This window comes from Rhinoderma darwinii, chromosome 10 (genome assembly GCF_050947455.1).
Source record: "Rhinoderma darwinii isolate aRhiDar2 chromosome 10, aRhiDar2.hap1, whole genome shotgun sequence".
NCBI lineage: Eukaryota > Metazoa > Chordata > Amphibia > Anura > Rhinodermatidae > Rhinoderma > Rhinoderma darwinii.
The window spans coordinates 80,918,895-80,980,124 of record NC_134696.1 but is presented as its reverse complement, the minus strand read 5'-3'; the positions used below and the strand labels follow the sequence as shown (position 1 = coordinate 80,980,124).

The following is a 61,230-nucleotide window of genomic DNA, read 5'->3' as shown; positions in this document are numbered from 1 at the left end:
AAAAAGGGCTCTGCCCTCTTGTGCTTTGCCTGAGCATTGTTCGTTACCAAAAGTTTTTTTGCAAATGGTCTCCTAGTGTCTTCCAATTCTCAAGTGTTCCCTGTTCGTGTATCCTGTTTCCCGTGCTATCCAGATCAAGTACCGTGCTGAGCTGTTTTCATATTGCGCTGCATTCCACACCTGTTCTGCTACGCCACGCCTGATGTCTACCTGCCGCCTGGTCCCAGCCGGGCCTGCCTTGCTACTGCCCGAGTTGCCACAGGTACCCTCTCTGGACTATAGACTCTGTACTATACCTGTTTGGTCAGCTGCCGCCCCGATACGCGGTACGGTCCAGTGGGTCCACACCCTGCATCGTGACATAGGGTATCTAGGGTACAAGTTGGAGGTTGGAGTCGTCCCTTGAGTAGGGGCGTTAGTCAGACTAGGAAGGGTGACCTGATAGGGTATAACAGGGTCAGTTGTTTTTCTTGTTCTCTCGACTCAATGAACAAAAGAAAAAAAACCCTCTCCCCTCACCCTTAATATTATTTTTTGCATCATTATTTGGAGGGATAATCATTTCCCCTTTTTTACCCCAATTTATTAATTAAAGGTTACGTTTTTACTATGTCATTTTTTTGATCAGCTGATTTTTCTGTGATTTCTTTTCTGACTACATAATCGCTGACTTTACTTTTGGCCTGCCAAAGCCACTACAATGGTTTGGTTCTGTGAGCATAGAGCTCATTTACCCATAGACTAATCTTGCAATTGTTATGTGGCTTTTCCCTCATAGGGAAACATCAAGGTTGAATGCAATCAGCGGTAATGGCGCAATTTTAGAATGATTCACAGTTGACCCCGTGTTGCAGATCTGTGTTGTACATTGCTTTTTATTTTATAAAGAAGACACAGTATTTAAAAAATCCCTTATGACACTTGAAAAATGGGTAGGACCCCTTGAAACGTCGCAGCGTGCCCAGATCAATGAGATGCCTGGGAACGACTCCCACTGGAATGACCCAGCTTTGAGGAATTAATTTTGTACGAGTGTCAGAAATGTCAAGTTCCTCTTGGAAACGTCTTAAATTTTTCTTTAGAATAAGCTAAAAAGACAGTTCAAGGCTTCGTTCACATCTGCGATAGGGCTCCATTTATGGGTTGGGTCGGAGATTTCCGTCAGGGGAACCCATGAACGGAATCTAAACTGAAACAAACGAAAACCACAGCTTTCCGTTTGCATCACCAGTGATTTCAATGGTGATGGATCCAGTGCAAATGGTTTCCGTTTGTCACCGTTGTGTAAGGGTTTTGTTGTTTTGACAGAATGAATAGCACAGCCGACTACAGTATTGATTCCATCAAAACAATGGAACCCTTACACAACGGTGACAAACGGAAAAAAATTGCACCGGATCCGTAACCATTCCAGTCAATGGTGATGCAAACGGAAACCTATGGTTTCCGCTTGTTTCAGTTTGAATTTTGTTCTTGGGTTCCCCTGACGGAAAAGTCCAACGGAACCCATGAACGGAGTCCTGACGCAGATGTGAACGAAACCTTAGGCCTCCTGCACACATTTTAGTGCATTATTATTATTTTTTTTTAAACTGCTCCAAAAATTGCAAAACAGGTCAGCATGTATTTTTTTGCTAAAATGTAGGTCCATGAGTGAAAAATGTTGCAAAAAATATGTCCTATTATATTGTGTAGGCAGCAAATATTTTATCTTATTGCAATTAACATGGGCTATCTTATTTTACAAGTTCTAAATTCTTCCAAATTATTGAAGCCAGTTAGGCTGTACATGTCATGTCCATGGCTGCGGGCCGCCAGGCTCACTTACCTCCTGACTCCCGCAGCCATGGAACGGTGAGCGCTGGTCCCCATCTCCTCCTCAGGAGATGCCAGCGCTCACTTCCGCTTCCACATATTGTGTCGGATCGGGGGGGTTTCAGTTCACCTCAAAGTTTTGGAGAGCCCTCTGCGTACTCCTCAGTGTGAAGTTGGACTTTTCCTCTGCCTACCATCCCCAGTCGAATGTTCAAGTCGACAGAATAAACCAGATTATGGAGAACTATCTACGACACTTTATCTTTAGGCAGCATGATGACTGGGTGCAGTTGCTTCCTTGGGCTGAGTTCTCCTACAACAACCACACTAGTAAGTCCACCGCTAAGAGTCCATTCTTCATTGTCTATGGCCAGCACCCTCGAATACCTTTTCCTGTTTCCACTACGTCCCAGGTGCCTGCAGCTGACTCTGCATTCAGGGACTTTCTACAGATCTGGCAGCAGACTCGATCTTCTATTCTGCTGGCGGTGGAGCGCATGAAGCGAAAGGCAGACACAAGAAGACGAGAGCCTCCCCAGTTCCTTCCAGGCACTAAGGTCTGGCTGTCCTCTAGGAATATCCGGCTGAGGGTGCCATCGTACAAGTTTGCTCCCAGGTTCCTTGGACCCTTCGAGGTTTTGCAACAAATCAACCCTGTCCTACAAGCTTCGGCTGCCTCCTATCGCTACTCCAAGACTTCCGCTCCTGCAGTGGCTCCCAGCGGTTCATCAGAGACTTTTGAGGTTAAGGAGATCCCGGACACCAAGAGAGTGGGAGGAAGAACCTTTTATTTGGTGGATTGGAAGGGGTTTGGTCCTGAAGAGAGGTCCTGGGAGCCAGAAGAGAACCTCAATGCCCCTATCCTCCTGAAGAAGTTTCTCTCTGGTTCTGGCCCCAAGAGGAGGAGGCATAAGAGGGGGGATAAAATGTTGCAAAAAACATGTCCTATTATATTGTGTAGGCAGCAAATATTTTATCTTATTGCAATTAACATGAACTATCTTATTTTACAAGTTCTATAGTCTTTCAAATTATTGAAGCCAGTTAGGCTGTACATGTCATGCTCACTTACCTCCTGACGCCCGCAGCCATGGAACGATGAGCGCTGGTCCCCATCTCCTCCTAAGGAGACGCCAGCGCTCACTTCCGCTTCTCCCGGCCTGGTCCCGTAGGGTTCCCCTGACGGAAAGGTCAGACGGAACCCATGAACGGAGTCACGACGCAGATGTGAACGAAGCCTTAGGCCTCCAGCACACATTTTAGTGCATTTTTTTTTTTAAACAGCTCCAAAAATTGCAAAACAGGTCACTCAGGCAGGTATTTTTGCCTGAGCCGTGTTGTCGTTACCATAGTCTGTCTAAGCAAATAGTCTCCTAAGTGTTTTCCAGTTCCCAGTGTTTCCCGTTCCTGCTACCAGTATCCCGTGCTATCCTGGTCAAGTACCGTGTTGAGCTGAAGTCGTGCTGTGCTGTATACCACGCCTGTCCTGCTACACCACGCCTGACGCCTGCCTGCTGCCTAGTCCCAGCCGAGCCGGTCTTGCTACTGTCTGAGCTGCCACAGGTACACTATACGAACTATAGACTGTGACCTGTGTCCTGTTGGCCAGCTGCCATACCGTCAAGGCGGTACGGCCCAATGGGTCCACGTACCCAAAGTGACAGTACATAATGTTGCACCACAATGTTATCAGCCTGACATCCAAAAACACTAAATAATTACAAAATGGCCACAAGATGGAGACAAAACACATACAATATATATATATATATATATATATATATATATATATATATATATATATATATATATATAATTCCAGAACAGGATATGGTTGTATTTGCAAGACGTCTTTATCGTGGCATTGTTATATTTTTTGCCGTCGTTTGCATGAATACTGGATTTTTTTGGGAAAGCATGACCATAAAATAATCCCAGCTACCGCTACTCGGCTACATATGACTAGAAAAACATTCCTTGCCAAGACGTGTCAAATTGGAGGCCTAAGATCTAATGAAGTCCACATGAAGCATTTCCTCAAACTTGTATACTGTACGTGCAGGAAGTGGACCATTCATGTTTTGACCATTTAAGTTTAAAGGGTAACTAATGACCCTCAGGAGATGCAGGGAGGTTGTGTCGTGGGGTTACTGGAGTAGTTCCCCTTTAAGAAAAACCCATTGTATGTTGAACAAGATAATGTACTGAACACAACTGTTATTAGTGACACAATCATATGGTACTTCCTCTTTATGAGGAACAAGCTTAAGGCCCAGTTCACACATGTTTTTTTTGGGCGGTGATTTTGAGGCAAAAACCGTGTCGGAATCAGCGCCAAAAAACGTCCGAAACTGCCACCCATTGATTTCATTGGGAGGCGAAGGCGTTTTTCTTCCCAAGCGGTTTTTAGCTGCATGCCGCGGTTCCGCCTCTGACCTCCCATTGCAATCAATGGGAGGCAGAGAAAGCGTTTTTCACTGCGTTTTTTGCCTGCAGCGCTCAATGGCCACGCGGCATGAAAGTGCAGGCAGGTCAAAATCTGCCTCAAAATTCCTGCAAAATATTTTTGTGAACAGTGTCTAATGGCTACAGCACTAGTGGCACAGTTTATTGAACGTTACTATAGTTTAGACAGCGCTAAAAAAACCTGATGTGTAAACGTGTCAAAAACGCTAGCGTTTTAGTAAAGCGCCCTTTGAAATACAGGCTTTTTTTATGCATTCTTGTAAGCATTTTTTTACGCGTTTTGGGCGCGCTTTCTGCACGCTTTTTTTGGCGCGTAATTAGGGCTCCCATTGACTATGGACATATTTTCGGTGTATTTTACGCGCCAAAGAATTGTCCTGATGCCATTTTAGTTACACAATGCGTTTTTTAAATATGCTTGCGTACAAAAAACCCGTCATATGCACTAACAATGTCAATGGGAAGCTTAAATCATGCGTTCTTGAAGAGTTTTTTGGCGCATAAAACCCTCTGAAAAATGCGTCAAGTACATGCTGTGTGAGCAGGACCTAATAGTTAAACATCTAAACGCTTTGTCACCAAACTATTCCCTGTTGCAGGTCTCTGTCTATCTTCCAGGGACCACACCAAGGCGGGATTCACACGACCGGGTCGTTCCCGAGCCCGAGTGTCGGCCGGTAAAATCGGCCATTTTGCCCGGCCGGTTTGCATTAAGTTTTGCATCCGTGCCGGGCCGGGCAGATCCGGACAGTGACATCAGCGGCAACTCCTGAAGGGGAATCCCCATGTGTTCGGGGATTCCGCTTCAGGAGTTTCCCCTGATGTCACTGCCCAGATATGGACAGAGACATCAAGTGCTCTGTCCAGGAGCGGAATCCCCGAAAACACGGGGACTCCGCTCCTTCAAGGAGCTAAAGTGCGGCTAGCACATAGCAGAGCGGGGAGATACCTCCCTGCTCTGCTATAGTGGCGTCGCTACAGTAGTAGCAGCCGCAGCAGCAGCAGCTGCAGCTGCTAGCGGCGCCATCGAAGGTGTCGCCGGGCCAGGGTGCTTTTCAAGCAGGGGAAGGGAGCCAGCGCAGCGCTCCCTTCCACCTGCTGTACACCCCAGCCCTGCCACACAGTGTACAGCGATGCCATTCGTCAGAATGGCATCAACTCCTCCTCCTCACATGCACTCTGCGCTGTGAGGAGGAGGAGATAGAGCGCAAGCGCCGGAAAACCCGGCCATCACTCGGGACACATCCCGGTGATGGCCGTGTAATACCCGGCCCCATAGACTTCTATGGGAGCCGGGCGGCCGGGTACCCGGGCGAAGATAGAGCATGTCCTATTTTTTGACGGCCGGTTTACCCGGCCGTCAAAAAATCGGTCGTGTGAATAGCCCCATTAGGGGTCTATTATTCCTAATGCAGCCGGGTGCCGGACGATTTATGAACGGCCGGCACCCGGCCGGGAAACCCTGCCGTGTGAATGAGGCCCAAGGCTGTGCTACTTTGCACAACCTTCCACTTCCTCCACAGCTTTCCCGCCTTTTTATAAGACATCACTCTCCTCCTATTCGTGCCCTCTAGGTGCTAATCTATACCTTCCATCTTTAATCTTCAAGGGCCCACATCACCCAGTAGCTTTGACCAAAAACTTCTAGGGTTTATTTGTGACAGGACACAGCCGTCCGATGTTCTACTTAAAGAGGCTCTGTCACCAGATTATCAAACCCCTATCTCCTATTGCATGTGATCGGCGCTGCAATGTAGATAACAGTAACATTTTTGTCTAAGTTATGACCATTTTATATTTATGCAAATGATCCTTTCTAATGAACAACTGGGCGTGTTTTCTCTTATTTCCAACTGGGCGTGTTTTCTCTTATTTCCAACTGGGCGTGTTTTCTCTTATTTCCAACTGGGCGTGTATTGTGTTTTTAGCAACTGGGCGTGTTTACTTCTTTCACTGCACAATCACACTGTGCTGTGGATCATGCTGGAACAATGAGAAGTGTATGATTGGTCACTGATTGGTCAGTGTCATACACTCCTCTGTACAACACCCAGTTGGTAAAAAGTAAAAACACGCCCAGTTGTCCATTGAGAAACTCATTAGCATAAATCTAAACTAGCTCATAACTTGCTCAAAAATGATAGTTTTTCAAAATAAAAACCACTGCTGTTATCTACATTATAGCGCCGATCAGATTATGTAGGAGATAGGGCATTTATAATCTGGTGACTGAGCCTCTTTAAACATGCCGACAGGCACTTGTACCAGGAGGTCTCCAGACCCTTCCCAACTCTCCTCTCACATTTCCAGTAAATCAAGGATCTATGTAGCCTATCCACCAAAGCCCTGGCCTTGAACCTTTCACATTGTTATGTGCATATATACATACTAGTCCTTCTCAATGAATTAGAATATCAGCAAAATGTAAATTTATTTCAGTTATTCAATTCAAAAAGTGAAACTCATTTATTCTATAGATTCATTACACACAGAGTGATCTATTTCCAGCATTTTTTTCTTTTAATGTTGATGATTATGGCGAACAGTTAATGAAAACCAAAAATTTAGTGTCTCAGAAATTTAGAAAATTATATAAGCCCAATTTAACAGGTTCCCGACCGCTGGCTGTATTTTTACGGCCAGCGATCAGGGTCCTTAAAACCCGAGCCAAAGACTTTTTACGGCTCGGGTTTTAACTTGCTGCCCACGCGATCGGGCAGCAGAATGTCGGGTCTCCGGCTGTCAGTGACTGCCGGGGACCCTGAGGAGAGGATAGAAGCAGCTTTCGCTGCTTCTGTCTTCTCCGATGACTTTTTACACAGCGCTCAAAGAACGCTGTGTATAGGAATAGAGACAGCAGCAGCGGCGCTGTCTCTATTCCTCCCGGTGATCATGTGACTGGTCATATGATCGCCGGGTGCCGTTAGTGGCAGGCTGCTGTTGGGTCTAACTAGACCCAGCACAGCCCTATTAGTGACAATCGTCACTATGAGAGGGCTGATTTCCCCTGTAACTGGGGCTGCTGTGCAGCTCCAGTTACAGTGGAAAAACATGGTGTAAAAGAAAGAAAAAAAATATATAAAGTTCCCCAAAGGTCTTTTTTGACCTTTGGGGGACAGACCATAGTAATAAAAAAATAATAAAGTAAAGTGCAAAAAAAAATTAAATAATAAATGCACATAAAATACCCACCCCAAAAAAAACCGTTCCCCCTCCCGCCAAACATTGTTGTAACGCTAGCGCTGACCCAATTACCCTAATATAGTCATGTAATATATAAAAATTTACGGTAGACAATGACGATCACAAATAAAAGGTCTATTTAAGGGTAAATCTATGTTATTACCCCAAAAAAATAGCTGAAACGTAAGAAAGCTTATTTTTTTACTATTATTTTCAAACTTTATGAATAAAAATTCTAAAATAGCAAAAAAGGTGTGTAGAAAAACGATAAAAAATTAAACCTGCATTGTCTACGGAAAAAACTTCGCAAAAATCACGTCGTTAGCCCAACAAATAAAAAAAGTTATAGCCATTTAACTAACACGTGCTAAAAATGGCTAAACGATGTCTGGTCCTGAAGGCGCAAAATAGCCCGGTCCTGAACTGGTTAAAAAATGATTTTTAATACCGAAATGTTGACCTATTTAAAAATAGGTACAGTATATGCCCTCCAGTATATGCGGCCTTCAGCTCGTCTGCATTGTTGGGTCTGGTGTCTCATCTTCCTCTTGACAAGCGCAGTGATACTGTGGTTATTACACCAGGTATTGGTACTTTTGGCAGTGTGGACCGGTGCCAAGTCCTGCTGGAAAATGAAATCAGCATCTCCATAAAGCTGGTCAGCAGAGGGAAGCATGAAGTGCTCGAAAATCTCCTGGTATACGGCTGCGTAGACTTTGGTGTTGATATAACACAGTGGACCATCGCTGTTGCTCAGTGGTCCACTGTGGGCTTCCATAACACCCCAGCAGTGCCACAGGCTGATCGCCTCCATGCCACACCGCATTGATGCAGTAATTCATGCAACAGGAGCCCCGACACAGTATTGAGTACATATACTGTACATACTTTTCAGTAGGCCAACATTTCGGTATTAAAAATCATTTTTCAAATTGGGTTTATATAATATTCTAATTTTCTGAGACACTAAATTTTGGGTTTTCATTAACTGTTACTATAATCTTCAACATTAAGAAAAAAAAAATGTTAGAAATAGATCACTCTGTGTGTAATGAATCTATAGAATAAATGAGTTTCACTTTTTCAATTGAATTACTGAAATAAATTAAAGGGGTTGTCCACTTTCTGAAAATTGATGACCTATCCACCGGATAGATCATCAGTATATAACCGCTGCGTGTCCGACATCTGGATCCCGCACTGATCCGCAACTCGAGCTGCCTCCATGCACTGGATGTTTGGAACGAGATGCAGCAGTTGGAGTCAGAAGCAGATGGCTCTGACCACTGCAAAGCAGCCGTTCGGCGGAACAGCAGCTCTACTCCTATTTACTTGAATAGGAGCAGAGCTGAAATACTGCAGCTCGGCCGCTATTCTTTGACGGGAGCTATCTGTTTCTGGCAACATCGTTGCACCCAGAAGCAGCCAGAGTGCCGGATCGGTGCGGGGTCCGATTGTCAGACACGTACCTATCATATACTGATGACCTATCCGATGGATAGGTCATCAGTTTTCGGAAAGTGGAAAACCCCTTTAACTTTTTGATGATATTCTAATTAATTGAGAAGGACCTGTATGCTAACAGGATAGGGAAACGCTGGGGGCAGGATACAACTAAGGGACCATTTGCATAGACGAACACAGGTAGACTAACAACACTTAGGCAAGGAGAGGAAGGGTAGAGCCCTTTTTAAAGTCCAGGGTGTTACTGGGTTGATTGGGAAACTTTAGACAGGTGTGTGCACTGGCTCTTTAAGGCCAGGAGTGAGCACGCACATGCACCTTACAGGAAACAGGAGAGCACTGCAGTTGTGTGTGTCGGCGTCTCTGTGTAGGTAGACGCCGACATGAAAATACAGTTTTGCCGTCGCGTTAAGCGGGACATGCCGGCGGTCAGCGACCGCAGGTATGACCAGCAACAACCGGCTCTTAGCTTCAACGCTTGTTAAGAAATTCGTCTCACTATAAAAATGATGACTATTTTATCAGTTATTGTTACCAAGTACAGTGTGTAAATGAGGCTTGTAATAGAAACATTAAATATTCACACTGGCATTCGCCACTACGTTATGTTTTACAAGAAAAGTTGAGATATGTTTCCATTATTTGGAATGGGATTTTTCTGATCGGTAATGCCATCAGTTGGCTTTAGTGTGAATATAATCTGTGGCACTCTACGGGTTTTCCGGGTGCTGTAAGTAGGGTTCCCTGGATAAACTCCAGCACTCCATTTGAATTTGCAATTTGTTGCCTAATTTCGAATTAATCTTTAATTGCAGATTCAATCGGATTGCTCGAGTTTGTCTTCACATCAGTTGGCTTTAATCAGTGTCTGTTCCGTAAGGTTCCCGTAGTCCGCTACGCTATTCTAACTAGTAAGAAAAACAGAAACATGTATCTCATTAAAGTCAATGGTATATGCTGGAATCTGTTATACTTTAATGTGAATCCAATAAAAATAGATCCATCAGAGACAGAAGCCCTGACGCAGAGGAGAACTAAGCCTAAGGCCTTATTTACACGAACGTGTTTCACGTCCGTGATACACGCGTCGCACTACCTATGTAAGGCAATGGGGACATTCGGACATTCCGTGTTTTTCATGCAGCGTGTGTCCGCTGTGTGAAACTCACGACATGTCCTATGCTTTAGCGTTTTTTACGCATCACGCACCCAAAGTCAATGGGTGCGTGATGCGTAAAAAACGCTAAAGCATAGGACATCGTGCGCAGCACACGGACGCACTTCCGTGTGCTGTGCGTGATTTGCGCAACAGTAGATCAAGAAATGAAGGGAAAAATAAAACCAACTTCATTAATTTTTCTAAACCTCAAAACCGCGTGTCATAAGGATGGCATATGCGCGAAAATTACGCAGCCACGCAGCAAACACTTATGACACACGGAACAGCAACGCACAAAATAACGCTGCTTTTTTTGCGCACGCAAAATGCACACGTTCGTGCAAATAAGGCCTAATAATGGTAATAATACAAACGGGCATTTTCATCATCAATCCAATTGTAAGTGTGTTACATAAGGGTATTAAAATATTTACTATAGAGATCACTCACCTTTATAGGAAATGTGAATACTAAACCGGGTTTTTCAGCCTAATAACAAGAAGAGTTATACTCCCCTTTGAAAGTGTCAGCCGCTCCTGGGCTGGACATTTCCAGGTCCTCTGCCAGTCTTTGCTGACATGGCTCCACCGATGACTCAGCACGTGACCGATGCAGGTAAGCACTGGCCGCAGTGGAGACGTGTGATCCTCACTGATCTCACCGCTATGGTCAGTGAAAACGATTGGCTGCTGCTGTCGTGTGTCAAGGCGACATGTTATCACTGGGGCTGGGTTAAAAAAGACGGCCAGGAAACTATTGCCGAGAGAGCGGCGGAGGATTTAACAGGTGAATACAACTGCTCTTGTTATTTTCTACCATATTCACTGATTTTAAAATGCATGGGGCTTTACCGACATATACCAGCCCAGTGGAGGCTACAAGGACACTCTTTTGGTATCCGGCAGGACTTTAAGGCTCTATGGATACATTCAGCATAGGCGTCAGAAGTATCTCCCAGTGCATATGCTGAACGTACATACTGTGTTTTAAGGAGATCCTTATCATATTCAGTGGATCTAATCTGAAACTTAAGTGTGATCATACTTTACATAAGCTCTCTCATCAGGAGAAAAAAAAATCTGTGGTTACAGAGCGGTTTATATGAACAACCAAACATTGTAGATTAAGCAGAGAAACCTATCTTGCTTCAAAGATAAAGATGGTCTGCCTGCCAAATGTGCTCTCGAGCAACTGTATGTACTAGAGTCCTAGATGATATTTTTATGGATATGAAATGGGGGGGGGGGGGGATCTGATGCAGCGTATTAAAGGGGTTGTCCCAAGATTAAAAGTTATCTCCTAACCACAGGTTGGTGGCAGTACGACTGTGGGGACCCCCACTCATTAAGAGAACGGGTTCCGTTCCTCCAATTGACTGAACAGCAGGTTGAACATGCGCACTGCAGCTTCATTCACGGTCTACGGGACTGCCGGAGATAGCCGAGTACAGCGCGTGGCTATCTCTGGAAGCGCCAGAGAATGAATGGAGCAGCAGGACGCAAGCGCGATTTGCTGTTGCATTCATTCAGAGGCATGGGTCCCGTTCTCTTGATCAGTGGGGGTCCCAGCGGTCGGACTCCGGACTTCTGTAACAGAAGATTTTACCAGAGAAACGCAACTCAATATTTATTGCCCAGATTCTGCAATCAACTTTCAATCTTGGGACAACCCCTGAGGCCCTTTTCCCTGGGCTGATGGTTAGGGGAGTGGAATGCAGATTCCTGATCATCGTCCCATGTAAAGGGGCACAGAGATCAGCCGTCAAAAGAGAAAACGCTCGTATACCGGCTGATCGCATCTTATTGCGCCACTAAAAATCATCGTTGTTGTCGTGTAAACAGGGGATGAGCTGCTAAGAATGATGAAAACTGTATGGGGACAATCTCGATTGTCTCCAAACAGTACAATGATTGCTTCATATAAATGGAGCTAAATAAGCGCCAATCAACTTGCTATGTTGCTGATCGGCGCTCCTCTACCGGCAAAAGTCTGCCAATATAAAAGGACCTTTAGCTCTGTAATTCAGTTTAGTTTCCACAGTATGTGGGTAAATAAAGTGATCACATCCCTACGACTCAAAAAGCAAAACAAACAAAAAAAAATAAAAAAAAATGGTCTTCTAGTTAGGCATCATGCACATGACCGTTTCTATTTTGCGGACTGAAAAACATGGATTCTAGTGACTGTCGTGTGCTGTCTGTTTTTTTGGACCGACACACTTAAATGGGTGAGATGGACCGCAAAAAACGGACAAGAATAGGGTCGGTTCTATAATTTGCGGATCGGAAACACGGACCCGCAAAAAAATGGATGTGTGCATGGGCCCATAGAAATGAATAGTTCAGTATGCTATCCGCAAAAAAAAACAGACAGGACACTGAAGAAAACAACGGTCATGTGCATGAATTCTTCCGGTGGTGACCCATATCTGTGCAACACTGGAAGAATCTGACAAAATACATTTAGAGCCACTACTAGACACTAAAGAACTGTGCGCCTATATGCAGATTACAGACTCGACTTTGTTTTCTCATCATAAATACAATGCATTTAGAAAGTCTTCAGACCTGTTCAGTTTATTCACATTTTGTTATGTTGAGGCCTTGTGCTAAAATTAAAAAAGATTCAAGTTTTCCCCCATCATTCTGCACTCAATAACCCATAATGACAAAGTGAAAACAAAATGTTAGTAGTCTTTGCTAACTTATTGAAAAGGAAAAACTTAAATATTGCATTGACATAAGTATTCAGACCCTCTACTCAGTACTGAGTTGAAGCACATTTGGCAGTGATAACGGCCTCCAGTCTTTTTGGGTATAATGCTACAAGGTTTGCACACCTGAATTTGGGGATTTTCTGCCATTCTTCTCTGCAGATCCTCTCAGGTTGGATGAGGACCGTCGGGGGACAACCATTGTCAGGTCTCTCCAGAGATGTTCGATTGGGTTCAAGTCAGGGCTCTGGCTTGGCCACTCAAGGACATTCACAGAGTTTTCCCTAAGCCACTCCTGTGTTGTCTTGGCTGTGAGCTTAGGGTCATTGTCTTATGGGAAGGTGAAACTTCGGCCCAATCTGAGGTCCAGAGCACTCAGGATCAGGTTTTCATTAAGAATATCTCTGTACTTTGCTCCATTCATCTTTCCCTCAACTCTGACCAGTCTCCCTGTCCCAGCCTCTGAAAAATACCCCACAGCGTGATGCTGCCACCTCCATGCTGAACTGTAGGAATGGTACTGGGCAGGTGATGAGCAGTGCCTGGCTTCCTCCAAAAACGACGCTTAGAATTGAGGCCAAAAAGTTTCATCAGATCACAGAATCTTGTTTCTCACAGTCTTTTACGCGCTTTGTGCAAACTCCAGGTGGGCTTTCATATGCGTTTTACTGAGGAGAGACTTCTTTCTGGCCACTCTGCCATAAAGCCCAGATTGGTGGAGTGCTGCAGTGATGGTTGACCTTCTGGAAGTTTCTCCCATCTGCAAACAGGATCTTTGGCACTCAGTGACCATTGGGCTTTAAGTCACCTCTTACCAAAGCCCTTCTTCCTCGATTACTTAGTTTGGTGGGGCGGCCAGCTCTAGGAAGAGTCCAACAGAAGTTTTTTTTGTACCCTTCTCCAGATCTGTGCCTCCAGACAATCCTGTCTCTGAGCTCTACAGGCAGTTCTTTCCTCCTTTATGGCTTGGTTTTTGCTCTGATATGCATGGTCAGCTGTGAGACCTTATATAGACAGGGGTGTGTCTTTCCAAATCATGTCCAATCAAATGAATTTACCACAGGTGGACTCCAATCAAGGTGTAAAAACATTTTAAAGAGTATACAGAGAAATGGGAAACCCCCATAGCTAAATTACAAGTTTCATAGCAAAGGGTCTGAATATTTATGTCCATGCAAAATTTGAGTTGTACATTTTTAATAAATGAGGTATTTAGTGCAGAGTGATGTGGAAAAACATGCATTTTTTTTTTAATTTGAGCACAAGGCCTTAACATGACAAAATGTGAAAAAAGTGAAAGGGTCTAAAGACTTTCCGAATGCTCTGTATATAAAATAGAGCCGGTACATTAGCCTGTGTACTAATACTACCCAAGCACTTAGGTATGTCCTAACAGAGAATATGGTCAAATAGTCCCAGGGTCATTCAGAGGACACTCTGCTGTCTGACCATACTAGGTATGGGCCTTAATCACGTCACAGGAATTTCCGGTGACACAATCAAAGGGGGATTCTCCCCTTAGTCCTTCCTTTTGAATGCCGCAATCAGCATTGATCGCTGCATGCAAAAGGATTAAACAGTAAAAATCAGTCGACTGCGCTATTGATTCAGTAGGTAAAAACGGAAACCTGCCGGAACGGTGACAAACGGAAATCATTAGCAATGTTTCCATCCCCATTGATATCAATGGTGATACAAACGGAAGCGAAGGTTTCCGTTTCACTTTCCGTTGAGGGGTTCCACGACGGAAACCTCCAACGGAACCCCTTAACGGAAAGCGAACGCTGATGTGAACCGACCCAAAGGCATTTTTCTCTAATAAGAAATATTACAAAGTTTCCTAAATTTGCTTGTACTATTGATTTATGAAAAGTTTGTGACCATTTAAAGCGACCCTCCAGGATCCCCTTACTGCAGCTCATCATTACCTGATGTTCATTAATTTCTCACTAGTGGTTTAGAAATCTGTACTTCTGTCCTTGCTGTAATAGAAAACTTCTCTCTATGCACCTTCTTCCAGATGATAATATGATGGGCTGGTGTTAATACAAAGCAGACAATCTGAGGAGGCGGGGAGCAGCAGCCTGAACCAATGATAAGACAGGAGGTGGAGTTTAGACTACCTCAGACTTCCTGCAGCCAAGTCGTATTAACAGATCACAGCTCTGCCCCAATGGAGCTGCACTAAAAAGCAGCAAGCACTAATGAAAACAAATAGCAGGTAAGACTCAACTATAGATATTGATTTACATATAATTTTTCTGCTCCGTTGATGGACAGTCACTAAGCAACGTTGGGAAACTGAACCCACTATTGTAACTTATGATAGTTGTTATATCGTGGACGATGCATTCACGTGGAGATCTGCTCTGCCAGTAGATTTTTTACAAAATATTAAAATTACAGTTTTAAAAATCATTTTATTCATCTTACAATTGATAAATACTTTGTTCAATAGGTTTCCTTTTCTGCGTGTGATACAAAAAAAAAAATTTAAAAGAAAAAAGGCATTTTTCATACAAAAATATCAGAACTATATTAAAATACATTATATAGAATGAGGAAGGCACGTAGTGAATCTGTGACATTTAACCTGTTGTTTCCAGCAGGACCAGCAAGAATTCATGTAAAAAAATAGATCGCTGGCTCTTCTGACATCGGAAGGGTTAAATAAATTCCCAGATGTTCACGGTTCCTTTAATACTGGTTCTCTCCAAAATGTCCTACTGGAGACCTACACTTGATAAAATAGTACATCTTCTGGGACTGAAGAAGAATTACATTTGTGGTAAGGCACATACGAGTGCTGAGAAGGTTCAGTCATTGTGCAATTATTATGGATAAGCCGGTTTCTTCTCAACAATATGTAAGGTAGATGTGCGGAGGTCTACTTCATAGAAGATCCTAAAACTTCACAGTATAACAATGTCTTTAAGGCAAATACGGATCTCAAGAAGCTGTGGTCCCATTTCATTTATCGGCACACTGGTGTAGATAAGAGTCAGGTCTAGGTCTCTTCGTCCCACAGGCATAGCTGCTTCTGGGTCACATAGAAGTGAAAGGTGTATCCTTTCTGGCAGCTGCGAATGCCACACTTGTACGAGGTGGTCTTTCCAGAAGAATCCCGAGTTTTGCAGTATTTTAGGCTACAGGGAATCCATTCCAGCCTCAGGCGATATGAGCAAATGCAGGCTTTCCAATCATGAGAGCAGATCTTGCAGGGGTGCAGAACAGGAAGGGAAGAGGACTGAGGAAGAACCTCAAACATTGAGCCATCAACACCTTACAAGGGAGAAAGAAGAAAAAGAAGTCCATAATATGAAGACATTTTCAGCTCGGCTTGATTCCCCTACAAGGTGTAATGCAGTTTAGTTTAGATAACTTGGGGACATTGACGCGGATAATGTGTATTTTTTGGTTTTGATAAGGCGAATATACTACTAAAGGCTGTTGAATTTTAAGCATCAACATCATTAAGAGATATTGAGGTTACTTACCCATACCAGTTATTAATAGAAGGCACAAGAACCATCTACAGTCTCCATCTGTCATCACATACTGAACCTTTTCCCCTGGCCGTGCCGTAACAGTATGGGGTGGGGAGCGGGCCGTTCTCGCACTATGCCGTACTATTAAGGTGCGAGTCGAGCTGTGCCTGAGCCATCTGCAGCGTTAACACACAACGGACACTCTGCTGCGACAGCCGGGATGTTTTATTATTGAAAACCAGAATAGCTGTTCTTTGTTCATCCCGCCTTGGATAAACAGGAATAAAAAAAGTGATTTAGGGCAGATACAGACGGACGTTGCGTTTTTGCGCACGCAAACGCTGCGTTTTGCGCGCGCAAAAACCATTTGACAGCTGCGTGTGTCATCCGTGTCTGATGCGTGGCTGCGTGATTTTCGCGCAGCCGCCATCATAGAGATGAGGCTAGTCGACGGCCGTCACTGTCCAAGGTGCTGAAAGAGCTAACTCTTTCAGCACCCTCGACAGTGAATGCCGAACACAATATCGAAAAACCTGTTGAAAAAAAAGAAAAAGTTCGTACTTACCGAGAACTTCCCGGCCGTTGCCTTGGTGACGCGTCCTTGGTGACGCGCCTCTCTTGACATCGGGCCCCACCTCCCTGGATGACGCGCCAGTCCATGTGACCGCTGCAGCCTGTGCTTGGCCTGTGATTGGCTGGAGCTGTCACTTGGACTGAATTGTCATCCCGGGAGGTCAGACTGGAGGAAGAAGCCGGGAGTTATGGGTAAGTCAGAACTTCGTTTTTTTTACAGGTTCATGTTTTTTGGGATCGGTAGTCACTGTCCATGGTGCTGAAACAGTTTAACTCTTTCAGCACCATGGACAGTGACTATCTCCTGACGTCGCGTACCGATAATTTTTTTGCCGGGTTCGGCCAAAACGAGTTCGACCGAACCCGGTGAAGTTCGGTTCGCTTGTCCGGCTTCGCTCATCGCAAAGACACTCCGTTTGGATGTTCGGAAACAGAAAAGCACGTGGTGCTTTTCTGTTTACATTCATCCTTTTGACAGCTGGTGCGTTGTTTCAGTCGGTTCGCAGGGAAGTGCTTCCGTGCAACCTGCGTGGTTTTCACGCACCCATTGACTTCAATGGGTGCGTGATGCGCGAAATACGCAGAGTTATTGAACCTGTCGCGCTTTTTGCGCAGCAGACAAACGCTGCGCAAAAAGCACGGACTGTCTGTACTGCCCCATAGACTTATATTGGTCCATGCGTGCCGCGTGAAAACCACGCGGCCCGCACGGACCGAATACACGCTCGTGTGAATCCCCCCTTAAAAAAAGTCATACACCAAAAACGGTACCAATCAGAACTACTAATCACGTCGCAAGAACATGCCTTCATAAAGCTTCATCGATCGAAAAAACGCTTCTTAAAGAGGATCTGCCACTAGTTTATTAATTCCCTATCTCCTAACTAATCCAATAGGCGCTTTGCTGCTGATAACTACAGCGTGATGTTATAAAAAATGTTTATTATTTGCAAAGTTAATTAGTGCCCTCCAGCCTCAGTCTCTCACACGGTGTGAAGCAGCTTCATGCTGATAGGACAGCGTCAGAGGCTGTGAGGAGGCTCCACCTCAGGAGAATTGCTGCTGTTACCTCCCACTTGTCAAGAATAACCTAATTTACATACTTGGGAAAAAAAGCTCATAACGTTTAAAATGACAAACTTTTTGGGACACAATTTTCACTAGCGTTATCAGTGTGACAGCGCCTATTAGATTAGCTAGGAGATAGGGCATTACTAAACTAGTGACAAAGCCTCTTTAAATGGGTATTTTCGTCACAGAAATGTATGGCATAGGATATGCTATAAAATATCTGATAGATATGGCCCCCCCTATGTCGAGAATGGATCTCCCGATCCCCGTCCTGCTTGGCGAGGCGGCTGCCAGCCACCGCATACTGGCGGAGAATGAATGTAAAGGACATCGTACATGTGTGTGTTTCGCTCCATTCACTTCTACGAGAGTTTTGGAAACAGATAAGAAAGCGTGCACGGCCACCTCTCCAGTCTTTTTCCATCTGGATGTGGCAGCCACCTCACCAGGCTGGAAAAGGTGGTACCCGCATCTGTGGCACACACTGTGGATAGGCCATAAATATCTGTGATGGGAATAACCCTTTGGGCCAAATTACTTCTCGTGACATGAAAAATCTCAGACTTACCTTTCTTCAGCCATGCCCTCATATCTTCTTGTCGTGTATAGACTGCCTCTCTGGCCTCGGAGCAGATGTTGTGAATATGGGAGCTCAACTGGATGCCTTTAGTGAAATTAACAGCTACGTCCATCTGCAAATTCTCAAATCCTCTCAGGTCTTCTGCCTGACGCACGGTGTGTGGATTTTTCTAAGACAAATAGACAATTGTGAGAATACGCCTCTATTCACATTTTGCATCACAGGTCCCGGGCTACATGATAATTTCAGTAGCTTATTCCCTGCTGCAGGATCGTCAGCACAAATACAGTTTGGAAAATAAAAGCAGTCACCTGACCAGTTAAAGGAGTTGTCCAAACCTCTATTTATAAGCATAGTTGGGTATATGGATTGGGTATATGGATAGGGGATGGCAACAACAATGCCCATGCAGTGCTATTCTTGTCGCCAAAATGACGGAAACCCCTATGCAACCACGACGGACCGCATTGTAAGTCAATAGAGTCCGTCATACAACAGATCTGGCTTAGCATCGTGGCTGCACATTTCTTTTTTTTTATCACTATACTTGTATTATGTATAGTATAATGTCATGTGCTTCCGTGGAATAGGTCAAATTTTAAATTCCATTTTGCAGTGACCGCCCCCCCCCCCCCCCGCCCCACAACGTCAAGAATCCATTGAAACAGGAAATACCAGCAATTCTTTAATCAACTTAAGAATGTCCTAATGTAGGGACCTTATACAATCCACAAGGAACCAAACTATTTCCTGACAGTTAAATGTATTCTGAATGTATAAAAAGTTTTGTTTTGTGTGGCACTCCATTACGGTACAATTGATTACAAAACAATAAGAAGTAAAAAAAATAAATAAATATTATTACACATTCATGCATTGAGTCAGTGCCGATCAGGACGGCACTACGCAACTTAATGGTATAACCAGAGAAAATTTGTCTGGAGAGTCTTGTAAGAAACGATAAGTTGATTGAGCATAGCAGGAGGCGCTCTTCTATCATTATTACATGTAGGATATCCTTACCTGTCGCAGCTTGGCCATAGACTCGCTGGGGATGATCTCATTATTTCGCAGTTGGGTAATGAAACAAAGAGCTTGAAACTGGCTTTGTCCTCTTTCTAATTCACCCAAAATCAAGATCCGAAAAATCTTCACCTCCTGAAAAGACATTGAAAAGTTTGCGGAGAGTCTTAGGTGATTTTTAAACTTAAGAGGACCCGTCACCTCTCCTGACATGTCTGTTTTAGTAAATAATACCTGGATTTCCTATGAAATAACAATTCTGAAACATCTTTTCTTAGAACTCTGCGTTGTGCCGTTCCTGTTATTCCTCCTATAAATTTATGAATAAATGGACAACTGGGTGTTACCAGCTGGGGGTGTGTCCATGCACAGACTGACACTGTCCAATCAGTGCTGACAGTGAGAGACCGTAGGGACACGCCCCTTTGACAAGTGGAATAGTAACACACAGTTGTCAATGTATTGATACATTTATAGGAGGAACAACAGAGGAACGGTACAACACAGTTCTAACAAGGAACTGATTTCATGAGGAATACAAGTTTTAACCGAAATGGACATGGAAGGAGAGGTGACTGGTCCTCTTTAATTTTCAAAAGTCCAAAAAAGAAGTAGCAATCCATACAAGGGCCTGTAATTTGCAGGACAGTCCTGACCACTAAACGGAGGTTGAATTGGCAGAATTCGCTTCACTTCTTTGGCTATACATAATGTACACAAAAGTTTCAGAATCATGGAAATCTGGTGAGTTCTCTGGTGGTATTTAAAAGGGGCAGGCCCGTTTTACACCAACAGAGCTGACATATACTGCAATAAAAAAATAAATCGGAGAGAAATAAATGTGATTTTTATATGTATGTGCATATACACACCCGTACACACAGTATATAATCATATAAGATATTAAGCTCAGGAGTCCGATGTCCGGTCTAGCATAGCAAAAAACAAATATTGTAACATTTCCCTAGGATTCTATGGGGCCAATTTGTTCTTCTGGCATACTTGTGACAGATTTATATCTGGCTACTTGGGGGGGGGGGGGGGGATACATGAAGATTGGCATTCTAAGAATGCCAATCTTAATCTAAGCATTGGAGTAAAAATCGCCATAAAACCGAATCTGGGCGTGTTTAAAGTAAAAGTACAACTGGGCGTGTATTGTGTTCGTTACATCTGGGCGTTTTTACTACTTTTACTAGCTGGGCGTTGTGTATAGAAGTATCATCCACTTCTCTTCACAACGCCCAGCTTCTGGCAGTGCACAGACACAGCGTGTTCTCGAGAGATCACGCTGTGACGTCACTCACTTCCTGCCCCAGGTCCTGCATCGTGTCGGACGAGCGAGGACACATCGGCACCAGAGGCTACAGTTGATTCTGCAGCAGCATCGGCGTTTGCAGGTAAGTAGCTACATTGACTTACCTGCAAACGTCGATGCTGCTCAAGAATCAAATGTAGCCTCTGGTGCCGATGTGTCCTCGCTCGTCCGACACGATGCAGGACCTGTGAGTGACGTCACAGCGTGATCTCTCGAGAACACGCTGTGTCTGCACTGCCGTTCTGAAGAGAAGTGGATGATACTTCTCATCAGAACGCCCAGCTAGTAAAAGTAGTAAACACGCCCCGATGTACGCACATAATACACGCCCAGTTGTACATACATAATACACGCCCAGTTGTACTTTAGAAAGCCTCATTTACATAAATATAAAAATGGTCATAACTTGGCCAAAAATGCTCGTTTTTAAAAAAAATAAATAAACTTTACTCTTATCTACATTGCAGCGCCGATCTGCTGCAATAGGAGATAGGGGTTGCAAAATCTGGTGACAGAGCCTCTTTAAGTCATGTTGTGAGGTGGTGGTGATACATGGATGACATCTTCGTAATTTGGACTGGAACACAGAGTAAATTGTAACAATTTTTAAATTTCTTAATACCATTGATTTGGATAATAATCTCACTCTAACATCTTCATCTCTTTCCTTACAATTTTTAGACACGTTGGTTTACAGCTTTGGAGAGAGGATTAGTTACAGACCTATCTACCAAGTCAACAGACCGGAATAACATTTTCCAGTTTGAGTCAACATCCGAGACGAATGATGGAATCCCTCCTAGTGTCAAACAAATTGTGTCGAACTGCACGATTGGAGAAGATGAAGAATACATTTATCAAAAGATACTATCAATGTCCCCTCTTGACTAAACAGAGGTCTAAGGTTGATAGGATGAGTAAAGACTACTTGTTAGCTCCCCTTAAAAGGGAGATCAGCCAACTCAGATTCCGTTAGTCTCCAAATAAGTAACAGAATTGGCAACATCATTCATAGTGTGTGGCATATTTTACAGAGCTTAGCAAACAAGGTACCTGAATTTGGTGGTCCACCCATGTTAGCATACAGACTATCTAAAAACCTACGAGATCAGTTAATATATATATATATATATATATATGCACACACACACACACACACACACACACACACACACACACACACACACACACACACGATCACTTGCATATTGCAGACAGAGAGGACAACAGATCTGACCCAGTGTGCCTACAACAGAGGACCACATTTTGCCCAACGCGAGTACATGATTTCTATACTGCACCAATACTACACAATGGTGCAAGCTTTCTTTGCTTGACTCTCTGCGAAAACACTGACTTTTCTGTGCACCATCAGCTTGTGATATTAGGGACATCCAGAATATCCACAAGATTTATGCAATCCCAAACTAGTGACATAGAACAGAAAAACTAACAAAACACCCCAAACTAAAGCATATTTAGGCCGGGTTCCCACAGGTCAGACACGCTGCATTAAAAAAAAAAAAACACACACATCCCATCTGAAATCCGCAGTACATTTCGGCCAAAAAAATGGCACCACATTGGGATGCGGTTTTTCGACTGGAATTTCCTCCTACGATGGCGTTGCAGGCCATGTGACGTTGCAGCAGTCACATGGGATAAAATGTAATCCCAGGAGGCTGGACTGCAGGAAGAAGGGCGTTCTGGGTAAGTATGATTTTTTTTTTCCTTCCAGAGTTGCGATTTTTGCCTCAAATACGGCTCAAAAGTCGCAACACTTGGTTTTCGGTTGCGGGTTTAGCACCCCCATTGAATTCAATGGGGAAAACCTGCATACAAAAACAAAAAGGCCGCATAAGTTGACATGCTGCATAATTAAATTCCGCACCACAGGTCAATTTATTAACATTTATGCTGTGTTTTTCCCCGCAACGTGGGCATGAGATTTTCTAAAAGTCATCCACTTTGCTGCTACTGTAAATGCTGCAGGAATTTCCGCACACAATTCTGTTGGGGAAATTCCGCAGCTTTTACGCTACCTGGGAACACGGCCTTAGTGTTCAGTTTTATTCGTATAAAACTTCACGACTGTTTTTTATTTCTATTCTGTTACTTTGTCCTAAGAGATAGAACAGAACATATTGTGGGGCCACAGGTTGTACATGTATAAATGATACATAATCATCAATATCAGGAAACCACAAACATCAAGAACCAAATAATCATATCGGCGAGATGAACGTTTTATCAATGTCTAAAATGAAAAGCCAGAAATGTGTTATTTTCCCTTCATCATCCAGTTACAGAACAATAGCCCCAGGAATCCGCACATCATGTTTCCAACCGCCCATGTCCTCACATCACGTTATTCTCTTCTTGAGAAATCTGGCAGAAAAAAAAAGCTAAAACTTTTCTCCCTGTGACCTCGGTGTAGGATGGAGGAGCCTCGCCAAGAGGAGCAAAGGAGTGTTACTATACTGAGCAGATTTCCATTTAAAAAAATTGGTGAGACTTCTCCCTGACGCCAGAGCAGAATGGAGTGACACAAATACAATGTGGGTGGAGGAGAACAGAATCACCTGAAGAACACACAGATGGAGATGAGGAGAAGTCACGCCAGCTTTCCAGACAAAGTTCAAGCTGAGTCACAAGACTGTTGGGGAGAGGTTCCTGCCACATCATAAAAGTGAAACCTAATACAACGTCAATCCGCCTTCCTCTTCCCACTGAAAATGCCTGTTCCAAAAAAACTACTGCAGTAAATATCAAAACTGGTTGAGAATAACTTCGGCTTCGTTCACATCTGTGTTGTGGCATCCGTTTTAGCGGATCCGTTGAAATAAATAAAAAAGGCAGACTAATGCCGGACTGAATGCAACGGAAGGTAAAATATATGTTTGTTTTTGACAGTTTGTCATCAGTTATAACGGATCGTTTTTATCTTTACATCTTTCTTGCTTTCATTTTTAGGGCCTGTTCACATGAGCGTTGCCTTTACGTTGAGAGGTTTCTGTCGGATTAACCCCTCAACAGAAAGGCAAACGGAAACCTAAGCTTCCGCTTGCATCACCATTATTCACAATGGTGACGGAAACGTTGCTGAAGTTTTCCGTTAGTCACCGTTGTGACAGGGTTCCGTTGTTTGACGGAATAGCGCAATGTTTTGTCACCATTGAGATCAATGGTGATGCAAAGGGAAGCTTAGGTCTGTTTGCCTTTCCGTTGAGGGGTTACCCGACTGAAACCTCAGACGGAACCCCTTAACGTAAAGGCAACACTGATGTGAACACAGTCTTAGCATGTGCAGAAAGAAAAACGGATCCGTTAAACGTAATGGATACAAACGGATGGCTTATCGGTTTGTAACCGTCATCCATTGACTTCAATGTTAAAAACCGGAAAGCTCCTTTACGTTAGGTTTCCGTCATGTTTGACAGAAACAATAGCGCAGCAGACTACGGTATTTCTTCTGTCAAAAAAATGGAAATCTGACGGAACGGAGCCCAACTGAGCACAACCGAAGCAAAAATAAAACCCATTGAAACATTATCTTCCGTTCTTGTGGTCATCTGACGGATACGGATACTTATTTCTGCAGATTCCGTAAGGAAAAGGAGAATTCGCTCCATTGATGGGCTAATCCATGTGCGGATCCGCTGCACACCCACACCAGCGATGCAAGTGTACGTAGAAATACACATCAGATTTAACGCCGTCGTGTGACATTTTTCTCTTCCTAATGCCACCTCCACGGCTGGTGTATATCACACAAATATTCGGAGCAAAAAAGTCGCACACTGTAAATACATTTTGCCCATTTTAGACCCTTTTGAAAACTAAAGTACTGTGCAAAAAAAGTGTATGAACCATATTTTTGGTGCAATGTCCGCTGTTTGTTTAGTAAATCTCTTAAGTGTCCAATGTATGAGTGGCAACTGTGCGGTAGGTGCCAAGTACTAAGGCCTCCTTTACATGGCCGTAGCTGTGTTCGCGGACTGTAACACGCATTTGCGGGCCGTGCTCCCATTATAAAGTATAGGAACACGCCCTGCAAAAAAAAAATATAGGACATGTCCCATTTTTTGCGGGTCATTTCTAAGGCCCAAAAAAAAGGCAGGACATCCAAGAAAACTGACATTTTATTCACCCACAGGTGAGACGTTTCAGTCCAACAGGACCTTTCTCAAGCATGGATCAGGTCCCTTTGGGGCTTTCACTCACTAAATTGCATATGGCTTTGGGTCTCCAGTGCTGTGATATTCTCCTTCTGTATTTCTAAGGCACAGACACTTACCATGAAATATACGGGACGGCATCTGTGGGTCATAGAAATGAACGGATCAGTATTCTGATGCGCGATTATGGATCCGTAATCGCGGATCAAAATTTTGGTTGTGTGTATGGGGCCTTATGTCATGAGCGCAGAATGTGGTGGAGTGTGGGTGGTGGCAGTGTAAGGGACGGGCATGCGATATGGAATTACTACCTGACATATAAGCCAAATTGTAACGCTCAATAAGTGGAGCTCTGTCTTTCAAAAAAAAATAAAAAAAATAAATAAAATGACCTATACTAGTACATACAACCGATGTTTGCTCTGGGGGTGTCAGGTGAGCCGTGGAGAAACTGAATTTCACTGTAACCTTTTAAGTTATTACCAGATAATATTCTACGGGTGAGTTCAGAGATGGTGATTTTGTGGCGAGGATTCTGCATCGCAAATCTGCAGCAATTACAGTACAATACAAATGGATGGGATTTTCAACACCCCATCCACATGTAGCGGAAAAAAACTCAGCTGAAACCTGCGGCAAATCTGATGCTAAAGCCGAAACAAGTCTGCAGGTCTCATATTCAGGTTTAGCCACAGATCCGTCGTGGATTTGCAGAAAAATCTGCAGCGGAAATGGTCTGCCACGTAATAATGTAACCGTATAACTGAATCGCAAAACCCACGGGCGGGAATTAATTATAACTTTCATAGGCCAGTCTTAATATAAAGCGCACTAGAGTAAAATGCATCTAACTTATTAAGAGGCAAACGCCTCTGAATAAATGAGGCACATCACCGGCTGTCTGTGCGCCAGGTACGGAAATCTACGTACATTTCCAGTATAATTTACGCCAGTTTCTGGCGTTAATTATAGTGAATTTGTCGGGCTGTGTGAGGCCACGCCCCTCTCATTAAGTCCCCCCCACCTTTTTTTACACGGCCCGACATGGCAATGATCGGTAATGGGCGTTCACATGAACGCTCATTTGCCTGATAATTGGCCCATGTAAAAGGTCCCTGAGCGCAGCATCATGACATTAAAGTCAAAGCCAAGTAAGATAAAAGAGACAAGACTGTAAAGTTGTAGGGATCCACCTCTTTACTGTGGTTTACAATGTCTCAGCATGCTATTATAAACTAACGGTGTACACGCCGTCACGGACAGTTTGGGAATATACGATGTGTAACTGTGAGCGGTTTCTAAGAGGACGTCCAATTTCTCAGCAGCAGGGCGCGCTCAAATTCATCTGAATAGCTGTGAAGTAACACACCTGGAACGGCTTTTTCTATACGTCATGTTTACCTTATGGGGAACGCTCGCTTCTTAGAAAGCACAATGAAAAAAAAAAAAACGAAGATTTCTTCAAAGGCCTAAGAAGACTGATCAAAGTGCTGCGGACGACTCCCCGGATCTCATGCAGGTTTATTATAGACAACAAAAAATAATCCGCTTCACACAAAAAAGGAGTCATCTAATGTATGAGCGCTTTACATACAAACGCCAAGCTCAGCGGCTACAAGACACACATGACGGAGGATACAAAGCAGCGTTCTGGTTGCTACCATTAATGGGAGTCTCCGGTATCATTGAAGGCTGGGTTCACACGACCTATTTTCAGACGTAATGGAGGCGGTTTACGCCTCAAATTACGTCTGAAAAAACGGCTTCAATATGTCGGCCAACATCTGCCCATTACTTTCAATGGGCTTTACGATGTACTGTGCCGACGACCTGTCATTTTACGCGTCGCTGTCAAAAGACGGCGCGTAAAATTACAGCCTCGTCAAAAGAAGTGCAGGACACTCCTTGGGATGTAATTGGAGCCGTTTTTCATGGACTCCAATGAAGAACAGCTCCAAATTACGTCCGAAAAAGACGCAGCGAAAAACGCGAGTACATGCAATTACGTCTGAAATTCAGGAGCGGTTTTCTCCTGAAAACAGCTCCGTAATTTCAGACCTAATTGCAGTTATCGTGTGCACATACCCTTAGAATTATGGCGCTCACTGTATTTGGTGGGAAAACATTAAAATATATACATTTTTCCATTAAAGGAGAGTCACAGGAGCTGCAAAAAGTCACATAGAAAAGCCAATACTTCCAAACCATCAGTTATACGCCATAAAGCGAAGACACGATAAGGATCTGGATTTTCGGTAATTAGAAAGAAGAAGTGAAATTGACCATCGTTTACAGTAACTCCGACAAGGACATATTATGTATGAAAAACAACAAATCCCGAATGCCTAGAAATAGCAGGTTAAGGTCCTGTTCACATCACCATTCGCTTTCCGTTCCGTCGGAGGTTTCCGTCGGGCGAACCCCGCAACGGAAAGTCAAACTGAAACCACAGCTTCCGTTTCCGTCACCATTGATCTCAAACATTGCTAATCGTTTCTGTCCGTCACCGTTCCGGCAGGTTTCGTTATAAGGACGGAATCAATAGCGGAGTCGACTGCGCTATTGATTCCGTCTGAAAAACGGAAACCTGCCGGAACGGTGACGGACAGAAACCAGTAGCAATGTTTGAGATCAATGGTGATGGAAACGGAAGTTGTGGTTGCCCTGGGTGATCGCACAACTCACACATGCCTAAGAATGCCATCTATGCCCACCTCATAGCCCAATTCTTGCACAGACCCACAATCGTCTTTTAAAGGATGAAATTTAGGCCTCATTTACACGAGCGTGTGCGTTTTGCGTGTGCAATAGGCACTTAACAGCTCCGTGTGTCATCAGCGTATGATGCGCGGCGGCGAGTTTGGATGTTTGTAAACAGAAAAGCATGTGGTTGCGCGAATCACGCTGTTCGCACGGAAATGCTTACGTGTGACCTGCGTGATTTTCACGCACCCATTGACTTCAATGGGTGCGTGATGCGCAAACAGCGCACAAATATAGGATATGTCGTGAGATTTTTTCAGCGGACTCACGCTGCGCAAACCTCACGGACTGTCTGCACTGCCCCATAGACTAACATAGGTCCGTACGACACGCGTGAAAAGCACGCGCGTCGCACGGACCAATATCACGCTCGTGTAAACGAGGCCTTAGAGGAAAAGTTTACCAAAAGGAAAGATTGTCATGTTTTTCTTTTGCTAGGATATGTTTTAATGAAAGATCAAGTCCAGGGGCCTGGAACGTCCTTTGAAGTTTGATCTTACGTAGCTTGTCTGAATTCCAGTAAAAATATTTAATTCCAAAATGACACAGCTTCCGTGCCTGCCAGGTCGCTAGGATGTATAGAAACGGCAGGTTTCGACAAGAGGCTAAAATTGCAATGTAGTTATACGTTGTTTTTCTGTTGGTACAAAAGGTGCAAAATTGACCAGATATGCAGCATCGGAACGTAGAAGAGTCTGGTGCAAGTATTAGATGTAGCCGTATGCCCAATCAAATGTGACATCTATAACTCATCTACACGTTGCAGAATTTTTCCATGCGTAAATTGAACCTGCGGTGCAGATTTTAAAATATGCAGCATGTCAGTTAATCTTGCGTTTCAATCTCAGAATGGTGTCTGACAAGTTTATGTAAAAAACAAAACAAAAAAACAAACAAAACCACACCAAAATACGCAGCGTAAAAACTGCACCGTTTTCCACATCAAAGCGCAAAAATTGCATCTAAAAACGCATAAAGAAAACCTGCAATATTAACTACGAATTTTGCCTTGATGCAGATTTTCTGCTTCAAATTCAGTAACGTGTGCATGAAGCTTGCGGACGCAGAATTTCAAAGGGTAAAATTTTTCTCTACACCCCCAGACAAAAAAAAAAAAAAAAAAAAAGGTGAAAGAAAAACAAAATATCCCAGCGCTCACTGCCACATAATGGTTGTCACTTTGATCTCGCCGCATCCTAATTTCTTACAAAAACACAAGCTTCCCATCAGGGTATGCGCTGCGCTCCCTCCAGAGTTGTTTTCCTAGATTGTCTGTGGCCTCAAGGCATGAATCGCTTTTCAAAACAAAAAGAAGGTTCCCAAGGTTCATCTTCCCATACGTTCCAGACAGTGATTCTCTGACAACAACTTAGACACAGCGGTGGCACATCGTATCGACCTTGACATCGGTTGTCTCTGTGAAGTCTTTTGATGAAGATGGGAGTTATATTTTACTGAGACAACGCCTAACACAGGAAAGCACCACGTATACAGCCATGAACGTGTGTCATGGAATCCATGAGGGAAAAACCGCCAACAAAAACCAGAAATTAAATGGCCCCCGCATTCGGGATCGTTGTGAACGTTTCGAAACCTATCAACAATGTGCATGAGCCCTAAGGCCCTTTCACATATAAAAGGGGTTATCTGGCACATAAAAAATTGGGATTAGGGGCTGGAAATGAAATAAAGAAACCAAAAACGCAATACTTACCCATCCTTGCTCCCGATGATCCAACGCTGACGCTCCGGCGGCCCTAGCCGGGGTTGTTCGCATGCACGTAGCATGTGTCCGCTACAGCCAGAGGGCTCAGCGGCCATGTTGTATTTCTGACATTATGCCAGAAAAAATTAGTCACGAGTGACTGACCCCTTTCATGGTCTGCAGCGGCCACACGCTGGTGCATGAAAACAACCACCGGAAGTGCCGCCGGGGGGAAAAGGATAGGTACGTATTAATTTTTTGGTTTATTGAATTTCCAGACCCTAATAAAAAAAAAAAATAATTCACGTCCCGAATGACTAACCCCTTTAAACTACTGTACTGTGGTAGGGGTGGCAAACAATCTAAAAACAAAAAGATGTGGCACGCACTGCCATTCATGGAAACATGGATCAAACAGGTTGCATTATTTTTACTATCAACTTCTATTTCCTGGGAAGATAGATGGCGCCAGTGATAGACCTTTTGAAAGACCATGCACAGTCGGTCGGACAGAAGGTGTGTAGGTTATTGGCATTTGCTGCCCGATTTTCTTTTTTTTACCAACTATTTAATCGGATGAAACAATGAAGAAGACTTGAAGCTTCCTTCTGAGATCCTTCTGTTCGGAGTGAAAAGTTTGACTGATCAGAACTCATCCTACAACACAGATTTCATTTTAAAACACGTTTAATGCATTATACTGGACGTAGAAAAAACCCTAACCGGAGGTCGGTGATCAGTAACATGGAGCATGCGAGCAGTCTGGATAGGGCGGTTTTATAGACAGATGGCCATAAACTAATTGGACCATAGAAATGAAGTGGCACTTTGTACACATTTTATTACTCTCATAGTCATCTCGTAGATAAAAAACATGACTATGAATACTGAAATAAACCTTAACTGGCTGCCCTATCTACAAATCTGACAGATGTGCTCCACAAAGCACTAGAACAACCTCTGATGAGCCGCCAATGCAAGAGCTCAGGTTCTAGAAACAGCAAATGGGGACAAAATCGAAGGTTTGTTCACCTGCACAAACATAAGGACACAAAAGCCAGAACTGGACAAGTGCCACAAGCAGCTCATACAACTCAGGAATATGATCGCGGGACAAGGGCGCAGCGGAGATACTGTGAAGAGGGATTGTGGGAATCCAACTCGGGCTATTGAAATAGATGGGACAAAAACAGTCATACACAGGAAACATGTCATTAGTGCATGAAATCACCCACTAAGAGCTCCGACACAGAGGTCACACTACATATTTTCCAGCGGAGTAAAACATTTTTGGAGAGTACGTCATTTACAGTAATAATTACCATTACGTAGGGATACGCGGTGTTAAAAACGCAAACTTTATGCAGGGAAACAATATGAATGTTGTAACAATAGTTAAAAGCCATGTACACCTCTGCTGGCATTTTTATTTTATTTTTTTATTAAATGAATGCAGCTTTTAAAGTCAAATCACCCAAAAAAACTAAAACGCGTAACTTTTTAAGATAAAAGATTCTATGTATCGTGTATATATAGAAGCTGTATCGTTCTGTCCGAGTCGCATCTGTCAGTTCAGCTGAACTGACGGCTCTGGTGAAAGGTGGTCCTGCATGTCTGACACACAGAAACCAGCTATTATTGATCACATTTAAATTCATCACCTTAGATGTGATCGTGATTAGATGGATCCCCCGCACTCAGTTCGAGTTGAACTGACAGATGCGGTTGAGACAGGACGATACAGCTTCTATGTACACAAGATACATAAAAGCTGCACCTTAAAAACTAAATTTTTAATAAGTTTTTGCATAAAAACACTAAATACAAGCCCTAAGTTGCTAAAAAAAATCTGCTTACTCAGCAGAAAAGTTTCCAAGTTTACTCCATTCACATCCAGAGCTGCACATCCCTCTCAGCCAAAGTCTATATTAGGGATCAACATCCAGTGTTCAGCTCCAAAAAACAACCCAGAGCGTGAACAGAAGCAAGGAACATGTGATCAGCTGCTGCCGCTGGTATGGCGCCACCACCACACAGCCCGGGCGGCTGCACCTCCCCAGAGTGGAGGAACGGCTCCAGGACAGTAGGCCAACATGTTGGAGGAAGTGTCTCCTCATAGCAAAGCTGGTAACAGCCGCAACGGTGCCAAGACTGCGGAGCCGTTGTTGCAGCCCAGTCTCGGCACCTGCCTGTGCGGTTACCAGCTCTGCTATACGGAGACACTTCCTCTAACAGCGGTTACTATCTCCAATATGAAAACAAAGCGAGTGAAGTCTCATGCGTAGAATGCTGAATTTTTTTTATTATTTAAAATGCATTGGAACAATAAAATAATTTTTTTTTAAATGGTTCCACGGTTGTTGGAAATACAATATTGAAGCACAGCCAAGATTAGATACTTTCTCAGCATATAAAACCAGAAAATAATTATTCTGATGTTAACATGAACACTGCAGGACACCTTCCTCATGAAGATAGCGATTAAAGTTATTAACCCGTTCCCAACTGCCCATTGTCTTTTGATGTTGCTGTAGAAAAGGCCAACGAGTGCTACAGAGAGCGCTAATAACGCACTAAGCAGGAGCCATTACTAACGGCTCCTGTACTTCGAGCATTATCCTGATTACAGCTGGGATCGGAGGAACCTCCGATCACAGCTGTTTATTTCTTTGATCACCGCGGTCCGTGACCCCAGCATGATCAAAGACGACTCCTATGTTCAATTCCGTTACCGGTGATGTGATCGGAGACATGGGAACCCTATGCAGTCAGCCCTGGGGACCTAGAAAGGACCCAGCACACAGTCATTTATTTCTGCCCTCAATTTGTACAGAAAAAATCGAAACTAATTTCTCCCTCATAAAGCAAGGCCTCATGCAGAAACGTTAATAAAAAAAAAATTTTTTTTTTTTTTTAAATTTAGCTGGTCATTAAGGCCTTTTCAGGCCTGGTCAATAAGGAGTTACAGATATAGGGTGGACTATGCACTGTGATTACAGAACTATTGCGGTTTGCAGTTATAACTATACAGATATTGTATTGTTTTATTGTACCCTACATTTGATCTCAGCGATCTGTTTTCTCACTTTGTAATGCAGAGAAAGCAGATAAAACAGAATAAAGGAAGGAGACACTCCAATAACAGAGTAAATGCAATCCGCTTCCATTTATGTGTAGGTGATCTTGTACTTTAGAAGAGTTTTGTTCAGTTTCCCCAATTATAGGAGCCGTCCAGATTTCCAGTGTCATGCGTTTTACAGGACGGAGCAGTGGGTTTCCTTGTTGGAAAGTTTAACCTTGACTCGTAACTTTTTTCCATTCAAATTGTTGGTATAGCGAATGCAGACAAGTAACGCTACCACATAGCATTGCATAGATAGCGAAGGCAGCGACTACTGACTGTATAAACACAAGAGGATTTTTTTCTTCTGCAAACAAGCCCGAGTAACAATCCAATGTAAATGAGAACTCTCAGACAAGAAGGGATGCATCTGCGGTCCAGATGTGGCCACGTAGGAGAGTATCCAGATCATTCATCTACTGGAACAAAATCCGCAGAACCCAACGACAACGGCAGCGCTCAGAGTTCACCAGCAAACCACCAGAAAAGTGCTCAGAGCCCCGGCCTGTGCTGGCGGAGACTGGAAAAGCCTCAATATTCTGCTGAAACGCTGCACAACATCCTGAATTACTACATTACATGGAGGGGCTTCCTCTCTTTGGGTGGAGTGGAAGAAGTGCGGTAAAAGAAAAAAAGATAAGCCGCAGTAACTTAGGATCTACAAAGGCTTTTACAGGCTTCGGCAACTTTTATTTTACAAACGAAACAGAAGATGGTATTATCAGGGCGATGTCAGCTAAATAGCCGATCTTCAGACTGATCACTAGAGATCTGTTGTGAGAAAAGTGCGAACTGGGTATTACCATTCCACCTTGTTAAAGGGGCACAAACCTACACACTCTTCAGCACCGATTGGACATTGTCAGACTGTAGGGACACACCCCCAACTGGTAACACCCAGTTGTCCATTTCTTCATAAATTTCTAGGAGGAATAACAGAGGAGCGGCACAACAAAGTACTAAGAATATATGTTCCAGAACGGTTATTTTATGGGAAAAACTGATCATTTCTAAAATAGACACGTCAGGAGAGGTGACAGGTTCTCTTTAAAGAAAATAAAAAACCAGGCCAATCAAAACGCTCTGTAAGGCCTGATTTACACGAGCGTGATATACGTCCGTGATACCCGCGTGCTTTACACGCGGGTCGCACGGACCTATACAAAAGTCTATGGGGCAGTGCAGACAGTCCGAGTTTTGCGCAACGTGAGTCCGCTGCGTAAAACTCACGACATGTTCTATAGTTTTTTGCGCATCACGCACCCATTGAAGTCAATGGGTGCGTGAAAACCACGCATGCCGCACAGAAGCACTTCCGTGCGACCTGCGTGATTCGCGCAACAGCTGTCAAACTCTGAATGTAAACAGAAAAGCACCACGTGCTTTTCTGTTTACAAACATCCAAACGGAGTGTCATAATGATGGCGGCTGCGCGAAAATCACGCAGCCGCACATCATACACGGATGACACACGCAGGTGTTAAGTGCCTTTTGCGCACGCAAAACGCAGTGTTTTTTTGTGTGCGCAAAACGCACACGCTCGTGTAAATCAGGCCTAACATTCGGGCACATTTACTAATAATGGCTGCTGCGCGGCACATAATTAAAGTGTAGGGTGAATCTCTATTGAAGAATACGGTTGTGTTCTTCTTGAACTAATCCCTAAACCTGACATATTTCGAGATGTATGTCACGAGATGTTAAAACATCCGTAAGTCCCTTAGCCTCTATTTTATATACTGGATGGCTGTGCCGGATTCCATCTGTCTCTCAAACTCCCTTATGTTCAACGTATACATTATTTTACTGGAAAGTTGATTCTATCGAATTGGTTTTATAAAAAGTCGTATAACTTAAAGAGTCTCTGTCACCAGATTTTGCAACCCCTATCTGCTATTGCAGCAGATCGGCGCTGCAATGTAGATTACAGTAACGTTTTTATTTTTAAAAAACGAGCATTTTTGGCCAAGTTATGACCATTTTTGTATTTATGCAAATGAGGCTTGCAAAAGTACAACTGGGCGTGTTGAAAAGTAAAAGTCCAACTGGGCGTGTATTATGTGCGTACATCGGGGCGTTTTTACTACTTTTACTAGCTGGGCGTTCTGACGAGAAGTATCATCCACTTCTCTTCACAACGCCCAGCTTCTGGCAGTGCAGACACAGCGTGTTCTCGAGAGATCACGCTGTGACGTCACTCACTTCCTATCCCAGGTCCTGCATCGTGTCGGCCACATCGGCACCAGAGGCTACAGTTGATTCTGCAGCAGCATCAGCAGGTAAGTAGCTACATCGACTTACCTGCAAACGCCGATGCTGCTGCAGAATCAACTGTAGCCTCTGGTGCCGGTGTGTCCTCGCTCGTCTGACACGATGCAGGACCTGGGGCAGGAAGTGAGTGACGTCACAGCGTGATCTCTCGAGAACACGCTGTGTCTGCACTGCCAGAAGCTGGGCGTTCTGAAGAGAAGTGGATGATACTTCTCGTCAGAACGCCCAGCTAGTAAAAGTAGTAAAAACGCCCCGATGTACGCACATAATACACGCCCAGTTGGACTTTTGCAAGCCTCATTTGCATAAATACAAAAATGGTCATAACTTGACCAAAAATGCTCGTTTTTTAAAAATAAAAACGTTACTGTAATCTACATTGCAGCGCCGATCTGCTGCAATACGAGATAGGGGTTGCAAAATCTGGTGACAGAGCCTCTTTAAAGCAATTCAAGAAAAGACAAGGGAGAACACATATGAATGCCACATTGTCGCCCCCATTTTATCAACTCCTTTGTTGTAAAAATAATGCCCAAAAAAAACCCACCAACCCAGGTCTACGATAAAACTGTAGCACCTTGATCATACAAATAGCTGAAATAGTCACATATCCACCTACATCGTACAAGATTCACACGGACATTTGTGGTACAACCGGCAGTTTTCCGACTAAGGCCCCATTCACATCACATGTTGGCCTTCCGTAGGAGGTATACCTGACAAACGTCCTAAACGTATTCCACTGTATGATATACAGTGGAATACGACACCCCGGGAACCGGCCCTGAGAAAACTCCTGAAGTCACTGTCCTCATATGGACAGTGAAGTCGGGACCTTTGCAAAGCCAGAGTCATGGGCCAGAGAGTCGGCAACGCTACCGGAAATACATATGGACGGTGATGTCGTCAGCTCCCCAAGGTATATGTTTAATGTATACCTGTGATGGATGCCATGTAGTGGCATCCGTCACCCATAGGCTCCCATGTTAAGAAAAAATATATAAATTATAGCGTGGTATACGTTTTTTGTGTGGGGGAAAAAAGAGGTACATGGACAAATAACAGCCCGGCACAGACCAAAACAACACAATCTCCGTCAGGATAATGGAGCCCTATGTACATTAATCGTGTACGTCGGGAGCTTTTCTGACCTACACGATAAACGTAGCGTAATAATGTGATGTGAATGGGTCCAAATGAGCAGATGAAACGTTAAATTCAATGGCTCTAATGTCTGCATACTCCTCGCTGGAGGACCTTTCCATTCTCTGTACGGTGGCATTTTTTCCCATGCTAGTAACTCGAATGCGGAGCTGTTGACAGAAAGTGTCGAATTAGACTTGGACTCTTTTTCGTGGGCAACAGTTAAAAATCAGTGCAGGCCAAGCACACACTTATCTCTGCCACAGAAGCGTGGTCAAACCTGCACTGGTGAACGTACTACCCGCCAACCACAGCCCCAAACCACGAGTTGTAGAAGGTGGAAGCCATTTTATGTGCACTATGTAGAAATGGCGCAGCACAGTGGCATCCTACGTCTCAGGGACTTCTTCTCTTGTGACCCATCTACTGGGTTTTACAATACAACTCACACAGAGACAAATGTCACAATAACTGCGTGGGTTTCCTCAGCGACTGAGGCTGCTTTGTCAGCTCCCGCTACAGGGGGAAAAGTTCCAGTGAAAGTAATAAAATATTGCCCGACTTTCCCCCAATTTCTATTCTGAACTTCTGTGGGATATTCTATAAGTAGATAAAGATAAAAATAGAAATCGGAGATACTAATGAAAGAGCCAACACGGGTCATCGCTCCTGATTTTAACACCTTAAACGTATAGTAAAATTTAGGGCTTATTCAGACGAATGTATAAATAGTCCATGCGACATGCGACTGATGTTTGTTTTTTTAACGGCCGTCACACGGCTGCATGTATTTCTATGGGGCTGTTCACACGACCGTTGTTTTAACAGACCGCGTGAGGGGCCCATGAAATAGGACATGTCCTTTTTTTGTCCGTTTTTATAGATCCCTCAATAGACTCAAGTCTATGAGGGATCCGTGAAATGGAGTCCTGCACGGGTGCGTCTCAATATAGCCTTAAAGAGATTGTCCAGCGCCACTCTCTTCCGACATGGGCGTGGATAGGCGCATCCGCACGCCGGGAAAGGCAGTTCCCAAGCCAAGTATCAGGCACTTGTCCTATTCCCATTAATAGGACACGTACACAAAACTTGCTCGGTCCTGCAGCAGAATCCATCCACGCATCCACGCCCAATGTCAGATCAGGCGGAAGGGAGTGGCGCTGGACAATCTATTAAAGTTTTAAAATAGGGGCTTTTTTTTTTTTTCGGAGATGGGAAATCATGCTGCAACTGTACTTGACCTCCTTAAACAGAAGCATGGCTCCTCACCCAATCTATTACCCTTATCTGACCACGCCACCTTTCTGGAGGAGATCGTGACTGGGGGCAGGTAATGGATTTGGGGCAAAGGTGAGTGCCATTATTGATGATGTAGATACTAGCCGTAAAGCGGGCAGCTCAGCTTCCTAATCCTGGGATGTAGTGCGGGTGACGTTACACGCTGGGGGAGGAGGTAGCTGCGACACCATTACAGTATTTCCCGGCTCCCCCTCCCCTCACGTCAGTGCCTTCCTGCGCTACAAAAAAAACCATGTCAGCCGTCTGCTAGACCTCTGCTGCTTTCAGTTATAGAAGACCACCCACACACTAGGGGCTCGCATGCCACGTATTGGGGACCCCTGCATCACACAGACAGCGTAACGTTTCATTTGCACTGCGGGGGAATGAACACTTGCTGCCGGATTCTCCTACAGGTTACAGTGAATTGGTGGCATCTTCGCAGTGGAAAACTCTATAACAATATGGCAAGCGCAAAAAAAAAAAAATGTCAACACTAATTTATGAACAAAAAAAAAAAGTCAATGTTCACACGTCAGTCAAGTGAACTGGATTTTACAAACTGCAGAAAAAAACTAAAATAAAAATCACTGCAGATTTTGGAGCAGATTCCCACATCCCCTATATATTGAGAAATTCATCCATTTCTGTTGATTGAGGAAACCCGCATATCATTATTCGGCAGATAAACGCGGCATGTGAACATTACCTACAGGTGGTATGGATACAAAGCTCTAAATGGCATGAGGGGAAAAAAAAGGCGAAAATCCTGTGGACGGTCGAACGGACCAGCTCATAACATACGTTAAATCTGTGTGTGCTCATGAAGGCCTCAAATCCCTCCGTAATTAAAGGGTTAAACTAGTAATGAAGCCAATTCTGGAAAAACATCACCCCTGAAAAAAAAATAAACGGTACTTTGCAAATAAGGAATCTGAGTTTTATCTCCGTCTCACGTTAAACCGCCAACATCATAAACAGATACAGCTATACCCGCGCTCACCTGTCTGAAGTCCGCCAGGTAGGTAATAAAAGTGCCATCTGCCTTCCGGAACTCCAGGGTAATAGAGTCGCTCTCGCTGTCCGCCTGCAGGCTCTCCTCTGCTACCTGACCATCTTCAAGACGAACACGGACCTTCAGCTCCCCGAGGCTCGCTCTACAGTACCACAGCAAAGACAATAGCCACAAGAACTGTCTGGCTGATACCAGAGGACACATCCCCGGGCAGCGGGTGCCAGGGCAGCGAGTCTAGCAGTACTGGGTAACACTAGAGAGAAGAAGAAAAAGAAGGAAGAACATTACCATGGAAGAAACAATATAGAAGTGGTAAAACAAAGGCCTGAAATGTGGAGAGGCCCCGATATTGACAGTAAACACAAAACGCGTCAGGACGATGCGGTCATAAAACACGAGATAAAGCCCGAACTTGTACAACACGAGAGAAGGGAAATCCCACAACAGATGAGGAAACTGCGGGTGGATTACACAACGGATCACATAGAATATAGATCACAGTTCAGATTAGTCACCCCACCATCCTGCCAGAAGTGGCTGATAACAGGGAACAAAAACGTGTTCAACAGTACAAAAAAAAATATTTAAAAAAAATAAATATATATAGAAATAAGAGTCCCTGTAAGTGACATTACTAGACCACGACCATCCTGATACAGATCAGAAAATGTCGTGTGGAGGAGAAGAGAACGATCCACAAGGGATGAGATCGCCTAGAAATGATGGTTAGGATTTGAGCAATTTTGTAATAATAATAAACAAATCAACCAGACAGGAAATTGATCTTCCGTATAGAAGAACGATCAGCTATTGAGTTGTAGAACATCTTCAGGTTGTGACAATCTAGTGGTAATGTGTAAACTATAAACCATGTGAAAAGTAAACTGAGGGCTGTGACACAAGTGAAGACAATGGCACACACATCGATCTAAATCAGGACGAATTTCGCACACATGGATCACGACAATCAAGATCGTAAGCGACGTGTGATACATTACCCAATGAGTGAAACAACGATCAAATTGTGTCGTATAGAACGGGGCTCACATAGAGCCGGGACCCCGGGGAGCAGAGGGAGCCGGGACCCCGGGGAGCAGAGGGAGCCGGGACCCCGGGGAGCAGAGGGAGCCGGGACCCCGGGGAGCAGAGGGAGCCGGGACGTTCCCACTATTGACTGCTGGAACTAATGAGAAGTCAGGCGTGAAGAATGGATGTGCAGAGCGGAGCACTCACCCCGGAGCAGACGCTGACATCCGGATCGGCTACTCGTCCTGGGTGACCCGAGGTCTGTCTGTCCCCTGCAGAGCTCCCGCCGCCTGCAGACTATCCCTCCTCATCCGCTCCGGCCGCACTTACAGGACGAGATCCGGCGGCGGCTGCTGCTGCGGCTGCTATCCCGGGCCGGACTCAGGTCTTGGGATGTTCTCCCCCAGGCGGCGGCTTTCAGAGGCCGTCACTTCCTCCAGGACCTGCCCCTTGACTTAAAGGGACAGACACACGACGGCGGCAGCAGCGAGTGGAGAGGCGCAGCCCGCACATGATGCAGCTGTGGCACACGGACCGGGCTGAAGTTGGTTACTCACAGGGAATGTATTCTTGTTGTCACTGGTTCAGTGACTATGGAGAACTTATCTAATTAATACGTTGCATTGACTGAGGTGCCTGTCCAACATGACACTTTCCACTTTTTACTGATTTGAATAGTAAAGGGTGTTTTCAAAGGGTTAAATACCTTTGGGCCACTAACCTCACGCTGCTGGCACACACAGAGGGATGCCCCGCATTACATTTAGGCAAGTCCAGACTGGCCCAAAGGAGTTCTGGACACCAAAGCTGGCATCAAAGTGGGTAGATTGACACTCTTCACTGATTTGAATAGGTAACCTGTGCTTTTAAAGGGTTAAATTACTTTGGGCCACTGATACGACACTGCTGGCACAAAGAGAGGAATGCCCGTATAAAATTCAAGCACGTTTAGGCTGGCCCAAAGTGGTCCTGGGCATGAAAGCCGGCATCAAAGTTGTCAGATGGCCACTTTTCACTGATTTGTATAGTATGGGGCGTTTTCAAAGGGTTAAATACCTTTGGGCCACTGATCTCACGCTGATGACACACAGAGAGGGATGCCCTGCATTATATTTTGGCAAGTCCAGGCTGGCCCAAAGTGGTTCTGGGCAAAAAAAGCTGGCATCAAAGTGGGCAGAGGGACACTTTTTTTTTTGCTGATTCAAAAAAGTATTTGGTATTTTCAAAGGGTTTAATGATTTTGGCCCACCCTAATGATGCCCTGCGTTAAATTTGACTGGCCCATAGTGGTTCTGGACATAAACGCTGGCATCAAAGTTGACAGACAGACACTTTTTGCTGCATTTAATTAAGTAACTGGTGTTTTGAAAGGGTTAAATACATTTGACCACTGATCTAACCCTAGGTGGCCCCTGATGGTTATGTGTGAATAGACCCTCGTGGCAAGTGATTGGCCTGAAGTCCACCTTAATGGGGTTTTCCGAGTTATTGAAAATATTGGCCAATGTAGAAGGGCTGCATAGAAAGCCATTGCTCAACTCACGGATCCATGTCGTTTCAACGCCGCCGCTCCGTTCCCAGGGCCGCACCTACCATGAGGCGAGTTGAGCTTCAGGCAGCACCCTGCAAAGTCTCAGAAGGGGCGGCATTACAGAGCTGCCGGCCCACGTTTCCACCACTTTTCAGCCGCTGCAAGATGTGCCGCCTCCGTAACAGAACATTTCTCCTGTGCCAGAATAGTTCTCCCGTGAGACTAGCGACCACACCAGACGAAGACAGCGCTGCATCGGTGAGTGTCATCGCGTCGCCTTCACAGATCCCGTGAAGATGAGAGACCTTACCTGAAGAGGACCGCACAGCATCGGTGAGTATGTAGGGCATTCATGTCGGGCTGTGTGGCATCATATACAAGAGGGCTGTGGGGCATGTACAGGGGGGCTGTGTGGCATATACAGTGAGGCTGTGTGGCATATACAGTGAGGCTGTTTGGCATCATATACAGGGAGGCTGTGTGGCATCATATACAGGGAGGCTGTGTGGCATCATATACAGGGAGGCTGTGTGGCATCATGTACAGGGAGGCTGTGTGGCATCATGTACGGGGAGGCTGTGTGGCATCATATACGGGGAGGCTGTGTGGCATCATATACGGGGAGGCTGTGTGGCATCATATACAGGGAGGCTGTGTGGCATCATGTACAGGGAGGCTGTGTGGCATATACGGGGAGGCTGTGTGGCATCATATACGGGGAGGCTGTGTGGCATCATATACGGGGAGGCTGTGTGGCATCATATACGGGGAGGTGTGTGGCATCATTTACGGGGAGGTGTGTGGCATCATATACGAGGAGGTGTGTGGCATCATATACGGGGAGGTGTGTGGCATCATATACAGGGAGGTATGGCATATACAGGGAGGGTGTGTGGCATCATATACAGGGAGGCTGTGTGGCATCATGTACGGGGAGGCTGTGTGGCATCATGTACGGGGAGGCTGTGTGGCATCATATACGGGGAGGCTGTGTGGCATCTTATACAGGGAGGCTGTGTGGCATCATATACAGGAGGCGCGTGGCATCATATACAGGAGGTGTGTGGCTTCATATACAGGGAGGCGCGTAACACTGTCGTGTGACTATAGCCTTACCTAAGGCCCCATGCACACGAACGTAAAAACGCCCGTAATTACGGGCCCATAGACTTCTATTGGCCACGGGTACCTCCCGGTATGCTTACGGGAAGGTGCCCGTGCCGTTGAAAAATATAGAACATGTCCTATTTTAGGCTGTAATTACGCCAGGGGCAGGCCCATAGAAGTCTATGGGTCTCCCGTAATTACGGGTGACTAAGTGTGTGCACCCGTAATTACGGGAGCGTTGCTAGGCGACGTCAGTGGATAGTCACTGTCCAGGGTGCTGAAAGAGTTAAACGATTGTCAGTAACTCTTTCAGCACCCTGGACAGTGGCTACCGATCACAATATAGATCAACCTGTAAAAAAAAAAGACGTTCATACTTACCCAGAACTCCCTGCTTGTTCCTCCAGTCCGGCCTCCTGGGATGACGTTACAGCCCATGTGACCTCTGCAGCCAATCACAGGCTGCAGCAGTCACATGGACTGCCGCGTCATCCAGGGAGGTCGGACTGGATGTCAAGAGAGGGACGCGTCACCAAGACAACGGCCGGGTAAATATGAATTTATTTTACTTTTAATACGGAAAGGGCTGTCCCTTCTCTCTATCCTGCACTGGTAGAGAGAAGGGGCTGCCGATTAGTGCAGTGCAATTTTGCATCAAAAACGTGCCCGTAAATACGGGTGGAATACTGGTGACACCGGACCCGTATTTACGGGCACGGATCCGTAAATACTGGTGCAATACGGGTCGAATACGTGTGACCAAGGACCCGTATTTACGCCAGTATTTACAGGAGGACATAAATACGTTCGTGTGCATGAGGCCTAACACTTCAATGTGACTGCTAGTAACTCCGGTCATGTAGCTAATACAGGGACTCTTCTGTCACTTTAGGAGTCCATTATTTAGCATTTTCTGGTGCGGTACCTCCCAGATGCGTCAGAATTATTAATAACGATTAAAATTTCTGCCCGATCTCTAGTTCCTGTGTGCCACAATAGGAACTTGACCTCTAGTTTCTATTGCAGCGCAGGGGAGAAGACAGAAGACTGCAGTAGGTGAGTATAAGTATTTTTATTTTTCATACTGGTTGTTTTGTTTTGCAGGTTCCGCTGGACCATTTGTCGTAGATTCGTTGGATTACTTCGTTGATCTACATTTTTGTTTAATAAAATGGTCAGAGGGTTATGTGAGGGAGTTTTTATTTCAATTAAAAAAATAGTTTTTTATGTCTTCTTATACTTTATTACCGTCTTCGTAATAGCCGCTGTCTGACAGCATCCATTACTAAGGCTGGGGCTTAGTGTTAGCCAGTAAAAAAGCTAGCACCAACCTCCCATTATTACCCCAGTACCCACCGCTATCAGGGGTACCAGGAAGAACCGGGTACAATCCAGGACCCAACCATCTGAAGGGATGACCGGCCGTCACTTCAGATGTTCAGGTATTGGATCGTACCCGGCTCTTCCCGGTACCCCTGGCGGTGTTGGGTACCGGGCTAATAATGGGAGGTTGGTGCTAGCCTTTTTACTGGTTAACAGTAAGCCCCAGCCTTAGTAATGGTTGCCGTCAATCAGATAGCGGCCATTACACTGGCGGTAATAATGTATTAAAAAAACAGATGGACATAAGAAACATTTTTTTAATTGAAATATAAACTCCCTCACACAACCCACTTTCACCATTTTATTTTAAAAAATAAATAAAAAAACATAGATCGTGAAAGTAGTCCAATAAATCTACGGCGTAGTCCAAACGGTCCATTGGAACCAACCGGAAAGAAAAAAGTATGAAAAATAATACAGTATACACTTTACTTCTCCCCTGCAACACACTAGAAACTAGAGGTCAAAGAAAAATAATTCCCCATCATGTAAGTCTGCTACATGTCAACTGAAAAGTCATTCGCCAGAGGGAAAAATGTTCCCACATGACGGAGTACAAGGTCCCAGGCCCAGGTGAAGCTTTCTTTTAAGACTCCACCGTTGGGAAACATTTTTTTCTCTGGTGGAAGATTTTTCCACTGACATGTAGCAGTTCTATAGGGGTGGTGTTAGGGAGGGCAAAATCAGCAATTGCACAGTGCCCCAAAATGGGCCGCTACTCTTAGGCAAGTGCTGTGTGCTTGCCTCCAGGCTAAAATTTGCCACCCAGCCCTGGGGCGTTGGCTCCCTGCCCCACCGTTTTCTCCGGTTGGCCTGCGGTCTACAACAGTCCAAGAACCCGCTATTGATGTCAGCGGCCTAGCGCGATTATGTCACTGCATCATGCCATCCGCGCTGTGCCGTTGTACTCAGCAGAAAGTCAGAACGTTTGGCTGGGGTTACTTGGATAGATTGGGGGGGGGGGGGGTTCGCCTTTCTATAGTTCGCCTCAGGCAGCAAAGGGGCTGGGTTCACCCCTGTCCGTTCCTTCCCGCCTCTGTGTTTTGACATAGCTGCAGTGATGACGTGCCCGTATACCCACATGATCGCTGCAGCCGATGACTGGTCTCAGTGGCTATACAGCACAGGAGCGCTGAGGCCAGTGTTTGACTGCAGCGATCACGTGTATATATGGGCACGTCGTCATTGCAGCTATGTCAAAACACAGCGGCGGGAAGGAATGGAGCGACGGCTTTGGAACAACAGGGATCCGTGAGTTGAGCAATGGGTCTTTTTTTTTTTTTTTTTCCATCCCTCTTACCGTGGCCAATTTTTTAAAATAACTTGGAAAACCCCTTTTATGGGGTTTTCTTCTGCTGGAACTTTGGGCCATACTGTATTATGGTCTTATTAATGTGTCAAGGTCTGGGAGGTCGGCCGTTCAATCCTGTTATCATTTGTCCTCTATTTCTTACTAACCTTCCAAGTGTATGTTAGCAAGAAGTGGGGGGATAGTCGTAAATTAAAGAGAGTATGACTGCAGTACCAAACTACACTGGGTATGTTTGTAGTCTGTTACCATGGAGACACAAAGGTCTCCATAGGAGATGTACATAAGAGACCAGAAAGTTTGATCAGCACATTCCAGAAAAATGAAACAAAAGTTGTATACAGGTGCAAGAACGCCCGTAACTCCAAAATTATACAGCAAACAAGAAAATGGCGACGGCACACTACGAACACCAACGTCACCTAAACACTATATATAAATACATATGCATTACTGCTAAATCTACTTACAATAGTGAGGTTCTCAGCGCACATTTTGATCAAATTGTGTGAGCCCACCTGCCACGATAAGGTGACCTCTCTGCTCCACGGGAGATTTCTGTCCTCCCTGAGCTTGCCTTAGGACACCTGCGTTACGGTTTGACAGGTGTAGCGCCCCAGTCGAACTCCCCACCTGCCACGGTCCTCGGGCGGGTGTATGAGTAGCGTAGGGACCCACCTTATAGCGGGCGCCTTGTCGTGGCCGGTGGGCTCACACAATTTGATCAAAATGTGCGCTAAGTACCTCACTATTGTAAGTAGATTCAGCAGCAATGCATATTTATTTATAGTGTGTAGGTGCCATTGGTGTTCGCAGAGTGCTGTCGCCATTGCATATGAGCTGTAGACAAAATGGTAGAAAATTTTAAATCGAAACCTAGTTCAAAGTTGCTTTATTTTAGATGCCTTGGAGGAATAAAAAAAAATTGGTTGCAAAGATTTACATAACCTTTAAATACCTAAAATCCTGGACAAACACTTTAATGATTTTCCTGAAGTGTTTTATAAATGACTGACATTCCACAAATAATAGATAGAGGCCGCGCTCGAAATCCACAATCCATTTATTCACTCATTGCAAGGTGTGAGCTGAAAGAACTGACCATATACTATGTGAAAAGCTGCTCATGCATAAAAATGGTGAAGAAGATGTGATATATGTATACAGCTCAGGGTAGTGATATGAACACATTATCAGCGTGTACTGTCAGCTATAAAATGATGAAAATAACAATCCCAATAATCTGTACAAGATTCTCTGTCTTCTGAAAAAGGCCCCATGCACATGGCCGTAGATTTTGTCCGTAATTACGGGCCCATTCATTTCTATGGCCGACGACGGACTCCTTCCTGTATATTTATGGGAAGGTGTCCGGGAAGTAGAAAGTTTCTGTAAAAAATAGGACATGTCCTATTTTATTTTTTTACGGACTGTGCTGCCATAATTTATAACAACTGTTTTCGGTCGGCCGTGCCCGTAATTACTGACCATGATTACGGGCATGGTCGTGTGCATGGGGCCTAATCGCCAACACATCTATTTTATATTACAGACTTTCCATGAATTTATGGATGTTTGGCAACCCATATAAAATATATTCATTTCTGAGGTAGATCTCTGTAGCATTGTTATACAATTGTGTATTCATTGCACCTCAGAACCACATTATTATCTTGCCATATATACTGGACGGCTATAGGAGCCTAAGGTTTTGGGGCCTGATTGTAATTCTTGCCTCTGCAGCCCCTATAGGTACACCAGTGATTATAGCAAAACATGAAAGTATATGTGTCCAGAATGATCTGTCCAACAAATCAGATATCAGACTGCCCGGCACACAGGAGTACAGGGTCCACGACTCCACTCAGTGGTAATCATACAAAGCTTCTAGGCGAGACTAGCTCTGTAATATGGTGTCCGATTAGTTTTTCTGTCAGGCCATCGGTTTTAAAATCCAGGATAACCTCCTTTTTGCTCGTCATGAGTGTCAGGCAGTTTCCGCATCCTGTCAAGTAAACTCTTCATGCTGAACATTCGAGCACTGGTACTGTGCCCATGCATTTAGGAACAGAGCAATGGCTTTAACACACACCCGCAGCCCCGCTCTAATGCCGGAGATGAGAGAATCCTCTGATCTCAGTTATTTAACCCTATGACACGATAGACGAGAGCTGTACAGGAAAAGAATTCACTGTATTCTACGATATATATTTACTTGTGCTCCCACAAAGTATAGGAAATTGTAATTCACTGAAGTGATGAATGAGTAAAACGTATACATTTTATTTCATAACTCTCTAAAAACAGGGGTATAGTCACCACTGTGAAAAGCCCCACCGTGTGCGTTAAAAACGTATTAAACACATACTCCAATTCCTGGTTAATTTCTGAACCCTCTCTAACTGGGTATACTTGAAAGATACAAATATGGGATCAGCGTTTCAACATTGGTGTAACAGTGGATTAGACCCTAAAACACACCAGAGCCTGCAGTTACCGCTCCTAAATCACCTGGTGCTAGGGTGAACAACAGTGCCACTGTCACCTACGCTATGGTCCCTCACTAACCTGACCCTACGCGTTTCTATACATATATTTCATCAGGGGTCTGTAACTTGGTCATTCTGGCTAGGGTGCCAGCGATATTCATTCATTAGCAGATATTCTGCTGTACAACACGGAAGCGTGCACGCATGGATGTCAGCTGACCTATACTAAACTCATACAATATTTATCCCACAAGATGAACGCCACAAAAAACAATTCCAAAATTGCTGTATTTTTATCCACCCCGGCTCAAAAAAAATGGAATAAAAGTGCTCTAAATTAGTACCCCAAAATGGTACCAATAATAACTACAACTCGTCTCGCAAAAACAAGCTCTTGTAGAGCTCCTTTGATGAAAAATAAAAATGTTAGAGGTCTTTGAATGCAGCGTCACAAATTTTATTTTTAAAATGTTTTTATTGGGCACAAGTAGAAAAACATAAAAAAAATCTATAAAGATTTGATTTCCCTGTAATCATAGCAGCCCATAGAATAAAGTTATTGTGTCAATTATAGCAAAGTGGTGCCAACAAAAACAACTAGTCCCGCAAAAGGGCCTTACGTGGCTTCTCTGACGGAAAAATAAAAAAAGTTATGGCTTTCAGAACGCGGAGCTGCATAAAGAGTGCCCAATGTACCGTCCTCTGAACATTAGTTTGGGGTGTTGTATATTGCACCTACTTACCGGCTGAACTAGAGGGTTGTATAAGGAAGTATAGGAAAAAACATTCTGTAGCTGAAATCCATCTCAAACATCTGAATGGGAGTGTTTCTGTTGTTTTTAGAAACCCCATTCAGATTTATACCGCGGAAATTCTCTCCAACTGAAATGTGCCACTAAGAGGAGTCCTGTGTACTTTGCCCCTATTATTAGTCCACTCTTTATATTTGGACTGCGGCTCTGTTATATCGAATCTGCCGACAGCGATATCTCTGAGATAAGGGTAATGATATGACTAGACGGCTGAGCTCTCTACACCGGACAGAAATGTTTACAAAAGGGATCATTGCGTGTAAAGGTTCCAGGAAGCAGCACACTAATACAATAAAGCCATCGAAAGTGGAAAATACCTAAACTACTCATGTTTTCAACTATTCCGATTATTCGCTGTATGGTATACAACACCTTGAATTCAATCTCTGCCTCAGGTACAAATTCTGGGCGTATTATCACTGCAAAGTTACCCATGTTCTCCGGAAGAGGTTTTACTCATACTTTTAGTAACATTTTTAAAATATATAATATACGTAAAATCTGACTTGGAGCAAGTTTTGCTTATATAGAACGTAGCCAATTTTGTCCTCAAAAGTGTTTTTGATGGCCTATCCTTAGGATAGACGTTGATACTTGAACAGGAGGGCTCTGACCCGTGGTAGCCCCGCTGCAGACTGAAGTAAAGGTGGATAACTGCCTCAGCCCCTTTATTCTGCTTATTGGCCGGGGTCCCAGGGCTTTATGTCCACTGATCAAATATTTACGGCTTATCCTAAGGATAGGCTATCAATTTTTGAAGGGGTTTTCCATAATAAATATTTATCACCTATCCACAGGATAGGTGATAAATACCTGATCGGTGGGGGTCCGACCGCTGGGTCCCCCATTATTCCTGAGAACGGGCTTACCTTGCCGTTCCAGGGAGCCCCATAGAAATTGAGCGGTAGTGCGCATGCTCGGCCACCGGTCTATTCAATTCTATGGGGCTGCTGAAGATAGCGCTCAGCAGCCCCATCAAAATTAATAGAGCGGTGGTCGAGTCTGCGCACTACCGCTCCATTCCTATGGGGCTCTAAGGAGCAGCAAAATAAGCGTGTTCTTGTGATTGATGGGGGTCCAAGCGGTCAGGCCCCCACCAATCAAATTTTTATCACCTATCGTGTGAATAGGTGACAAATAATGATTATGGGAAAACCCCTTTAAGTCTCGGAAAACATGTGTTGTACTGCATATTGTTGCGGATGTTTGGTGAGAAATCCTTTCAATCCATTTGCAACAAATGTGACACGTCTGAATTTGGCCTTATGGGAAAAAGCAGATGAACTACATGACAGGCCTGGGATCCTTTCTAGGGAACAAAAAAAGACTACAAGGAATGCAAATGCCCAAGGTATATAAATATATAAATTCTATTTATTAGTACATCCAACATCAAAGAATGTTTATAATATCACAATTAGTCAAAAGGAGAGAAAAACATGGGCATAAGATAAAAATTACAGATCGCACCTCCAAGAAAACCAAATCACACAGTACAGATGAATATCTATGTATTCTGTCATAATGGCATTATATAAATAAGGCCCCATGGCTAGAAAATTGGAATGCCTAAAGTATATAGCCGTGTACAATCAATATATACATATAATGTAGTTGCGGTTTAAAATAAGATGCCTAAGGCATATGGCCATATAAACAGGAAAATCTATAAATAACGGCCACTAGCCCTCACAGGTGCAAAAGTGTGAAATTCAACACCCATGTAGTGTCCACCTAAACAGCCACTGTACCCAATAGGTACCCACAGGGTTCACCAAACTCTAGGGAACTCACCTACAGATATCCGTATTTCTGAATGGTATTAAAGGGATTGTCCACTTTCAGCAAATTAATGCGATTTTTTGTATAATTAAAAGTTATACAATTTTCCATTATACTTTCTGTATAAATTCCTCACAGTTTTCAAGATCTCTGCTTGTTGTTATTAATTAAGAACATTCATTGTTTTCTTCCAGTCGATAAATTCTGTCCACGGTCATGTGATGGACAAACAGGTGCTGGGATCGTTAGAAGACACAGCTCTGATACACATACTGTAACGAGCCTTGCACCTGTGTGTCCATCACATATCTCCTTCCTTCCTCAATGGGATGCCAGGGTGCTCTGCCTCCTGCCGCAAGGACCCGTAGGGCCAGCACGAGCACCAGTAATATGCCCCCAGCCTATCTCTGCATACCCTGATTTATAAAAGGGAGTCTGCCCTGTATCACAGTGCCTGAGCAAACTTGTACTTCCTAGTATTATCGTGAAAAGCTTCCGTATCCCCAGTCCATTGTCCATGAGGACTCCAGTGTCCGTGGCGAGTCCTGTGCCCATGTCCAGTGTCTGAGAAAAGTCCTGTTTTCGATAATCCAGCACAGCCAGTTTCCGATAATCCTGCACAGCCAACTTCCGATAATCCAGCACAAATCAGCTTCCAATAATCCAGCATCAGCCTGCTTCCAGCAATCTGGCACCAGTTTATATCTGCTGCCAACAATCAGACTGTGTCCTGCTGCCTCCAAGGTGCAATCTACCTGTGATCACATTGCACCTATCTGGGCAGCAGTTAGGGTATGTTCACACGAGGGCGTCCGTAACGGCTGAAATTACGGGGATGTTTCAGCCTGAAAACATCCCCGTAATTTCAGCCGTAACGGCATGTGCAGGCGCTTGAACGCTGCGTCAATTACGGACGTAATTGGCGCTGCTATTCATTGGAGTGAATGAATAACGGCTCCAATTATGGCCAAAGAAGTGACAGGTCACTTCTTTGACGCGGGCGTCTATTTACGCGCCGTCTTTTGACAGCGGCGCGTAAATTACGCCTCGTGTGAACAGACAAACGTCTGCCCATTGCTTTCAATGGGCAGATGTTTGTCAGCGCTATTGCGCTATTTTCGGACGTAATTCGGGGCAAAAACGCCCGAATTACGTCCGTAAATAGGCCGTGTGAACATACCCTTACTGCGGAGTAGACCAGAGGGTCCACAAACTTTCTGGTTGTGACAACACACATGTACTGAGCAAGTCTGTGGCCAAAATACATTGAATGAAGACAATATATACATGGAAACAGTAAGGGTATGTTCACACGGCCTATTTTCGGGCTGTAAACGCCCAAAAAACGGCCGAAAATTCGGAAGCAGAACGCCTCCAAACATCTGCCTGTTGATTTCAATGGGAAAACAGCGTTCTGTTCCGACGGAGCGTTTTTCGCAGCGTTTTTTTACGCGTAAAAAAAACGACCGCGAAAAAGGAGTGCAGGACACTTCTTGGGACGTTTTTGGAGCCGTTTTCCATATACTCTATTGCGAAAACGGCCGTAAAAAAACGCTGCAAAAATCGCGAGTGGCACAAAAAACGTCTGAAAATCACGTCTGTTTTCTCCCTAAGGGTATGTTCACACGGCCAAATTTCAGACGTATACGAGGCGTGTTATGCCTCGTTTTACGTCTGAAAATATGGCTACAATACGTCGGCAAACATCTGGCCATTCATTTGAATGGGTTTGCCGACATACTGTGCAGACGACCTGTTATTTACGCGTCGTCGTTTGACAGCTGTCAAACGACGACTCGTAAAAATACAGCCTCGTCAAAAGAAGTGCAGGACACTTCTTTCAGACGTTTTTGGAGCTGTTTTCTCATAGACTCCAATGAAAACAGCTCCAAAAACGAGTTGGTAAAAAAATGAGTTGGTAAAAATGCGAGTTGGTAAAAAACGTCTGAAAAGCAGGGTCTGTTTTCCCTTGAAAACAGCTCTGGATTTTCAGACGTTTTGGTTGACTACGTGTGAACATACCCTTAGGGTATGTTCACACGCTGAGCCAAAAATGTCTGTAAATACGGAGCCGTTTTCAAGGGAAAACAGCACCTGATTTTCAGACATTTTTTGAGCAACTCACGTTTTTCGCGCCGTTTTTTCGGCCGTTTTTGGAGCTGTTTTCAATAGAGTCTATGAGAAAACGGCTCCAAAAACCTCCCAAGAAAAGACCTGCACTTCTTTTGACGAGGCTGTAATTTTACGCGTCGTCTTTTGACAGCTGTCAAACGACGACGCGTAAATTACAGGTCGTCGGCACAGTACGTCCGCAAACCCATTCAAATGAATGGGCAGATGTTTGCCGACGTATTGGAGTCGTATTTTCAGGCGTAAATCGAGGCATAATACGCCTCGTTTACGCCTGAAAATAGGTCGTGTGAACCCAGCCTTAGGCTACGTTCACACAGGGCGGATATGCTGAGTAAGGCTACACAGCGTATCCGCCCTGGCAGCCACAGGGAATTCCGGACGGCTTTTTCACCGCAAAATTTGCAATATGCTGCGGGTTTTTACCTTGCCATTGAATTAAATAGGGAAAACCCGGCAACACAAAAGCATCGACTACACAAATACAATTGACATACCACGGATTAAAAAAACGCGTCACAGATCAATTTCGGAGCGTTTTTTTCCGCTCCTTGTATACGCAGCGTGTGGATGAGATTTGTTAACATTTCATCCACTTTGCTGTTACTGTTTTATGCTGCGGATTGTAGATACATAAAGTTAAATAAAAAACGTTCTTATCTTTATAGGTGACCACACAAAAATAAATGCAGACGTGAAGCAGTTAGCCCAAGCACGCCCCACGCTAAGCAGAACACAACAGTGAGACACCGCTGCACAAAATCAATACAAAAAAGTGCAAATACAGTATCAACAATAGTGACGTAAAACAGTTACACCAAACGCATCCTACAAAAAAGCATAGTGCGGCTGGTACAAGTGAAACACGGCTGCAGTAAGACCTAGGCCAACCCCTGAAAAATAACCCCATAGCAATATCCCTCCTCGACCAAACTTTACAGCTGGCACAATGCAGTCAGGCTGGTAACGTTCTGGCACTCACCAAACCCAGACTCACCAATCAAACCGCCAGATAGAGAAGCGTGGTTTATCACTCGACAGAACAGGTTTCCTCTGCTCCAGAGTCCGACGCTTGGCATTGGGCTTGGTGATGTAAAGCTTGCATGCAGCTGCTTGACCATGGAAACCCATGCCATGAAGCTCCCAGGCACAGTTTTTGAAGAGGCTCTGTCACCACATTATAAGTGACCTATCTTTTACATGATGTGATCGGCGCTGTAATGTAGATTACAGCAGTGTTTTTTAATTAGAAAAACTATCATTTTGGAAGGAGTTATGACCTATTTTAGCTTTATGCTTGTAAAGGATCTGTCAGGCACAGCTTCTGTGTCAACGCCTATAGGTAATCAGTCTGCACCTGCTTCTATGTCTGTGAGACTGACTCCACCTTCCACCACTCAGGATGGCAGGCTTAGGAGTGGGAGAGCCTATCACAGCCTGGCCAGACGGAGCTAGCTCCCGCCCTCTGTCTATTTATACCTGCCTTTCCTGTTCCTCCTTGCTTGTGATTCTTCTGCTAACCCTTTGTTTATGGTCGGGGATCTGGTGTGGCTATCGTCTAAAAATTTGCACCTTAAAGTCCCGTCCAAGAAGTTTGCTCCCCGGTTTATAGGGCCGTACAAGGTCATTGAAGTCCTCAATCCTTTCTCCTTCCGACTGGAGTTGCCCCCATCTTTTCGAGTACACGACGTGTTTCATGCCTCCCTCCTTAAACGCTGCTCCCCGTCCTTGGCTCCCTCGAGGAAACCTCCGGTCCCTGTTCTCACCCCTGAGGGGGTAGAATTCGAAGTGGCCAAGATTGTGGACAGCAAGATGGTCCAAGGCTCCCTCCAGTACCTGTCCATTGGAGAGGATACGGGCCTGAGGAGAGGACTTGGGTACCCGCCCGGGATGTTCACGCTGGGGTATTGGTCAGGAGGTTCCACCTTCGTTTCCCCAATAAGCCAGGTCCACCTAGAAAGGGTCCGGTGGCCCCTCATAAAAGGGGGGGTACTGTAAAGGATCTGCCAGGCACAGCTTCTGTGTCAACGCCCATAGGTAATCAGTCTGCACCTGCTTCTATGTCTGTGAGACTGACTCCACCTTCCACCACTCAGGATGGCAGGCTTAGGAGTGGGAGAGCCTATCACAGCCTGGCCAGACGGAGCTAGCTCCCGCCCTCTGTCTATTTATACCTGCCTTTCCTGTTCCTCCTTGCTTGTGATTCTTCTCGTTTGGTTTCCTGGCCCTGCTGCAGCTTCTTGTACTACTTATCCTCGGCTTGTGTTTGACCTTGGCTTTTCTGACCACTCTTCTGCTCTGCGTATTTGTACCTCGCTCATCTCCTGTTTTGACTCGGCTCGTTCACCTCGCTTGTTGCTCACGGTGTTCCGTGGGCAACTTCCCCATTTCTGTAAAGGATCTGCCAGGCACAGCTTCTGTGTCAACGCCCATAGGTAATCAGTCTGCACCTGCTTCTATGTCTGTGAGACTGACTCCATCTTCCACCACTCAGGATGGCAGGCTTAGGAGTGGGAGAGCCTATCACAGCCTGGCCAGACGGAGCTAGCTCCCGCCCTCTGTCTATTTATACCTGCCTTTCCTGTTCCTCCTTGCTTGTGATTCTTCTCGTTTTGTTTCCTGGCCCTGCTGCAGCTTCTGAACTATTTGACCCTGCTTCATACTGACCCTGGCTTACTGACTACTCTCCTGCTCTGCGTTTGGTACCTCGTACTCTCCTGGTTTGACTCGGCTTGTTCACTACACTCATGCTCTGCGTTTGGTAACTCGTACACTCCTGGTTTGACTCGGCTCGTTCACCACTCTTGTTGCTCACGGTGTTGCCGTAGGCAACTGCCCCATTTCCCTTAGCTTTGTGTAACCTTGTCTGTTTGTCTGTCGTGCACTTACTGAGCGTAGGGACCGTCGCCCAGTTGTACCCCGTCGCCTAGGGCGGGTCGTTGCAAGTAGGCAGGGACTGAGTGGCGGGAAGATTAGGGCTCACTTGTCTGTTTCCCTACCCCCATCATTACATTTCCCTTGCTTCTTTGTACCCTTGTCTGTTTGTCTGTCGTGCACCTATTGAGTGTAGGGACCGTCGCCCAGTTGTACCCCGTCGCCTAGGGCGGGTCGTTGCAAGTAGGCAGGGACTGAGTGGCGGGTAGATTAGGGCTCACTTGTCTGTTTCCCTATCCCTATCATTACAATGCTAATAAGTTTCTCAATGGACAACTGGATGTGTTTTTTACTTTTTGATCAAGTGGGCGTTGTACAGAGGAGTGTCTGACGCTGACCAATCAGTGACCAATCAGCGTCATACACTTCTCTCCATTCATTTACTCTGCAGATAGCGATATAGCTAGATCACTATGTGCAGCCACATAAACACACTATAACGTTACTGCAGTGACCTGACAATGAATATACTTTACCTCCATCCAGGTCGGGATGTGTATTCAGAATCCTGACACTTCTGTAGCGTCTCTGTGCTTTGCAGCCCAGCACAGAGAGATCTCGCTGTGAATGACAGTTTACAGCGTAATCTCGCGAGACTACACCTGCTGTGCTGTAAATCACAGAGACGCTACAGAAGTGGTCAGGATTCTGAATACACATCCCGTCCTGGCTGGAGGTAATGTATATTCATTGTCAGGGCACTGCAGTAATGTTATAGTGTGTTTATGTGGCTGCACATAGCGATATACACTTATAATGACAGAAGAGGCTTGGAGTTCTGCAGTTATTGGGTCAGCAGAGCGTTGGCGACTTTTATGCACAGTGGCGTAGCTATAGGGGTCGCAAAGATTGCAGTTGCGACTGGGCCCCTTAGCCTGGGGGGCACAAAGTGCCCCCGTTGCCACACAGCGCTGATCGCGTTGGCAACGGTTCCAACTCTATCTGTGTCCTCAGGATGCAGACGTTGAATTCAATGCAGTAGCAAGGAGATGACGGCTCCTTGCTCCAGCATTCACTGTGCCATGAGCGGCTCGGCGCAGACAGGCGCGAAGTAGTGACGTCATCGCACCTGTCTGCGCCGAGTCACTCATACGGTAGAACAGGCCAAAGGAGGAGAGGGATCTCCTCCACTCATCGTCGGAACAGGGATAGGTAAGTAATCATTTTGTTATTCTTCTATTAGGCACATATGGGGGCATTATACTGGGTATGGGATGAGGGCTGATATGGTGGCAGCTATAGGAGCATTCTACTGTATGGGAGGAATTATACTGTATGGGGGCATTACACTGTATGGGGCAGTTATGGGTGGCATTATACTATAGCATTATACTGTGTGGAGGGCAGGTATTGGGGGCATTGTACTGTGTGGGTGAAGCTATGGGGAACACTATACTGTGGGGGTAGCTATATGGGGCATTATACTGTATAGGGGGCATTATACTGTATTGGGCAGCTATGGGTGGAATTATACTGTGGGGGGCATTATACTGTGTGAAGGGCAGTTATGGGAGTCACTGCTGTGTGGGGGAAGCTATGGGGAGCATTATACTGTGGGGGCAGCTATGGGGGCATTAAACTGTGTGGGGGCAGGTATGTGGGAAATTATACTGTATGAGGCAGTTATGGGGAGCATTATACTGTGTGGGGGCATTATACTGTGGGGACAGCTATGGGGGTGCATTATACTGTCTGTGGGCATTATACGGTGGGGCAGCTATGGGGGGCATTATACTGTGGGGGGCAGCTATGGGGGGCATTATACTTTGGGGGCAGCTATGGGGGGCATTATACTGTCTGTGGGCATTATATGTTTTGGCAGCTATTGGGGGCATTATACTGTGTGGGGCAGCTATGGGGGGCATTATACTGTGTGGGGGCAGCTATGGGGGGCATTATACTGTGTGGGGCAGGTATGGGGAGCATTATACTGTGTGGGGGCAACTATGGTGGCATTATAATTTGTGGGGGCAGCTATGGGGGACATTATACTGTGGGGGCAGCTATAGGGGGCATTATACTGTGTGGGGGCAACTATGGGGAGCGGTATACAGTGTGGGGCAGCTATGGGGAGCATTATACTGTGTGGGGGCAGCTATGGGGGCATTATACTGTGTTGGGGCAGCTATGGGGGGACATTATACTGTGTGGTGGCAGCTATGTGGAGCGGTATACAGTGTGGGGCAGCTATGGGGAGCATTATACTGTGTGGGGACAGCTATGGGGGGCATTATACTGTGGGGGCAGCTATGGGGGACATACTGTGTGGGGGCAGCTATGGGGGGCATTATACAGTGTGGGGGCAGCTATGGGGAGCATTATGCTGTGTGGGGCACCTATGGGGGGCATTATACTGTGGGGCAGCTATGGGGGACATTTATATTGTGTGGGGGCAGCTATGGGAGGCATTATACTGTGTGTGGGGCAGCTATGGGGAGCATTATACTGTGTGGGGACAGCTATGGGGGGCATTATACTGTGGGGGCAGCTATGGGGCACATACTGTGTGGGGGCAGCTATGGGGGGCATTATACAGTGTGGGGGCAGCTATGGGGAGCATTATGCTGTGTGGGGCACCTATGGGGGGCATTATACTGTGGGGCAGCTATGGGGGACATTTATATTGTGTGGGGGCAGCTATGGGGGGCATTATACTGTGTGTGGGGCAGCTATGGGGAGCATTATACTGTGTGGGGGCATTATACTGTGGAAGTAGCTATTATAGCTGCTGGGGGCAATGTATTTAATTCCACATATTCCTCATTATTTTTAGAAATACTTTTCCCCTGTGTAAAGGGCCCATGCTGAATTCTTGCACCAGAGCCCATGAGCCTTTAGCTGCACCCCTATTTATGCTCTTCAGCGCTCGACGATCTCGCTCTTTAACTTTACGTGGTCTCCACTTCGTGTCTCAGTTGCTGTGGTTCCTAAACGCTTCCACTTTGTAATAATATCATTCACAGTTGATGGTGGAACATCTAGGAGGGAAGAAATTTCACAAACTGATTGACAGTTTTTTCCTGTACGCAGTAATAGGGACAAAACAATCAATTGGCGGGGGGAGGGCATTAGTGTCTAGGTAGGGTTAGCAGCAGCTTGTGAATCTCGAAGACTTCTTCCTCACAGCCTGATTTATTGTGCCATATAATGTACTGGGAAACCTGGGAAAAAATTCTTTGTGTTGGTGGAATGGGAAAAAATTGGTAAGGCTGGGTTCCCACGTACCGTAAACGCTGCGGAATTTCTGCAACAGAATTGTGTGCACAAATTCCGCAGCATTTACAGTAGAAGCAAAGTGGATAAGATTTAGTAAATTTAATTCCACAGCATGTCAACTTATGCTGCATTTTTGTTGATTTTCTGTTGGGTTTTCCTCATTGAATTTAATGTGGATGCACAACCTGCAGCAGAAAGCCAAGTGTTTGCGGCGTAAAAATCACAACTCAGGAAAAAAAAAATCATACCTACCCAGAATGCTCTCCATCTTCCTGCAGTCTGGCCTCCTGGGATGACAATTCATCCTGTAACACCTATGGCCGCGTGCCGTCAGGTTTACTCACATCCTGACGGCCGCAGCCATGGATCAGTGAGCGCTGGCCCTCCTCTCCTCCTCAGTAAACGTGAGCGCTCACTTCAGCTTCACTCTGCTGTGTCCCGTAGACTATAAGAAGGGCCCTGCCCCTTCCTGCAGTGCCTGAGCGTTGTTGTCGTTTACCTATGTTCATCTCTGCAAATGGTCCTGAAGTGTTTTCCCGTTCCCAGTGTTCCCGTTCTTGCTACCTGTATCCCATGCTATCCTGGTCCAAGTGGCGTTTAGAGTTGGAGTCGTGTTGTGCTGAGTACTACACCTGCTTTGTTACACCATGCCTGGTGTCTGCCTGCAGCCGAGGTCCCATCCGAGCCTATCTTGCTACTGTCTGAAGTTTCCACAGGTACACCTATTCAAACTATTGACTTTGACTTGTATTCTGTTGGCCAGCTGCCATATCGTCAAGGCGGTACGGCCCAGTGGGTTCACGCACCATACGTGACACATCCCATGTGACCGCTGCAGCCGATCACAGGCTGCAGCGTCACATGGCCTTCAGCATCATCGTAGGAGACCGTTTTACGGTCAGAGAAGACGGAGGGGGGTATGAGTCCTTTCTTCCGCAGCGGAAATTCAGTTAGAAAAAACACAATTTTTCAGGCGGAATGTACTGCGGGTTCCAGATCGGACACACTGCGTGATTTTTACGCAGTGTATCCGACCTTGGGAACCCGGCCTAATTTCTCCATTGTTTTATGGGTTTTGTTTTTACAGCGTTCTCCGAGTGGTAAAAACAACATGTTAAGTTTATTCTGCGGGTCAGTGCGATTACAGCGATACCAAATTTATATTGTTTATGTGAGGGTTTGTTTTTTGCGGGTGAACTGTAGGTTATATCAGTATCATTTGGGGTACATAATACTTTTTCATATCTTTTTATTCCATTTTTTGGGGGAGAATAGGTGACAAAAAACAGCAATTTTAGGGCTTGTCCACACGTAACAGAATTGCTGCAGAAACAAGCAGATATTCGCTGCCGAAAAACTGCACTATTTCCTGCGTTTTTACTTCAGAAAATGGTGCGGATTTTGCTGCATTTTTTCAATGCTTGGAGATGGTGATATCCAGCATATCCGACCCATAACAGCTCCATGACCTGACAGATACAGGTTTCAACAATGGATACAGCTGCTCTGTACACAGGATATAAAGTAGCTGTATCTCAAAAAGTAAAAATAATTTTTAATAAAACGTATTCAGAAAGTTGCACCAAATACACTGATAGACATTTAGATAAATATATATATAGCCTTTAATAGTTGTTAGCACTGCTCCATCCAGTACTTGAATTCAATATAATTTTATGTACTCATATATTCCCTACTATTAAGGTATTTCCCTCATTACTCGCAGTTTGTACTAAATGTGAGAAAAAGTGAAAAAGTAGCTATGCCGTCCTTACATCTAGGTATCAAACTTGCCGGGGAGTACTGCTGTCCATATCAGATGTTGTAAGGGTCAGTTCACACGCTCAGGATTTGATGCGGATGAAATCCGCATGTTAATCTGCATTCAGAAAACCGAAAGTGCGTATTTCTTATGGTTCGGATTTCATTGCAGATTTTAACATTTAATTGATTTCGATGATGAAATTCCGCAATTAGTATGCAAGTATTTCTTGGTAACACACATTTGGAAGGCTATAAAGAAGTAGAGTATGGAAGTATGACTGCAGGATGAGACTCCACAGGATTTGATTGTATTCTGTAACCATAGAGACACTTAGGTCAGCATAGGAGCTGTAGACACAGAACGGTAAGATATTTTTAATATAGAGTATTTCTACTTTTACATCATATTTTATTATCGATGCATTGGAGCAAAAAAAAAAAGGTTACATACAATAAGTGGACATAGCATTTCATGTACTTTTGTGGTAGATTTTGCTTTTAGGTTTTGAATCTATTTGCACTTGTAAAAAAAATGCTGAAAATGTTATTAGCAGATATTACCGGTTTAAGAGCACATTAGGTACTGTAACTGAGTTCCACAAATAGACATGATGACTATTCAAAGAGATCCTTTCCAAAGCAGCTCTGTTGCCAAAAGTAGTAAAATTGATTTCCAAGCTGCAGCTTAATACCACTCATGGATCTAATGACTTTTACATTGATGGAAAGTGAAAAGCCATGTACATAAATAAATTAGATAAGTTAAAATTAAATTAATATAGTATATCTCTATGTAGAATCGGTACTGCACTGCAATTCTGAAATTACGTTATGTGAGGGGAATTATCTGCTTGTCACAATTATTTTTGTGGGCACTACGTTGGGACTATTACTTTTGGGACCACTATATGCATGACTCAAGTATTTTGGGGGACACTATGTGAGCACTATTACCGTCAGCACTATTAGCTTGACACCATTGTTTTTAGAGCACAATGGGGCACTATTATTGGTGCACAACGTGTAGCAATTTTATCTGTGTAACGTCTATGGCCGCGGCCCGTCATTCTGACTTACCCTCTGACGGCCGCGGCCATGGACGTGTGAGTGTTCCGCGACATATCCCTCCTTAGAGACGCCGGCACTCACTTCCTGGTTCTGTGGCTGTCTCCTGCAGTGCGCGCACCCGCTCGTGCACGGCCTTAAAGGGCCAGCGCACGCATAATTGCAGGGTCTGCAATCAGTCCAGAATGCTGCTGGACTATAAAAAGGGCTCTGCCCTCTTGATCTTCGCCTGAGCGTTGTTGTGTACCTAAAGTTTGTCATGCAAATGGTCTCCTAGTGTTTACCAGTTCCCAGTTCTACCGTGCCTCTGTGCCATCTAGAGTTGAAGTCGAGTTGTGTCTTCTGCTGCCTCTAC

The 61,230-nt window shown here is 44.8% G+C and overlaps 1 protein-coding gene across 1 annotated transcript; it reads right to left on the bottom strand.

Moving 5' to 3' along the window:
* Window positions 1–15,235: 15,235 nt before the first annotated feature.
* Window positions 15,236–39,777, bottom strand: OAF (out at first homolog). Its single transcript, XM_075838918.1, has 5 exons — window positions 39,561–39,777; window positions 38,316–38,580; window positions 19,536–19,670; window positions 18,501–18,681; window positions 15,236–16,082 (listed from the first exon to the last, which is right to left on the bottom strand). The coding sequence occupies exons 2-5, from the start codon at window positions 38,529–38,531 to the stop codon at window positions 15,808–15,810; spliced, it is 807 nt and encodes a 268-aa protein (XP_075695033.1). The 5' UTR covers window positions 38,532–38,580; window positions 39,561–39,777; the 3' UTR covers window positions 15,236–15,807.
* Window positions 39,778–61,230: the final 21,453 nt, after the last annotated feature.

Excerpts from the sequence above, each read along its gene's own strand:
- OAF (XM_075838918.1), bottom strand. The coding sequence starts at position 38,531 with ATGTGTCCTCTGGTATCAGCCAGACAGTTCTTGTGGCTATTGTCTTTG. Across the intron at positions 19,671-38,315 it reads ACCTGGCGGACTTCAGACAG|GAGGTGAAGATTTTTCGGAT; the intron begins GTGAGCGCGGGT and ends ATGTCTTTTCAG. Across the intron at positions 16,083-18,500 it reads GAGGGCATGGCTGAAGAAAG|GTGTTGATGGCTCAATGTTT; the intron begins GTAAGTCTGAGA and ends CTCCCTTGTAAG.